This window comes from Diabrotica virgifera, chromosome 1, assembly GCF_917563875.1.
Source record: "Diabrotica virgifera virgifera chromosome 1, PGI_DIABVI_V3a".
Lineage (NCBI taxonomy): Eukaryota > Metazoa > Arthropoda > Insecta > Coleoptera > Chrysomelidae > Diabrotica > Diabrotica virgifera.
The window spans coordinates 120,728,532-120,800,620 of record NC_065443.1 but is presented as its reverse complement, the minus strand read 5'-3'; the positions used below and the strand labels follow the sequence as shown (position 1 = coordinate 120,800,620).

General features: G+C 34.9%; 4 protein-coding genes across 4 annotated transcripts; all 4 read left to right on the top strand.

Annotated features, from left to right (window-relative positions):
- The first annotated feature begins 22,784 nt into the window (after positions 1-22,784).
- Positions 22,785-28,040, top strand: LOC114324372 (uncharacterized protein DDB_G0274171). Its single transcript, XM_028272187.2, has 2 exons — positions 22,785-23,386; positions 27,866-28,040. The coding sequence occupies exons 1-2, from the start codon at positions 22,962-22,964 to the stop codon at positions 27,867-27,869; spliced, it is 429 nt and encodes a 142-aa protein (XP_028127988.2). The 5' UTR covers positions 22,785-22,961; the 3' UTR covers positions 27,870-28,040.
- A 5,566-nt stretch (positions 28,041-33,606) lies between these two features.
- Positions 33,607-35,337, top strand: LOC114324339 (prestalk protein-like). The gene has a single exon (XM_028272143.2). It carries the CDS (start codon positions 33,607-33,609, stop codon positions 35,335-35,337), a length of 1,731 nt encoding a protein of 576 aa, XP_028127944.2.
- An 8,425-nt stretch (positions 35,338-43,762) lies between these two features.
- LOC126891619 (uncharacterized) lies at positions 43,763-44,839 on the top strand. The gene has a single exon (XM_050660821.1). It carries the CDS (start codon positions 43,763-43,765, stop codon positions 44,837-44,839), a length of 1,077 nt encoding a protein of 358 aa, XP_050516778.1.
- A 40-nt stretch (positions 44,840-44,879) lies between these two features.
- On the top strand, positions 44,880-45,761 carry LOC126891617 (uncharacterized). The gene has a single exon (XM_050660805.1). The coding sequence runs from the start codon at positions 44,880-44,882 to the stop codon at positions 45,759-45,761; it is 882 nt and encodes a 293-aa protein (XP_050516762.1).
- Positions 45,762-72,089: the final 26,328 nt, after the last annotated feature.

The window sequence follows — 72,089 nt, the reverse complement described above, 5'->3', positions numbered from 1 at the left end:
AACGTTTAAAAAATTTTTGACCACCTTTTGGTCCTGGCAACATGCAAATTTGTTAAAAGGAGTCCTTTTTGAGTAAGATTGTGCAAGAAATCCGAATTATAATATTTTTCCTAGCGGATGCGCAGGCGCTTTCTGGACTATCTTAATAAAATTTACAGAGTTGTTTTATTATATCATAAAGTTTTTGTGGGTAAAATATGAAGGTCTAAGTGTAGCATAACTGGTTGAAAAACGTAAAATGCGAATACTTGTTTTTATGGTGTTTTCGCAATTATGGCTGTTTTGCAACAAGGGTGACAATTTTTAAAATTTTTAACCAATCCTATATTGTAGGAAACTTAATTACACAACTTTTATGTTAGTGCAACTTTTCTGGAAAGTGAATACTTTGAAAGTTAAAATTAAAAAACGAAGAAAAAAATGGAATTTTCCTTCATTTTTTGACATTTTGATTATGTAAACAATGTGCCGGACCTTTTTGAGTCGGAGGATAACTCAATTATTATTTTATAAGTTAATTCCAAGCAATTTCTGCAAAAAATATAAGTCATCGCTCAACGTCCATCTCAAAACAGATGCGTCCTGGACTATAGAGGTTAGCGACTACACTGGAAAATCTGTCTCTGTCCAATGCGACTCTAAACAAAGATGTTGAAAGAAGGCTGTCCAGTCTCTGATATTTTCCTTGAAGGCTGGCACATACCGGGACTCGTTTGCCTTCAATCTGATCTTGGATGATCAGTTACGCGAGGCGGTACTTTTCGTTTCTTACTATGTGTCCGAACAAGATAACTTATCTAACTTTGACGATATTTAGCAGCTCCCTATCGCTATCTATTCTTCTCAGAACATTCTCGTTGGTGATGTGGATTGTCCAAAGTATTTTCAAGATTCTTCTATAAAGCCACAGTTCAAAAAGCCCTCACTCTTTTTTTGAAATCGGTACTCTTTTTTGAAAACGATAAACTTATCAAATCTTTGAAATACCGTGTATAAAAATACGTACATCACCGTATACCAGTAGGCTAGACATATACAGTGCGTCCATAAAGTAACGCATAAATTCATTATTTCGTAAACCAGCGACTTTAAGGAAAAATCCCAACACAGGTCGATTTTTATTTTTAATTTCCGATGTTTTGACATATATTTCATACTAGTGATGTCATCTATCTGGGCATGATGACGTAATCGATAATTTTTTTTAAGAGAATAGGGGTCATGTGATAGCTCATTTGAAAGGGTATTCAATTCTCTATTCCATAATATAAACATCAACATAATTACTTATACAAGGTGTTCAAAAAAACATTTTTTTAATTAAAATAATTGAGACAAAAAGAAGAATGTATGTAATTTATCTAATTTATAATACGTTTTAATGTTGTCAGAAAACAGGAAAAAAGTGTTAATTTGACAAATAATTATTGTTTTTCACTTAAATTCAATGTTAAAGCTGTCCCGCACTTACCTCTTGCCAGTTTGAACATTTCGTTTACGCGATAATCAATGTTTATTTGTCAAATAATTTTTTTTTCTGTTTTCTGACAGTAGTAAAATGCATTTTGAATTAAATAAATTACATACATTCTTCTTTTTGTCTGACTTATTTTATGATTAATTATTTATATGGGAAATAAGCCACAATTAAAATGAAAAAAATAATTTTATTAACGTTTCGACGCCCAAATCGGGTGCCGTTGTCAAAATACAAAATATTACTAAAATAAACAAAAGAGTTGTTGCTAAGCAAAAAAATTCTTCTAATAATTTATTTAATCTCACTCATTTATATTGGCAATTCAGACATATATTATACATTTTAAAGTAGAAGACTTTAAAATGATATTGCCAATATTTATGAGTTGCGTTCCTGGGACGACTTACTGAAAGATAGTTCATTCGATTACATGAAATCAACCCCAACTCAAGAATATCCGTCATAAAAAATTATAGCATGTGCTCTGTCTTTAAAAAGACAACCAAATGCAACGACAGTAAAATTCTCGCGTTAGAGACTTCATAGTAAATCACAAGGGAAAACCAGGAAAAACCCTGCGATACTATCCCGACATCGTAAGTATTTAGTCTTACATTAATTTACTCTCAAAAAATAATACCAAATTCTGACTTGTAACATGTTTAAATTATAAATAATATTAATATTACTATATATACACATATATATATATATATATATATATATATATATATATATATATATATATATATATATACATATATATACATATATATACACATATATACAAGTAATACTAAAATATAAAATATGTACTAGCTCGATATTATTGACTTACTAATCTTGGTATTTTCTTTCTATTGACTTCCTCTTTCAGTATGGGTAACCACATCCTACTGCATTCTACCGAGGAATTTGCGGCACAATTGGTTTCATTTAGCATAATTAGAGCCGCTTCTTTGATTTTTCTCTTTTTACTATAAATAGCTTCAGAACAACATGAATTATTTTAATTAAAAAATGTTTTTTAAACACCCTGTATAAATAATTATGTTAATATTTACATTAGTGAATGGAGAATTAAATACCCTTTCAAATAAGCTATCACATGACCCCTATTCTCATTTTAAAAAATCATCGATTACGTCATCACGCCCAGACGGATGACATCACTAGTATGATATATATTCCGAAAAAACGTAATTTGAACATAAAAATCGACCGGTTTCGAAATTTTTCTTTAAAGTCGCCGGTTTCCGAAATAACGAATTTATGCGTTACTTTATGGACGCACTGTACATAAAATGGGTGGTGATTTTCTGTAAAATTATAATATTTATCATTATTAGTCAATTCATTTAAATTGTAAAACAGAGAAAACCTTAACGTTAAAAAGTATATAATCCACCAAAAGGAGATAGGATACATTATATAATCTCGCATTTGAAAATAAGGATACATTATATAATCTCGCATTTGAAAATACTAAGTAGCATTATTACGTGCCAGTAGAAAAATGAAGATAGTAATTTTAGTTTGCGTTATCTTTCTATGTTCTTCAGTAGCTTCACTGAAGTGTCCGCTTATTCCTTGTTTAGAGTGCTTAGATCCAAGGCCGTGCCAGCCTGGATATGTTCTAAGAAAATTACCTTGTGGCTGTTGTCGTCAATGTGTACCAGAATGTGAAATTAACTGTACTCTGGAAGTATGTCCTGTGCGCAAATGTCCAGCAGGACAAATACTTAAAAAAGATCCTTGCAAGTGCTGCCCAGAGTGTGTGAACTGTGAACAACTATGCCTTCCTGTTATTTGTGAAACATATGAGACCAAAATCCAACGTCCTGATAGTTGCTGCCCAAGTTGTATAAGTTCAGCTGTGCTTGATACAAAAAAAGCAGTAGATAACTGATGTTGAAACGATATTTCTTGAATTATTGGTTACAGTGTATTAATAAAATTTTATAAAATTAATACAATTTGATACTATTTATTGTGAAAGTTACCAAATAAAATAAGTATGCATTTTATTTGAAATATCTATCTATTCATAGTCCATTCTTTTACGGAAAAATACTGAAAAACCTCAGAATTCTACAGAATCACACCGATTTTGATAAAATTTTGTAAGTAATCTTAACTTACCTTCCTCCTAAAAAGCTATATGATTAAAATGTGTAGTTTTTGTTTTTGAGGGGCGAAATATACCCTTTGTTACAATAAATTAAAAACTGCTGATTTATGCTTATTTGAAAATAGATTCTATCCTTGCAGGATCGGTACTCACCGAAGGGACCCCAGACGTTCGGATATAATTACCGTCTCTTTGCAAAGACAGTGACGTCGACTTTGCTAAGTAACAAGACATTTACTCAACACAAACACTATACATTACACTAGGTATCTGATTGCATAAATCCACTGTACCATGCCAATGGCCATAAGTTTTCGAGGCATTAAATTAAATTAATAAAAAAATACTTAACCATGTTTATATGTAAAAAATTTGTATATATGGAAATACAATTTGTAATATACCTATAATTATTTGTCAAACGTTAAGAACTACCCTATTTGCACAATTTGCAAAGAAAATGATATAATAATACACTTAAGTAGTAAATTGAAATCAATTTCAGTTTACAACACAAATAAATTCATATTTTATTTCGCAACTATTTAATATTTTCAACCCTCTTGTACGTGTTTGGAAAAGAAAAATCCTAATAGACAAGGCGAAAACGGCGGGTTCTTTGGAGAAAATACTCCCATGAGATTTTTTTGCTTAATCGCATTCGTGAGACATTCCAGAATAAGATTCAAGAAGTCGCCCACGCGAAAAGTGGTCCAATTTTTTTTAACATTTTTTTAATCAAATTGCAAAAATCAATATTTTTGGACCGGACAATTTTTTTAGGTTTTTTGGACTATTCTGGATAAAAACAAACGGTCTCTTATAATTTTTCTATAAAGTTGATATTTTTCGAGGTAAAAGCATTTTAAAATTGAAAAAAAAAACGAAAAATGGCGATTCTCAAGGCTTAATAACTCGGTTAAAAGTTATTACTATGAAAGTCAGAAATTTTTGTCATTATTTGATTACTAAGCTGTTATTTTTAAGTAAAAATAATGAGCGCCATGCACGTATTAGGTGGGCGTCCATAATGAGTGCAAAAGAGATGCCATTCAGGCAGTCCACTGGCGCATCTCACTCGCATCAATATGATCTTAGCGCTCATTATTAATAAATAAAAATAACAGCTTAGTAATAAATTAATGACACAAAATTTCTTCAGGATCATGAAGGGGGGCTTTAAATTTGATTTAGTCACTTTCTGACTTTCATAATAAATAATCTTTAACCGAGTTATTAAGTCTTAAAAATGGCCATTTTCGCGTTTTTCAAATTTTAAATTGTTTATAACTCAAACACGATCAACTTTAGAGAAAAATTACAAGAGACCTTTTCTGTCCAGAAGGGTCCGAGAAATCTAAAAAAATCTCCGGGCCGAAAATATTGATTTTTGCAATTTGATTAAAAAAAAAATGTTAAAAAAAATTGGAACACTTTTCGCGTGGGCGACTTCTTGAATCTTATTCTGGGGTGCCTCACGAATGTGATTATGCAAAAAAATCTCATGGGAATATTTTGTCCAACGAACCCGCCGTTTTCGCCTTGTCTATGAGGAAGATCTTTGGGCCTGTGCTTGATGAAGCAGCAGGACAATATAAGATAAGAACTAACAAAGAGGTCGAAGAACTTTACCCATATAGTCTATAGAGTAATAGGGATTTTCTCGGGACACTTAAACATCCAGGTAGCTGACTACTTTTTTAGTTATCGTAGACCTATATGAAGAAAACCTACTTGTTTTCTGCCTAGAGTTCGCTTCCGTTTTGTAATTATTAACAATTTAGTGAAAAAATCGCGATTTTTTCGATTTTTTACACTCCATTCAAAAGCTAAATTGTTGACATGAAATTACAAAATTCAGTTTTTTAGAACATTGAAAAACCTTCGAAATGCCGATTTTTGAAAGCTAAAAAGATAATTTTTTTCTACGCGAACTGCAAAATAAGTGAAAATCGTTATTTGTTACTAACTTTTACTAAAGCTACCTTATAACTTTAGTGTTTTACCCAAAGTTGGGTATTGGCGTACTTAACAAACCTTCAAAATTTGAAACCGATCCATTAATTAGTTTAAGAGTTATTTTATTTGTTTTCCCCAGAGACCTTTATTTTGCAATAAGATAAGACAGAACATAATGAAGATAGGGTAATTCTGAGTATGCTAAATGAAAGTAGAAAAGTGATAGTATCAAATTGTATTATTAAAGATAAAAAAATAATTAATATAGTCAAAAATCCTAATGCAAAATTTTTGAAATTTTGTAGTTTATAAACATTTAGAATAACTTTAAAAATGTTGTCCGTAGAAACAATATTTTTCTATATTCGAAAAGATAGTATTTTAACACGAATTTTCAAATAAAAAAATTTAGCCTGGGTTCATTTGGGACAAAGTTATTATATATTTATTTTTTTATGTTATTACATGTTTATTTCTTTAATTCACAGCTAATTTGTTTATAATAATTAAGAAATCTCATTAATGCCATTTTAAAGAATGGGATTTTTATTTTTTGTTTAAATTTGCTCAATTATTGTACTTTTACAGCACCCTCTACGATTTTTCAAAAATGTAGTTCAAACGATTACTGGGGGGAAGCTACAAATCCACTTAGTTAAAATACCGTAAAAACAATTTCAAACGAATATAATTTTCTGTATCTCCGGATCAGCTCAATGGATTTTAATCTTTCTTTTTTTAATTTGTATGTAATTTCTACGTACATTACAAATATGCAATTTGTTTATAAATTTATTAATTAATAAACAGTGTACTTCGTTTAAACAATTCTTGAAAAATTTTTTTTTTACAAAAATCTATTTTTTTAATCATAGTATCATTAATGATCATAGAAAATGTTAAAGTACACTTTAATAAATAAATGATTTTTATTAGATAATTATTTATTGAAGATAATTTATTTATTAAATTATACCTAGACTTTTTCTATGATTAATAACGATAGTATGATTAAAATCATGGATTTTTGTGAAAAAATTATTTTTTCAAAAATTGTTTAAACAAATTAGACTGTTTATTTATTAATAAAAGTCTAGACAAATTCCATATTTGTAATTTACAAAAAAATTACATATATATTAAAAAAAGGACGATCAAAATATATTCAGTAGATCCCGAGATATAGAAAATGCTATTATGTAGTTTTAAGCTGCCTTTTTTAGTTTTTGAACTCGTGTATTTGTCGGCTCCCAGCTCCCCCTTCACTTACCACGACAAGTCACCAATTGAACTACATTTTCGAAAATTCGTGTCAAATACCAGCTTTTCTAATCAGTGTTGTCATGGCAAAATTAGCAGTGCCGGAACGCGTTTTCCTTAACTTTTTTATAAGTAAAATATCACTCTATGTTTTTTTGTTGTACGGAGTGAATCGTTGTACTGTATCGAAATATAGAGAGCTTTTTCTATATTCCGTGTTTTATTTACAAAAACTAAATTCTCTATTTATTTTTTTTCCTTAACCAGTGCCGAAACGGTGTTCCGGCGCGTTCCGGCACCATGACACCACTGTTTCTAATATGTAAATAGTTATTTTCCTAACTAGTGCGGAAAGTGATAATTTCACGCACGAGACTGCCGTTGACCCTAACGACCGGATAGCGGAGTTCGGGCAAGCAGTCGAGTGCGGGGAAGACACTTTCCGCATGAGTTAGGAACAATATTTTTTCTAAAGCCGTACGTTTGGAAAAAAGCCACAAAAAGTAGAATTATATAAATTTTTATTTAGAAGTGAAAATATACAAATTAATTCTCTGACAAGGTTGTCAAACCCAAACTTTCAATATAATGCGTTACCACGACGACGATATTGATTTTCATGACGACGACTCAAAACCATTGTAATTGTCTACTGATCTGACTTTTAAATATTATGTCAAAATAATTTTATTTCATCGAATTATCAGTAGTAATTGCACAAGAGCTCTAAAATTTTATATTAATTTTAGAGATCGAGTGCAATTTATTGCGATTATTTCATGAATAAAACTGTTCAAAACCAACATTTTATTGTAATTTATTTATGTAAGTACAAATTAGTACTGTTAAACACACAGTTGGTATAAAATATTTTACGGTTGAAAGTCATCATTTTTATAACTTTTAAAACATTAATTGTCCTTAATGTCACTGAATGTATTTTTTCGTAGCAACGAAGGGCATCTGACGTAATATACTTGACGACGGGATATTATCAAAAATTATCAGTAGTAATTGCACAAGAGCTCTGAAATTATTGAATTTTTCCCGAGTGACACTTTGACAGTTTTAATTTCACGAGCCGAAGACGAGTGAAATTATGTCAAAGTGTCACGAGAGCAAAAATTCTATATTAATTTCAGAGGTCGAGTGCAATTTGTTGCGATTATTTCATGAATAAAACTGTTCAAAACCAAAATTTTATTGTAATTTATTTATGTAAGTACCATTAAACAAACAGTTTTTATAAATATTTGACGATTGAAAGGCATCACTTTTATAATTTTTAAAACATTAATTGTCATTAATGTCACTGAATGTAGTTTTTCGTAGCAACGAAGGGCATCTGACGTAATATACTTAACGACGGGAGATTATCAAAAATTATCGATTTAATTCAGATTTCTGTAGCTTTCTATTGGTCAGAATCTCCTATGAATGAAATAATCACCTTAATTTGCATTTCTGTAGCTTTCTTATTGGTCAGAATCTCCTATGAATGAAATAATCGCGCTAATTTCATTAAAACATGAACACAATAAGATAGATTTGAAATAAATTAGTAGATAATATCTAAATATTAGTTTATTGCATGTATTATAATATATTATAATGCCATATTACAAGGTATTTTACTTTCCGGCACGCCGCGCGGAAAAGTGCAAAATATAAATATTTTTACTGTAGATACCCGGGCTCAAAATATTGAGATTTACGCCAAATCATTTAAATAAAACGTGGCTCCTTACTGAGTTGTAGGGTGTTTTATATAAAAATTATTTCTACCTAGTACTTTAAAGCTGTTTCACATATCCTTGTCATATTTGACAGAAAGTGTAGGTACTGTACACACTACTAAAGTATGTTAAATAAACGTTTCTGACTACTACTAGAGGTGTACGAGTGGAAAAAGTGTATTAATGAAACACCCTGTATATCACCGTCTATTAGTAGACTGTACATAAAATCGGCCATACTTTTCTGTAAATTATAATACTTATCATTAATCCATTCATTTAAATTACAAAACAGACAACAGTGAACTTAAAAAACTATATTAAAATCTACCAAAAATAAAGAGGATAATATAATTTCGCCTTTGGAAATACTAGTAGTGTTATTAAGTTCCAGTAGAAAAATGAAGCTAGTAATTTTAGTTTTCGTTTCTATTCTTTGTTGTTCACTTGCTAAACCGCCAATCATTTGTCCGGCCATTGCATGTCGAGAGTGTCCAGTTCCAGAACAATGCCAGCCTGGATATGTTCTAAAATATTTGCCTTGTGGCTGCTGTCCTCAGTGCGTACGAGAATGTGAAATCAACTGTATTCAGGAAGTATGTCCTGAACTCAAATGTGCAGCAGGACAAATACTTAAAAGGGATCCTTGCAAGTGCTGCCCAGAGTGTGCGAATTGTGAACAACTATGCCTTCCTGTTATTTGTGAAACGTATGAAATCGAAATCAAACGTCCTGATAGTTGCTGTCCAAGTTGTTTAAGTTTAGCTTTGGTTGATACAAAAAAATAATAAATAATTGATGTTGAAACGATACTGTTTATTTATTTTTTATAGTGTTTAATTTTATTAGATTAATACATTGTGTTATCAAATGTTTAAAAAATTACCAAATAAAAAATATGAATGTTATTAATTCTGAAGCTATTTCCTTGTGGCATTTTTATAATTAACTATATAGATGGGAAATAAGCCACAATTAAATTGAAAAAAATAATTTTATTAACGTTTCGACGCCCAAATCGGATATCGTTGTCAAAATACAAAATATTACTAAATTAAACAAAAATGTTGTTGCTTAGTAAAAAATTCTTCTAATAATTTATTTAATCTGACTCATTTATATCGGTAATTCAGACATATATTATACATTTTAAAGTAGAAGACTTTAAAATAATATTGCCAGTATTTAATAATAACCGATAGTAATGAGTCAGTTTAAATAAAGAAGAATTTTTTACTAAGAAACAACATTTTTGTTTAATTTAGTAGTATTTTGTATTTTGACAACGCCATCCGATTTGGGCGTCGAAAGGTTAATAACATTGTTTTTTTTTTCAATTTAATTGTGGCTTATTTCCCATTTAAATATTTATTTAAAAAATATGAATATTTATTTATTTTATTTGAATTGTTTATACTTCCGAGAAATTATCAGTTGTTGATACTGTTGATAAGTGTCACTAACACACAAGTACATATTACATAACCTTATTTCCTGATTACTATTTTCTAATTTTTTTAAACAAAAATTTATAAAAAATTAATTAAATATAAAATTAAAACATGTGTAAGGTCTTTGGTGGGCCTTGTAATATATGGAGAACGGTTATTTTTCAGTAGTATATTAAAAATACTAAACATAGCCATTAAAAGTTAAATTTCATTTACCTTGCATCATGAATCATGAAAAATTATCTACAATCTACTGTATTATAAGCGAGCGTCCTATTCATATGACACTGAAAATTTAATTTTTTTTTCAACCCTTAAAATTTATTTAAATTTGAAGAAAAATCTTCCATAGTTATTGTAGGCTATAGCAAAAGGAACTACTTATAAATTTTGTTGTATTACATTCCAATATAATTTTAATAAAACAATTATCTATAAACATAGATCAAAAATATGATAATTTCGTTTAGATTAACATTTAATAGTAAAAGTTTCATATCGACAACCTTTTTTTTCATATCAAAGTGAATACTTTGTATAACTCGGTATAAAATTCTGACGGGACTAAAATCGAATTTGGCGTCATTCAAAAATCGTGACGCGAGTGGTAACCTTGCAGTATACCGTAATATAGACATTTATACACTTATTATTTATTTATTATTTAAATTTTAAACAAATTATGTTAAAAATAATAATAAATTATAATGTTTGTATGTATCAACAAAGTATACGTTGTTTACGTTTATGTTTGACTGATCGATCAAAGTCACTCTATAGTCCTGTCGCCAGGGGGGGTACAACGGCCTCCTTAATTCAGATGGACTTACCCAAGTTTTTTTTATATATTTTGACCCGTAGAATACGAATTTTTTGGGTAACAGTTGATCCGGATGTCGATAAGATTGTTATAGACAAAGAACTTGAGGAATTACATAACAGCGATTTCTCGCAAAACAAAACATCTTTTTGTATTTTTTGGGTCATTTTAAGCAAAAAATATTCCTACAAGTTTTTCCGTAGAATGCATAGTTTTCGAGATAACCGCGGTTGAACTTTCAAAAAATCGAAAAATTGCAATTTTTGAACCCGAATAGCTTTTGATTAAAAAATAAAGTAGCAATTCTGCTTACCGCATTTGAAAGTTTAAGTCAAATTATATCGGTTTTGATTATTTGCATTGCTAAAAATTAATTTTTTTATTGTTAAACTAATCTATAAACACATAGGTTTCCCGTGCCTAATACATGCGTTTTAACGCATGCTACGTAGAAATTGCCTCGCTTGCACTTGTAGCTACTCTACCTACTTGTTCGATTTTAAATAAGAAATCATAGAAATCATCACTCACATACCTACTAGGTGTTTACTACAGTTTACAGCTTTGTTTAACAATAAAATAATAAATTTTTAGCAATGCAAATAATCAAAACCGATATAATTTGACTTAAACTTTCAAATGCGGTAAGCAGAATTGCTACTTTATTTTTTAATCAAAAGTTATTCGGGTTTAAAATTTACAATTTTTCGATTTTTTGAAAGTTCAACCGCGGTTATCTCGAAAACTATGCATTCTACGAAAAAACTTGTAGGAATATTTTTTGCTTAAAATGACCCAAAAAATACAAAAAGATGTTTTGTTTTGCGAGAAATCGCTGTTATGTAATTCCTCAAGTTCTTTGTCTATAACAATCTTATCGACATCCGGATCAACTGTTACCCAAAAAATTCGTATTCTGCGGGTCAAAATATATAAAAAAAACTTGGGTAAGTCCATCTGAATTAAGGAGGCCGTTGTACCCCCCCTGGCGACAGGACTACTAAATTTTAAAATTAATATTAATTAAATATAAATATCATTTAGTAGTGAATTTAATTATTATCTTAAACAAATAAGATTGTGTTTAAAAATACAATTTAAGTATAGTTTGACATGAATTTATTAAAAACTAATGTTAAAAGCGTTATTATTATTATTATAAATCAAATAAGGGCAGAGGAGCGAGCTCCTATTATGCTTAAAAGCATAGAAAATATCATTATAAAATTAATACAAATTAAGAATAAAGTTACAATAAGCAAACATCAAATAAAAATACTTAAACAATACACGATGCCGCTCGAAAACAATTCAGTCTGTAAAGGTCCTAAAATGCCCAACACAAAGAAAAATATCGTTATAAAACTAATAAAAACTATGTATAAAGGTTACAATTAAAAATAAAAATAAAAAAAAATCAAACAAAATTCTGAAACAATAATGATGCCGTCTTAAAAAACTCACTCCTGCAAAGAAAATAAAGAACAATAAGTCGATTTTTAAAAATGTTAACACTAGTTGCCTATATGGTGTCTTGATCTCAGTTATTCCAGATAAATATTAAATATTCTGTTTGGTAAAAAGTTCATCCTGAATCTTGTTGTCATCTGTTGGCCTCTTAATCGTTTGTCTTGATTTCTTGATTTAGTTTGTATTCATGTTTACATTTTTGTATAACGGATTGTACCTTTAGCGGGAGTAAATACTAAATGGACTCCTCCATCATCTATTTCGGTTCGCTAAACTCAGACACAACTGGCTATTGATTTTAGTAGGTAATATTTTTGTTTTTGGTCAATTTTGCCAAAATTGACAAAATTACTAACTATTTAGTAAGTATTAACTATTTAGTAATTATTTTTTTGTCAATTTTACCAAATTGGCAAAATTACTTATTAAAATCACTAGCCAGTTGTTTCTGAGTTTAGTGAAACGACTATACAGTTCACCAAATATAGCTGAAAGTGTGAAATTCCCATTGCCTGCGCTAACAATAAAGTGAGAACGCGCATATAAACGGTCTGGACCGTCAGTGCGAGTGCGAGGTCCGTCGTTTGACGAATCATGATCGTAGTTATTTTCACACTTTCAGCTATATTTGCTGAACTCTACGTGTCTTTTTCTTTATTCTATCATCTCTGGAAATTCCTCTGTCAATGAAAATTCTTTTACTTATGACTTTTTATGTCCTTGAAAATTTTGAATATTTATGAATATTTATGAATAGTAGTTCTTAGGAAAGCTTAGATCACAATTTATGAAATATTTTTGCATTACTGTACTTAAAAGATTTTTTTTATGGATTTATAATAAATGCCACCCAAAATAAAGGACATAATCCTGTTTGGTTGAATTAGCTTATTAGGTGAGTTTTGTAACTAGAGAAAATTAAAATAACACGCAAAAATAGTTTATTTTAAATATTATAAAACGGTAGATCAACAAATTAAAATTACTAAAGTAGCTAATAATAACAAGTAACTAGTTGTATGCTTGGCATCTTTAAAAATATTAAACATTAAAGTTTCTATAGATTACTAAAAATAGTACAAAATGGACAACAAAAACAAGGCTCTTTATGTTCAAACTCCAATTTTTTGTCACACTTTGTTTCAGGACATTTCACTGATTTGCAGTTCGGCTCAGTTGCTGGTGAGCATATAGGACAACATTGACAGGGAAACTTTGTAAGAATCTCACCAAGTGGGCAGGTTGGCTTTGCACATTGAACAGCTGCACAGTCTATCTCACAATCTTCTGGAACACATTCTCGGCAACACTTACAAGGCAATTTCTTCAAAACTTCACCTTTAGGACATGTGGTAGGTTCGGTGCAAATAGCCACTTTGCACTCTTCTTCTGTGTAGCAAGGTTTTGTATTATATTCGCTACAGTTTGTATCTGCTGATAAAACATATGAAACGCAAGAGAGAATTAATATAAAGTACTTCATTGTCTTGTTTTGTGGTGTATAATTAACTGACGTGTACAACAAGTCGCCACCATATTTATTTGTGTACTATGTGAGTATTTAGTAATTTCCAGAATTAATAATACGTTTACCAGGAATATATGGAATCTTTATTAATTTTATAAACAAGGTCATTCTAATTACAATTATCAATGTGCAGAATTATTTTAATACGCTGCTCAAATTATTTTCAATATATTTTGATCGTCGTAACATGTTTTTTCTAAAATTTTATCTTCTATTCTTCTGAGAAAAAATGACATTTCTGTACATTTTTCTCCGCGTTAGGTAATCTAGATTTTTCAACTCATAACAGATATATTGAAAAGGTCTTCTTGTGCTGTCATAAAATAAAATACATACACTGCTTTTTCCTTACTTTGTTAAATTCCTTCTTAAAACTGATATTTTCCTTGTTTAGATTCCTCATTTTCTTTCTAAACTCTTCATGATTCAAAGAGATTCTTATGTCTCGCAACGATGTAATCGTTGTTTCTAAGGCAGTTTGTTTTGGATATTATCTTTTCTTTGGACATCTTACGATGGAACGGTAGAACTTACTACAGGCACATTAAAAACAGACAGTCATGTCTACATAAAAAGAAGAAGACGAACAAGGAGAACAAAGCTATAATGCCGCCCAGTGGATTGGAGGGTTGTTCAAAATATGGTCAAGGAAATCCATAAAGACACTGAAGTCTAGGTACTAGTCTCTTGCAATCTGCGTGGGTACTGGTTCTGAGGGAAAAATGTCCCTTGGCTCTTTTACATAATTGGGATTTGTAATAGAGGATCCATTTCGAATCTCGGCAAGACTCCAGGGGAAACAATTCCTTAAGGAGGGGGAAATGTTACGCCAAGTCCTTGTTACTCCCCTGGTCCAACATACTACGCGTTTTATATCACGAATTGACTTACACTCCTAATGTCACCGAGAGCCACTGGGTTTTCGAAATATTTTCTAGAAAGAGGCAAACTATATATAAGAAAAATTTAGATTCTAGACCTAGTTAGTTATTGTGACTACCAAGGAGACTTTAAATAAATTGAATTAAATATTACATTTCATTATGATCCATTACAAGACGTTATATTGCCTATTTTATGTTCATTTTTTTGGTAGATTTTGTTATTTATCAAAGTTTTATGGTAGTCTGGGTTTCTGGTAACACTTCTGATATCATTTTTGCTCTTTTTTTTTTTGCATTTTTGCCTCTTTTATTTTGTACATTTGCCGACGACGTAGTAATTTTAGCAGCGACTGAAGACTAGTTACAAAGAAGCGTAAAAACATGGAACACAGTTTTAAAAAAGTATGGTATGACTATGAAAAAAGAAAAATCGAAGGTAATGGTAATAGCCAAAAAAAGAGAGGATGTACATGTTCAGATAGACAATACAGAGATTAGACAGGTACAATCATTTGAGTACTTGGGAGTAACCATTAAAGAAACAGGTAGACAGGGAGCTGAGATCAATAAAAGAATTGATAAAGTGATTAGACTGTACCACGCAATGGGAAAAACAATTATTAACAAGAAAGTGTATGGCTTATGGAAACATATGAAAATGAAGGTATTTGAGGCTATATACAAACCAGTACTTACATACGGATGTGAATCCTGGGTAGTAAATAAACAACACAAAAGTAATATACCGGTAGAAGAAATGAAGTATCTACGCAGAGTTCAAGGAGTCACTAGAAGGGATAGGGAAAGGGGACACGCGCCAACTCGTAACTTTTAATGACAAAAATTTTCAAATCAAAATGTACACCGGCCAATTCGTAACTTTTCTATTACCTGACCTGCCAACTCGAAACTTTCGTCAGGTGAATTTGAAACCATTGATTAAATCTAATATCTTAAATCTAAACCGAATGTTTCATGGTTTGCTTAAAAACATTATATTTGTATTATATGTACCTACCTATAAAAAATAGCAAAAGTTGAAATATCTTAATAAAATAATTGAAACAATATTATAGTGTTTCATTAACACGTGTTATAAATATTATTTCCATCAAGTATAGAAGTAATTTAGGGTTACCATACGTCCAGATTTCGTCCGGAGAGTACGGATTTGATAGACATGTCCGGATGGGCGTCCGGATAATATGAGAAATTTTTTCCTTTACTAAATAAAATGGAAAACTCTTTGCCCAACGGTAGGAAATTTCATTCTGCGCAGCACCTAGTTAAGTTGGTATAGGTAAAATATTATTTTTTTAGGTTTAAAGTATGTTAAAACATACGTGTATATGTATTTTAAACTGGCAGAGATTTTCGATGTTATTAGTTGCTTATTGTAGCGAAACAGCTGTACTTTTAATTGTGCCATATGCATTTCGCCTATATGTACAATGAAGAGGTAGAACACAGTCAAATTCACATTTTCTATTTTCTACAACCCCTTCGATTACCCATGTCCGGATTTGGCCTTAATACATTATAGTAACCGCAAGCATAGCTCTACACGAGCTTGGTTTTTATCAAGTAATTGTAAATTCAATATTTAGATGTTTAGCAATGATAAATTATTTAAATCCATCTGATAATTTAAAAGCAAACAGATTTTACATATGCTTATTTCAAGTCTAAAAGATTATACCTTTATTTAGTTACGAATTCACCGGTAGTTGATTGGTTACCGAAAAATTATCTGAGAGCCAGAGTTACCAATTGGCCTGTAATTAGGATGGAGGATTAAAATAGTTACGAATTCACTGGGGACCCGGGAAATGAATAACTATATAAGAGAACTATAAGATAATGATAGAGTGTGTTGAAAAAAGACAATTAAGTTGGTGGGGACATTTACAACGACTACAGAAAGAAGTACCAGTTAAAAAGATATGGGAAACGAAGGTGCAGGGGAAAAAATTAGAGGAAGACCGAGAGAGACATGGAACGAATTGATGGTAAGGATTTTTAACAAAAATAGAATATCATCGAACATCGCTAAGGCTATGGCACGTAAGGAAGCAATGGAAGAGATGTGTGCACTGTTAAAAGAGCACACGTCATACCTAAGCACGAGAGGGTAGAAAGTCTAAAGATTATATAATATTTTAGTTTTCGATTATTTTTGGTGATTTTATCAATTCACTGATTGCTACTAATACCAATTTACAAAGCTGTATGTATGTTATTTCTCGTTCTTTCCTAGAGCTAAGATCTCAATCCATGAAAGATTTCCGGAACTACTCCACTTAAAAGTTTTTCGATGAATTTATAATAAATGTCGTCCAATATAGGATATAACCTGTTTGGTTGAAGTCATCATCATCATCATGCAGCCTGTCCTGTTAACTGCTGGACCTAGGTCTCTCCCATTCTTCGCAACTCTTCTCGGTTCTGTGCTTTTTGTTGCCATTTTTTGGATATTCGGTTAATGTCGTCCATCCAGCGTGTTGGTGGTCGTCCTCTGCTACGTTTGTCTTCTCTTGGGCGTCAGTCAATTAGTTTTCTGGTCCATCTTGAGTCTTTCAGTTTCGCTATGTGACCTGCCCAATTCCATTTCAGTTTGGCTACACGTTCAACGACATCAGTAATACCTGTTCTTTTCCTTAAGTTTTGGTTCCTTATTTTGTCTTTTTTGTCACGCCGAGAATCGATCTTTCCATGCGCCTTTGTGCCACTCGAATTTTCAGTGCTGTTGTTTTTGTGAGCGTGAGAATTTCTGCTCCGTATGTCATAATAGGAAGAACGCATTGGTCAAATGTCTTCCATTTCATAGCTGTCGGGATGTTGCTCTTAAAGATGTCTCTTAGTGAACCATACGCCGCCCAAGCAAGTGTTATTCGTCGTTGAAATTCGCAGGTCTAATTGTCCTTCCCTATTCTGATTTAATGACCGAGATATATGTACTTTTCTGTCAATTCCACCACTTGATTTTGGATGGTTAGGTGTTCGCTTGGAGCAAATTTGTCATAAATTTGGTCTTACTGATGTTCATTTTTAGACCTATTTTTGAACATACGTTTTCTAATTCTAGTAAAATTTGTTGTGCTTCACCCAGATGTTCGGTAATAAGTACTATATCGTGGGCAAAACGCAGACAATTGAGCATTTCTCCATCTATTTTTATTCCTCTATTTTCCCACTTTAGCATTTTAAAGGCGTATTCGAGGACCGCTATAAATAATTTAGGTGAGAGAGTGTCGCCCTGTCTCACACCTCGCTTGATATGAATTGGTTGAATTACGGTTTAATTTTCTATATGATCCAAACAAAAGAAAAATAACAAGCAATAAATAGAGTTTATTGTTTAATAAAATATAACGAGACAATGGAAGCACGAAATTAAAATTATTAAAATAGAAAACAGTAACAAATACTTATTTTTATGCGTAGCATCTTTCAGTAACCAATATTGAAATTTCTACGGCAAAATAGGACTACAAAATGGACAACAATAACAAGCCAGTTTAAGTTTAAACTGCCAATTAGCACATTTTACTTCAGGACATTTCACAGATTTGCAGTTTGGCTCAGTTGCTGGTAAACACAGAGGACAACATTGACAAGGAACCGATGTAGGAAGCTCACCAGGGAGACAAATCGGCTTTGCACAATCAAAAATTGAACAGTCAACCTGACAATCCTCTGGAACACATTCGCGGCAACATTTACAAGGCAATTTCTTCAAAACTTCACCTTTAGGACATGTAGTAGGTTCGGTGCAAATAGCAACTTTGCACTGTTCTTCTGTATAGCAAGGTTTTGGATTATATTCGGTACAGTTTGTTTTTGCCGATAAAACATGTGGAAGGAAAGCGAGAATAAAAATTACGTACATTTTTTTCTTTTGTATAATCAACTGACACGTACCAGCTACAAACATATTTATTTATATACTCTGTGTCGTATTTAGTACTTTCCAGCATTAATTTTACATTAAAAGAAATATGTGGAATTTTTATCAATTTTATAAATATGGCAATTACAGTAAAGCTGAAATGCTAATTGTTTAAATACACTGCTCAAACTGTTTACAATACTAGACCAGGGCATTTAGACAAAAATAAATCAGTTTTTAAATACAGCACCTATCGACTTTTAATGTTTTGTATTGTGTTCTGTATGACGTCCAGAATAGTGCAGCCGATATGTGACACAATTGTGCATTTAATGGTAGAATTATATAGTTTGGACCACATATACTACACATGTAAAGGTTAAAATTTAGATAAGAGGCCATCTCAGATTTTGCCTTTTACAAAAATGGCGGGCATTCAAATTGGCGACTATTCATATGTGACTAATAGCACGATAACTTTTGAACAAGACGTCAGATTTCAACAAAATTTGGTATATAGGTTCTTTTTTTGATGTATAAGATTGAGTTCTTGAACTGGAAGAATCGGTTTACCAGAAGTTGTGTTTTTCCTGGTTTTTATGTAAAAATATGTTGTTTTTTTTTCAATACTTTCACCCTGTATAAATTAATTTTTCAAAAAGTAAATACCGCCATTGAAAAAAACGTCAACATATTTAAAACTTTTTAGTTATGTAATTTACCATTTAATAAATGCATAACGTATCTTCACATGTATCTATATGCGGCAGATTTGTGCAAATATTATAAGAATTATTGTGCGTTTAATGGTAGAAGCATATAATTTGGACCACATATACTACGACATATAAAAGTTCCAATTTAGATATGAGGCCAGCTCAGTTTCTGTTTCTTTTACAAAAATGGCGGGCATTCAAAATGGCGACTATACATATATGTAACTAATAGCACGTTGACTTTTGAACGAGAGGTCAGATTTCAACCAAGTTTGGTATATAGGTTATTTTTTTGATGAATAAGTTCGAGGTCTTGAACCGGAAGAATCGGTTTACCAGAAGTTGTGTTTTTACTGGTTCTTTCTGTGATGTATATAGGTTCTTTTTGTGATGTATAATATCGATGTGGTCAACTGGAAGAATCGGTTTACTAGAAGTTGTGTGTTTTCTCTTTTTATGTAAAAATATGTTGTTTCTTTTTCAATTCTTTCACCCTTTTTGTATAAATTTTTTAAAAAAGTATTACCGCCATTGAAAAGAGTAAAAATATTTTTTAGGAAATATTTTGAACTTTTTAGTTATGTTAATTACCATTTAATAAATGCATAACGTATGTTCACATGCACCTATGGGCGGCAGATTCATTTTGAATGCCCGCCATTTTTGTGAAAGACAAAATCTGAGATGGCCTCTTATCTAAATTTGAATGTTTGTATGTGTAGTATGTGTGGTCCCAATTATATGCTTCGGCCATTCAATGCACAATAATTCTTATATTATTATTTGCACGAATCTGCCGCACATAGGTACCTACATGTGAAGATACGTTATCCATTTATTAAATAGTAATTAATATAACAAAAGACTTCAAAATATTTCCTAAAAAATATTTTTACGCTCTTTTCAACGCCGCGCGCCGGTATTACCTTTTTGAAAAATTAATATATACAGGCTGAAAGAATTGAAAAAATAAACAACATATTTTTACAAAAAATCAGGAAAACACAAATTCTGGTAAACGGATTCTTTCGGTTCAAGAGCCCGATCTTACACATCAAAAAAGAACCTATGTATCACATTTGCTTGAAATCGGACTTTTCGTTCAAAAGTTATCGTGCTGTTAGTCACATATGTATAGTCGCCATTTTTAATGCCCGCCATTTTTGTAAAAGGGAAAATCTGAGATGGCCTCGTATCTAAATTCAAACCTTTGTATGTGTAGTATATGTGGTCCAAATTATATGCTTCTACCATTAAATATACAATAATTCTTATAATATTTGCATGAATCTGCCGCACATATAAATTTAAAGATAAGTTATGCATTTATTACATGGTAATTAACATAACTAAGAAGTTCAAAATATTTCCTAAAAAATATTTTTACTCTCTTTTTAATGCCGGTATTACCCTTTGAAAAATTAATATATACAGGGTGAAAGAATTAAAAAAAAAACAACATATTTTTATATAAAAAATCAGGAAAAACACAACTTCTGGTAAACCGATTCTTCCGGTTCAGGAGCTAGATCTTATACATAAAAAAAGAACCTATGTATCACATTTGCTTGAAGTCGGACTTTTCGTTTAAAAGTTATCGTGCTATTAGTCAAATACGTATCGTCGCCATTTTTAATGCCCGCCATTTTTGTAAAAGGTAAAATCTGAGATAGCCTTATATCTAATTTTGAACCTTTATATGTGTAGTATATGTGGTCCAAATTATATGCTTCTATCATTAAATGTACAATTCTTATAATATTTGCACGAATCTGCCGCACTAGAAAAAACTCTAGTGATGCATGATTTTATTTGCAGGCATGAAATTCATCCAAAACTACATTAAATTTTTGGGGCTATATCGAGTTTCATGAAAACATCAAAATCAATAATATATTAACACTTCTTTCGACGACGGTGGTCTATCAGACTAAGGCGCCGACATAAGACGTTAGTTTTTTAAAAATAAATAATCTACATTGTCGGGATTTTCAGTACCTTTCATAAAAATGAACACCTACATTTTACATTATCTTCAAATAAAAGAACAGTTTTTTTTTTCAAAAAACAAATTACTTTGTCCTGATAGAGACCATCGTCGTTCGTTTATTATGTAAGTTTTATCATATACCAAATAGACAAGGCGAAAACGGCGGGTTCGTTGGGAAAATATTCCCATGAGATTTTTTTGCATAATTACATTCGTGAGACATCCCAGAATAAGGTTCAAGAAGTCGTCTACGTGAAAAGTGGGCCAAATTTTTTTAACATTTTTTTTTTATTCAAATTGCAAAAATTAATATTTTTGGCGAAGACAATTTTTTTGTAGGTTTTTTACCATTCTGGATAAAAAACGTCTCGTATAATTTTTCTCTAAAGTTGATCTTTTTCGAATTATAAGCAATTTAAAATTGAAAAAAAAAAACGAAAAATGGCGATTTTCAAGGCTTAATAACTCGGCTAAAAGTTATTATTATGAAAGTCAGAAAGTGACTAAATCAAAGTTTAATGCCCCCCCCCCCTACAAGATCCCGAAGAAATTTTTGTCATTATTTTATTACTAAGCTGTTATTTTTAAGTAATAATATTGAGCGCCATGCACGTGGTAGCCGGCCGTAAAAGTCATGCACTCCGAAGAAACCGTGACAATAATAAACGATAAAGTTATAGAAAAAGTTGAAGAATATATATACTTAGGACAAAAAATAATACTAAATAGGGAAATTCAAACGGAAGAAATAAAAATAAGAAGAAAGTTAAAATGGGCAGCATTCGGTAAACTGAACTATATACTCAGAAATCAGCAAATTCAACTGCATCTTAGATCTAAAGTTTTTGATGCATGCATTATTCCGATATTAACATATGGGGCACAAACATTAACAATCACAAAAAAGAATATGAACATACTCAGAGTCACTCAACACGCGATGGGAAGAACAATGCTTGGCATATCACTTAAGGACAGGAAAACAAACACATGGATAAGACAGAAAACCAAAGTCACCGATGTGGTACAAAAATCATTAAAATTGAAATGGGAATACGCTGGACATGTAGGTAGGAGCGACCTAAACAAATGGCACAGAACAATTCTAACCTGGAGACCATACCAACACAAAAGACCCAGAGGCAGATCTCCTATGAGATGGACAGATGATCTGAAACGAACTGCCGGGAAACAGTGGCTACAAGTAGCGTACAACAAAATCATTAGAAAGGAAGACTTGAAGAGGCTTATGTTCAGATGTGGACGTGAATGGCTAGACGAAGAAGAAGAAGAAGACTTTAACATGTAGAACAAGTAACACGTTTATGGAATTGGAAAATATTTTCGGATATATTTTAAATGCCACTCATTAAAAGTGTCAATTTAGATAATAAATAATAATTATACTGCTTATCAGAACTTATGTTTTTGTAAAACATATTTTATTAAAAGAATTCTTTGAAATCGCTTGACTCTGATACTCATTTAACGAGACATGTAAACAGCTGGTTCATCAGCTAATCACGTCGTTTAACTGTTACTAAAGAGAATTCAATTATTATAAGCTATTCAGTAATATTTTAGGATTAGTTCAACTAAGAAGAACATTTTATAAATCACAAAGTTATATCTTTCTCACGCATTAATATGAGGTGGTTAATCATTCTGGCTGTTTGCATCTTAGCAGCTCTAGCACACAGCCCTCCAAAGGAAGACTGCGTTGAACCCCCTCCACCTCCGTGCCATACAGAAAAAGAGTGTGAGAGGGTGCGTTGTTATCAGCCAACGTGCCAACCAGGATTCGACGCCAAAAAACTCCCATGCTCCTGTTGCTACGAATGCTTACCAAGAGATTGCGAAACCGATTGCGCAGCTGTTCAGTGCTTCAAGCAGGAGTGTAAGCGTGGCGAAGTTCTCACTACGATGAAATGTAAATGCTGTCCCCAATGCGCACCAGCGCAGTTCGAGCCCCATTGTGACGGCGTAAAATGTGTTAACCCTGTTTGTAAGTCATGGGAGCTAACTCTCAAACCTCGATGTAGATGCTGTCCTATTTGTGTGCCATTGATAAGGTAACAATTTGATTAATTTTTTGAATATATACAGTAAGCGCCAAGCTCCTTGGAACATGGGTAGGTACCTATAATCATAATTGCTATGCTTATGGGCAGTGGCGGCTCGTGGTAATTTAAAATGGGTGTTCAATTAAGAAATGTAATTCCCGAAACGATGAATAAAAGCAGCGGACAATTGCGGCACAGGCGAAACATTTTTGGGGCCTCGCCATTTTTTGTCTAAAGGACACCGCACACATCTTATGGAATATATAATGTCAATCAAATTCAATAAAAACTACATGAATAGATTCGTCTCAATTTAACGGTCATTTCGTACCATTGGGCCAACTCTTAATTATTATTAATTACAAATTTACACAATAGATAAGACGGAATAAAATGTAACGATTTTTTTTAACTTGGTCGTTAAAGTCTTTAATTGATTTCCTATACCCAGAATCTAATAATTGGCGAACATTAATATTGCCAGTATCTGAGAGTTGCAATTCATTTTTTAAATTAATTTGGGAAGATCCGTGTGTTTTAATTTTTGTCGATAAATGAGATAAATCCCGAACGCCCGTTTTTGTCCACTCTGAAGAAATAGTTTTATTTTTCGAAAATACTAAACATGGAAAACAAAACAAAGAATGTAGTTTATCAAACCCGCACAACCACGAAGTTTTCTTTTATATTGTTCAACTTCTTAGAGTATGGAAAATTTTTTACCCTCTCTGGAGATCTAACACGCAATCTGTTCTTCGAATGAAAGTGAATCCTTATTTTAATACGGTTGGTTCTCATTGAGATTTGACATCACTTGTTTTATTAGTGATTTTTGTGCGATTTCTGAGTGAAAACTAGCAATTTTTTTAACTCTTTATAGTGGTGATGTGTTCGGCTTACGGTTGTAAAAGCGACAGCAGCAGGAAGTAAGTGGGAATTATATTTTACAGGTAAATAAATATTTCTGTTATGTGTGCGTAGATGAAAATTCAATAAATATTCTTAGATATTGCCTCTTAAACGGTTAATAATTTGAAAATTAACACTTCAATGTACCTTATTACATAATTAAAATTACATGGTTAAGTTATAAAATGAGAAAAATTTACATGTAAAATTAAAAGTAACATAAAAATCACCATTTTACCAGTGGTGTAGGTACGAAAAGGTACGAAATAAATGAAATTATAAAATATATTGTGGCAACTTCGAAAATGGAAATAATAGCGTAAATTGTTATTACATATTATTGACTTTTTTGTTGTTAAACATTTTATTGCTTGATTTTATTTTGTTTATATGTAAAAAAAATATTTAAGAGCACAGACGCAAATATTTTACGGCTATCTCTACTTTTTCTTTTTTTACACGGCAAATTATATGTAGTAAAGTTTTCACTGGTATGGATACGTACATAAACATTAATTGACAATGACATTGTCACCATTAACTTGAGATGGCTTTTGAATGTTCTTGGATAACTGTTACTTGTATCATCGCTTAAATTATTAATTCAATTAATTAATATGATAATTTTTCACTAACTGTGTATTCAGTGATTATAATAATTTATATACTATGCCATAAAAGATAATACTTAATCGAGAAAAGAGGAAAAGTGATTTTTTTAATAATATATTGTTACTATGGAACGCTTAGATAAATTTTGTATATCTTTAACAACAAAATGCTTATATCACAATATATATCCTGGTGTAGTCTCTGCTTGGGATCTTCCAAAAATGATAAACAATAAATAACTTTTTATTAATTTCACGTCTTAAATTATTTAGCCAATACACTATCAATATTATTTAATAAACAACTCAAGATAACGAGCGATACACAATTATTGGATCAAAGCTAGCCGTGCAAAAAATTACGTATGCCTTGTTTTAATCTGAATTTTTATCAATTAATTTTGATTAACGTTATAAAACATAAAAAATCAGTCAAAACCTTTAACACAAAACTTTAATCTAAAATAAAAAGAATTAACACAATTATAAGTAACAATAATAAATAAAATCAAACAGGATGCTGTATATGTCCACCACCAACATCGCGCTACATAACCTAACTTTTCTTGTTAAGTTGACGTGCACTGCAAAGTTGACGTAAACTGGAAAGTAGTATATCTGAATTAAGAAGAGACATGCACTGTATAACTATCTTTGTCGTTGAGAGCCACCTATGGTGACAATAATTTTGGATCAAACGTTATTATTATTCCTAAAGCCGTGTCAAATATCTAAAATTGCCGCTGTCTTGTCAGCACATTTTGTTCGACTGAGTGCGTTGTACGACAAAGATAGCGAATATTAAATTTGGAAAATATTACCACTGACATGGTGTTCATTTTTTTTCCAATGGGGCTTTTCATAGATTGTCATTTGTTTCGAGCTTCTGTCATGTGTCACATAATATTAATATATCTACGTCATACGTCTCTAGTTTGTATCATTGTTATATACCAATAACGTATGACGTAGACATATTAATATTATGTGACACATGACAGAAGCTCGAAACAAATGACTGTGAATGAAAAACCCTATACTGAAAAAGTAATACTTTTGAAAAATTTAAACGCAGAATGAAAGACTAAATTATTACCGAGGGCTGAAAGTCCCTCAGAATAAATAAAAAGTTTCTTTTGAATGAGATCTTTGAAAATAAAAATCACACTAAATTGTCTCTTAGTTTTTCACCCCTGTAACTTTTTTCTCAGAATTCGAAAAAATAAATCCCATTTAAATATAGTATTGGAGCCGAAATTTTGCGACCTATGTGAAATAAAGATATCTATCATAAATCAATAATTCAAAAAGTTAGCTTTCGTCACATCCCCTAATTCCTAATCCTGTTTTATTTTGAGTGGGTATAAAAGTTCAACATACTAAAATAAGTACTGTTATTTGTTTCAATATTTCTATGTAAGCCATGCATAATATTGTGTAATTAATAAAAATAGAAAATTGAACTAAACCTACGAGCAATATTATTTAATTATGTAGTTTTATATAGTTTCTTCTGGCGTACGCGATACGCCACTGGCACTCGTGTTTGGTTCTAACTTGGATTTGGCTTCAGTTTCGTTCTCGTTGCGGTCACTCCAGGGAGAGGGTAAAAAATTTTCCATACTCTAAGTTCAACTTTAAAGCAAAGTTTAAATTTTTGTTTTTTTATAGCACATTCTTGTACCAAGTATATCTCCGGCCGAGGTGGACCATTCTTTTTATAAGAAGTCTATTTTTAAAACTATTTGCATTTTCTTTTATAAATTCCACTGAATTCCATCATAAAACTATTAATATTGTATGTAAGATAGCGGAAGCCACGTGCATCCAGCGGCGTAGAGCAAATAAATATAATTAATAAATAAAGTTATATTTTAATGATTTAATATTTTATATTAATGATATTTTAATATTTATGAGATTTAAAAAAGCTGTATTAACTTTTATTGGGCGTTCACTGCACAAATGAACCAATGGGGAAAGGGCTAATCCGGTCCGTTCTTAGATGTGACTTTCATGTCTGTCATGTTACTGTCAAGAAAATATTCAAAATAATTACCTCACAAAAAATACATTAATTCATAGTAATGCTTCTCTGTTTTAAAATAACTTTATTCAAACACCAAGAATATTACGTTGTATAAACCTTACCTTTAAAACATTTACAACTTTAACACAATGACAAGTATAAACGTCAAATAAGCTGTTCTATTAACTGTCAACTTTATAAATATGTTAATATTTGGTTTCTATGCATTTTCAGACGTTTTAGACACCACTAGACATAAAAGTAAACAATGTAACAAGTGAATGGTCTCAGGATTGTTTAAGGTTACTGTATACATATATTATATTTATACAGACTGTTTAGATTTAAATTAGATATACACGCTTTAAATGACAACACTGCACGATAATCGTAAACATTAGCAAATTGTATTAGTTGCCGACGGCGGAGTATCAATTTCATCAGCAAAATAGAGATTGCTATTTAGTTCAGTTTTTGAATATTCTTGGACAATCGTTACTTGAATAATCACTTAAATTATTCATTAATTTTTGTTAATAGGACTATTTTTCACTAACTACGTATTCAGTGATTACAATAATTGATATAAGTGCTATTCAATAGAAACTAATAATCAAAACAAGACAAAAGTTGATAAAGCGATTTTAAAATTTTTTCCCTATAGAACATCTAAAAATATACAAAAACACATAAAACTTATTTGTGAATGTAAAATTTTGTGGGTCAGTTTGCAAATAAATTACATCAGCCCTCTAGCAGGGGAGACACAACCCTCAAAATCTTCAATGGAAACGGGGGTTGAGTAATACCTCATGTTAAAGGTCGTTCAATTGCCTTTAAAAAATGCCAGATACATTATATTTCTTTTTAGTACTTTGGGAATATTTTATGCCAATTTTATTCTGAAACAATTTATTTTATATATTTTTCTTGTTTCAGATGATGACAACGATGATGACGATAAAGATGATGACGAGAAGAAATATCTAAATAAAACATTTTATCTCAAATATATTTTAAGTTTCAATTGTAACTGTTAATATGCTGTTATTTCTGCTACATATTGATAATTATTGTAAACAAAATTTAAATACACATACTGGATTATTAAAAAGTTTTTTAGTTAAAGTTAACACAGCATTTGAAAGAATTTTAAATAGCGGAAAAACCAGTTACTTCATTGAAATGCTACAAACTGCCTTACCGTGCAGTTTTATAGGACAATTTTATTTTTTTTTTTTGACTTATTGGAGAACTTCGCGCCATATTTGCTCACTGTCATTGGCGAACGTTTTTTTCGTCTCTTTATATGATGATAATAAAAGGATTCTCTGAACAGCATGAGATACAAAAAATTTACCAAGACAACGACCAAAAGTACATCATTATTTGGATGTCAATCCAAACTTTCAAAACACGTATATCGTAAAAAAATGATAAAGTAAACTGCGAGGCGTAAGTTGGGATATAGAAAATTTTGCTTATTTTTATAGTTTGATCTGTTCATAGTTGAACAGATTAACCGATTCCGGTATTTTTTAATACCTATGTATTTTTGATTTTTATTTATCTAGGATTTACATAGTTGTGCAAAGGTTTACTCAAACTTCTTTTTTGTACTTATATTTTGTAAACTGTCTCATATCTTGTGAACATTTAATTTTTTTTTACTCGACGGTTTTACTCTTTAATATGACTGTGCTTTATTTTACGACATGCGACACGTGAGGAGGCCATGGCTTATCGTACCACTAAGATGAAATTATTTCTTATAGGTATATAGTGCGAAAAGAATAGAGTGTTCGAAGTTGTAATATACCTCTCTCTATTTAAACAGCCTCCATGTAGACACCAAATCCGTACTTACTCTCAAGAAAATTCCACCCCAAAACATCACAGAGCCTCCATTAAACAATCTCGTCTCTCTTATGTTGCGCTGTGCATACCGCTTACCTGGTCGACAAATATCTTATTTAGGTGTCGATAATAATGGTTGACGTTATTTGTCTTTCTGTTCTTAAAGTTTTGTTAAATGTTATTTTTTATTGTTAATTTAGTTTTGTTTCATTTGAAGCACATGTTAAACTACAAAACCGTCTACAGTGCAAAGATTCTAAAGTCGCCGGTGGGGGATGGCGTTTATGCGCAGTATTGTATTCGTTGTATTAGAGAGAAAGTATTCGAAATAATGAGATAACAAATTTGATCCTATTTTTTATTTCATTATTTCGAATACTTTCTCTCGCATACACCGATTATAATACAGTATCACTATAATACACTTAGACACTATCCCCCACCGGCAACTTTACAATATTTCTACTTTATTATCTTTATTTCTAAAGATATCAGGGACATTCAAAAACAAAATGTTTACTAAACATAAGAATAACAATACAATTCCGATGTACACTCGTATTTGTACCTCGTCTTCCCTACAGTGTGTCTCAAACTTAACATAAGAAAAACAGTTCTTTTCTTCCACCCGGTAGAAGTACAAAAAATAAGTTTTAGTAAACTTTTGCACAACTGTGTAAATATTAAGAAAATGTAAAATAATAAAAAAAAATAGTGTCATCCGTTAATCTGTTCGCGAAAAAATCAACTATGAAAATGAGCATAATTTTCTATATCCGTAACCTATACCTCACAGTATACATATGTAAATATGTATATGAATAATAGTATATTATTCATCGAGAATGCAATTACTCACTATGATGAAGTTTGGGACACGAGCCGTTGGCGAGTGTCGTAAATCATCAGAGTGAGTAATAGCCATTAGATGCAAGTAGAATACTATACTTTTCCTACGGCCTTTTTTATTTGGATTAGTAGAAAAATAAAATTATCAACTACTAACATTATTTAAAACGAAATATTTTATTTTTCATAAGAAAATATATTTTATATAACTATGGCAACACTGTTAGAATTACACTCGTTGAGCTTATGAAACAATCAAACAGTTGTCATTACGTCATGGAATGGCGGTGTCTTTTAAAAAATAAGACACTTATTTTGAGGCAATTACATGAAAAAGGACGTGTGCTCTCAATTAAAATCTATTGTACAATGAACACTAAGTAAAACAGAATTCATTGATATGAATTTCATATCCGTAAGTCGTTTTACGAAATTAATACCGATTGTTTATTGTTTACCTTATAATAACGTCAATCTTAAAATGTCAAATGTTGAAATTTAAACGTAAAAAATATACTAACCCATTGTTAAAGTTAAAAATCCTTTAAACATTTTTCAAATTTAATTGTTCATATAAATTACAATGATTATTTTATTAAATAAACAAGTTTAAGTAATTTTATTTGCTAATAGGTATATTAACCCGCGAGTGGTCGCGCGGTGAGATAGAATCTCAATTTTTTCCTTTTCGCGATAACTTGATGAAAAATTTTTCAATTTTGAAAAAATTTCGTTTTTTCGTGCCTCGAGGAAGGGTGTAGTAATGCGTAGGGATTTTTTTTCTTCTTCTTCTTTTTGTGGAATTTATGGCTTTGGGGAGAGCCAATTAGCTTTAACCCGCGAGTAGTCGCGCCGTTAGATAGAATCTCACATTTCATCCTTTTTCGTAATACAGTAAAACCTGTCAGTAACGGCCACTAAAAATGAAAGTACTATTGGCCGATATAGAAAGGTGGCCGCTATTGCCAGTTTTTGTAGTCTACATATAATTGATTTGGGAAATTTTTAAACTGGCCGTTAGGACAGGTGGCCGATGTTGGCAGGTGGCCGTTAACACAGATTTTAGTGTACAGTAAAATTTGTCAGTAACGGCCATTAAAAATGAAAGAACTATTGGCCGATATAGAAAGGTGGACGGTATTGCCAGTTTTTGTAGTCTACATAGGGGTGTATTCTGTAACATTTCCGTTAAATTTTAGTGGCCTCTAAAATTTTAGCGCCCGCTAAAAATATTTTGGTATTCTGTAAATCATACATCCGTTAAAATCATAACCTAAACCGTTAAAACTCCCTCTAAATAAAAATATTTTAGAGGATGTCAAAACGTACCCGCTAAATTTTTAGCAGTCCGTTAAATGTGGTTTGATTATTTTTGTTGGGTTATGTTTGTATGAATAGTAGTTTGTTATTCTTGTATTATACTGGAGATAAATATTTAAAAATGGAAAATGGCTTTTTATAATGTATTTGGCGAAGAAGTACTTAATAAATAATAATGAAAGGTAAGTCTCATTTTTACTTTACAATTGACACACTACACCTATAAGTAACAAAATTCAAATGTTTGTTTCTTTTTGTAGAGCTGATTTCAGATTACAACATAAACACAAAGTAAATAATTGACCTGAAAGTAAATAACTACAATTACCATTTCAAAGGAAGTAGGTACCTACCTAAGTACCTAGAAATGTTATTGAAAAAGTGTTGGAAGTCAAAGATGTTTGTCAAAGCAATTAAATCCTATTAATGCAGGTAAAATTATTTAAAGTTATTGTGGAACATTACAAAACGTACCAAATGATTACAAAGGTAAAGTTTCAGAAGGTTTATAACCAGATGCAGATTAATAAGATGACCTTAATGTCATTGAAAATAGACCATTTATTTGACCAAAATTAGTGTCGAAGGGGAGAAGAAAAATAAGATATGCATTTTTTCAGCAATATTTTAATGTATAACTTTATAAATAAAAATGTTTAATTGGAAAATATGAGTTTTACTAAAAAATAATTAAATATAAATATTATTTTCTAGGAAACTGTCATTTTCTTCTTCTTCTTAAGGTTTTTGGCCTCTAACAGTCAGTTTTCGGTCAATCTCTAGGTTAAAAGTAGTTCAAAACGATCAACGTGCGACGTTGCCGTATTTGTTCCAAAACCTTTTAGAGGATTCCTCTAAAATAATATTATTTTAGCGGTCCTCTATAATATGTGTATACAGAATGACAATCTAACCGAAAAGTTTTAGAGGACCGTTAAAAGTTAAATTTTAGAGGCCTCTTAAATTTAACGGAAATGTTACAGAATACACCCCATATAATTGGTTTGGGAAATTTTTAAACTGGCCGTTAGGACAGGTGGCCGATGTCGGCAGGTGGCCATTAACACAGGTTTTTTAAATAAAAGTGTTAGAAATATATATTTTCAATATAAAAAGTAGATAAAAATAGTACAAAATAAAAATTTCGTTTTTCGTAATACAGTAAAACCTGTCAGTAACGGCCACTAAAAATGAAAGAACTATTGGCCGATATAGAAAGGTGGCCGCTATTGCCAGTTTTTGTAGTCTACATATAATTAATTTGGGAAATTTTTAAACTGGCCGTTAGGACAGGTGGCCGATGTTGACAGGTGGCCGTTAACACAGGTTTTAGTGTACAGTAAAATTTGTCAGTAACGGCCACTAAAAATGAAAGAACTATTGGCCGATGTAGAAAGGTGGACGGTATTGTCAGTTTTTGTTGTCTACATATAATTGGTTAGGGAAATTTTTAAACTGGCCGTTAGGACAGGTGGCCGATGTCGGCAGGTGGCCATTAACACAGGTTTTTTAAATAAAAGTGTTAGAAATATATATTTTCAATATAAAAAGTAGATAAAAATAGTACAAAATAAAAATTTGTTTTAAATTCGTATTTTGAGATAGCATCTCACACGCGACTATCGACGTTACAGAAGTGAACGCGACTACTCCCGGGTTAAAGGTGCCATGCACCACTTGAATCTAACTTCAACCAGTGAGTAATGACCCGCGAGTAACTTCAGCCCGTGAGTAATGAATTATTACTCACGGGTAAAGTAATGGGTGTTATTATCTATTCAAAAATAGTGAATAATAAGTATATTATTAAACGGTCATAGAAAAAAAATATATCATAGAAAACTAAGTCTAATGGTTCCATTTTATCATCTTATAAAGAGTTTCAAGAATCCGGTCAACTTCGACGCACTGTAAAACCCAGAAAAATTAATAAAATAAACAAGTTTGTAGTGAAAAGTATTAGTGGAAAAATTCCCTATAATAAATACCACTGTGATGTCATTTTATTGTAAAAAATTTTTTCCAAAAAATTGTAGTTATTTTTTTATAACATTTTTTTCTATTTTACGATATAAAGTAATCGGAAAAAAAATGTAGACAATTTAATTTGCAACAAATAATGCCTCATAAAATTTTCTATAGGGTTACTCGTTTACGAGATACAGCGCGAAAACCCTTTGTACCCCTTTTTCCAAGATGGCCGGTGGAAGCCAACCTTGAACTAAAGCTTATACTTACCTCCCCAACACATCAAAAAATACAATTTTGCACTCTGAAAAATACACGCTGAGAACTAAAAAATGTAACCTTTCAATGGACTATTTATTGGTGACTAATATGATCAATTCTGTCAAATTAGTTTGCTGTGCAAATTACGCCACAAGCACGCTTTGCCGATACGATATCTTTTTAGCTGCTTTCTTAATACTGTTACTTTTATATAGGGAATAATAAAAAAATGAAACGAGATATATTCACCCATTTAACTAGAAAGATAGTATAGCTTTAAGCCTATCTAAAAGGACGATTACACGTGGGGCTAATCGTTGAACGTGGTTTTGTGACCAAATGTATAATCTGTACAATTAGTATAAAATGCCATGTAACAAATACTTTAACTCATTAAATTTATGGTAGTATATAAAAAAGGAAAAATGAAGTTAATATTAGTTTTGGTTATTTGTTTTGGTACGGTTCTAGCCAAAGAATATCATCATCATCACGAAGAACCTTGTCCAGACTGTGATAGTTGTTCAGAACCTCATTATGTGCCAGGGAAAAAGTGTCCAGAATGTGTTAAAAAACCATGTAACGAAGTTTATTGTGAGTCTTGTTACGAAAGGAAGTTAGATCATTGTGGATGTCCCAAATGTGTGCCTAAAAAATGTCCCGAATGTGGACCTTGCGAAAAGAAATCCCACGAGCTTGATAAATGTCATTGTCATAAATGTATTCCTAAAGATTGTCCTGTTTGCGGACCATGCGAAGTTCACAACGGCTGCTTAGATAAGTGTGACTGTCCAATATTTGAGCCAATAGTTTGTGAATGTTGTGGACCTTGTAAACAAGAGACAGGCTGGTTTGATAATTGTGGCTGTCCTATTTGTGAGTCCATTCCATGCCCTTCTTGTGACCCATGTGAAGTCCCAAGTGGCTGTATAGATGACTGTGGTTGCGAGATATATCGTCAAAAGGAATGTCCCACTTGTGAGCCTTGCTTTACAAAGACAGGCTGTGTAGATGGTTGTGGCTGCCCCATATTCTATCCAACAGAATGTCCTCCTTGCGGGCCTTGTGATGTTGCTACAAATTGCACCGATGAATGTGGTTGTATTATCTATGAACCAAAGGAATGTTGTCCACCTGACTGCTGCGAAGTGGAGACTGGATGTTACGATGAATGTGGTTGTATTATCTATGAACCAAAGGAATGTTGTCCACCTGACTGCTGCGAAGTGGAGACTGGATGTTACGATGAATGTGGATGCCCCATTTATGAACCTTTGGAATGTCCCTGTTTTGGACCATGTGATATCGATAGCGGATGTGTGGACAAATGCGGATGCATAATCTTTGAACCAAAGCCATGTCCTACTTGCGGTTTTTGTGAAGAACCTACAGACTGTATTGACGAATGTGGTTGTACCATATATCATCACAAACCATGTCCTATTGGTGGCTGTTGCGAAGTAGCAACAGATTGCACTGATGAATGTGGATGTACAATATACAAACATAAAGAATGTCCACTGTGCGGACCTTGTGATGAAGAAACCGGTTGTATTGATGAATGCGGCTGTTCTTTATTCGAACTAAAACCGTGCCCTCCGTGCAACATATGTGAAATAGATACTGGATGTTTTGACGAATGTGGCTGCCCAATATACGTACCCAAGGATTGTCCTCCATGTGAACCCTGTCAGCAAAAATCAGGTAGCTATGACAAATGTGGTTGCCCCATATACGAACCCATCGAGTGTCCTTCTTGCAATGAATGTGAGGAACCCACTGGATGTTATGATGAGTGCGGATGCCCAATATTTGTATACAAAGAATGTCCTTGTGCTGGACCTTGTGATGTCGACTCAGGTAAATTAGATGAGTGTGGATGTATCATATGGGAGCATATCACATGTCCAAGTTGTGGGCTTTGCGAAATACCAACAGATTGTGTAGATGCATGTGACTGCACTATTTACGAACCAAAACCCTGTCCCGAATGTGGACACTGTGAAGTTTCTAACCATACCTATGATATATGCGGATGCGAAGTATTTAGGCATAAGGACTGTCCTTTATTGAAATGTGCAGAAGGACAAATACTTAAAGTATGTCCAGGAGAATGCTGTCCTAAGTGTAGGCCCCACAATTATAAATGTAAATAATGTATAAAACATGTTATTTTATTGTATTTAATAAAAATGTTTCCTTAATATTTACTTTAATTTATTAACTACTATTAGCTTCATAACTAATAGCCATCAGCTATTTTGTCTATTGCATATAAGTAGTCTAGGCGCCGAATAAGGGTCACAGTAACCTTTGCAATTCAGATCGACAAATCGAGGGTGGAATTTCGAAGGTGCATTTCGATCCAAGTGGTCAAAAAATGGTTATGAGCAATGTAGCTTTATTATGTATAAAGCTCGAGCTTGTAAACTAAATTAGATAAAAAATTCAAATGAAATTTGTTCATTCCTGATATTCGCCCACGTTTTCTCAACTGTCATCAATACGACTAACTTCACGCGTAACTTTGATACGAGAATTAAAAAAAAATATGCATTGAAATCCAGATCCCGTAATTTTTTGAGCGTTACAAAGTGAGTATAAAGACATACATATTTCTTTTTTTGTAATTACAGCTTCAATTTACCGTACACTTCTCGTAGACTCTGCTGATAAGTTAGAGTCGTGTTGAGAAAACCTGGCGTGCACCATCGCTGAACTTCGGTTTTGTTTGTAAATGCAATTCTCATTGTCAGCTCGCGTTCTACAGCTTTTGAGAAATGCCAATAGATGGCAAAAGGTAAAAACTATCGCCATTTTGTGTGACCTGTTTTATGCTGTTTCTATATAAAGTTACGTAGTCAAACGTTCAGCGTTCAAGTTGAACAGAGTTTAAACTGCCATCGGTTAAACCAGGATTGAAAAAGACGATTTTGACTTTAAACTGACGTTCACTAGAAGTTCAGATTAAACTGGAGTTAAAACTCGATATGAGAAATCGGCTGTTAATCGTAGAGGGTTGCTTATATCTTTGTTGCAGAAGAATTTTCTCATCTTTATGAGTGGCCCTGGCAATTTCGATACGTCTTTTTATTTCATTGTTTTGATCTCCAGTTTCGTTAATTAAAGTTCCCAAGTATTTGTAACTTGATATTTTTTAATTTGAATGCCGTTTATACTAATATGTGCTGTTTGTATCATGTTTTTATTTAAGACCATATACTTGGTTATTTTGATATTGATAATTTTATACCATAATTGTTGCAAACAATATTTACATTTGAAAGTAATCGTTGTAATTGTTCTACTGTTCTTGCAACTAGTACCTAGATTGTCGTCCGCGTATCAAATATTATTTATAACCTCTCCATTAATTAAGATTCCTTCGTTTGGTTGCAAAAGGGCTTCCTGGCAGATGCTTTCACTATATACATTAAATAGCAGTGGTAATAAAATGCATCCTTATCTTACTCCCCCGATAGCAATATAAACTTGTTTCAAACTTGCAAAAAGTTTGATACATCAAACATGAAAGCTTGCTGCAGGTTTGCCATGGCAACTTTGCAAGCTTGCAGCAAGTTTAAATCAAACTTGCTAGTTGGAGTGTGACAAACTTGCATGAAGTTTGTTTTTTCAAACTTGATATAATAAAGTTGCTGAAGGTTTGTTTTTATTTTGTTGCATGAAGTTTGTTTTTTCAAACTTGATACAAACTTGCTTAAGGTTTGTTTTGACATACTATCCACAATTTGAATAAAACAATGTGAATAAAATATACAATACCATTTTATATAACTATTTATTTAGTAATCACTCAACTAAAATACAATCTATTGTCTAAAATTATTTATTGGAACTTACATTAAAACCCGCCAGCTTCAGATTCCGATGCTCCGTTTTGTCTCAGCTCTGAAACAAATAAAAGAAATTGTTATAAAGTCTTGCTGTGTGAACAGAATTTATATTTACTATTAAAAGAGATAAAAACATGTTAAGCTAACAATTTTACAATAAAAATTAAAACTCATTTATAAATAATATATAATAATATGTTTATTTTAGATAGTATGTATGTAAATACAGTTAGAAGCTACGAAAAACATAAAAAAACTTACCTCAATTTCACCAAAGTAAAAAGAATACCAATCTGTACCTACCCACATAACAATTTCATGTTCTTAGCAGATTCATAGAACATACTTTCCAGAAAAAGTATATACTAAGAATATGCGTAATTACCATTGCGAATGTGCAGAGCACATACTGAGTATATACTACATTACAGTACTTAAACGTTCTATGTATATACTTAGAATGTACTACCGCACTTCTTTTCAGTATATACTAAGAATATACTTTTTAGAACATTCCAAGGACGTGCTATAAACCTTCTATTTATATACTTGGAACGTACTACCGCATATCTTTTTAGTTTATACTAAGAACGTACTTTTTAGAATATTCCAAGGAAGTGCTATAAACCTTCTATTTATATACTTAGCACATAGCTTATATACTGCACATCTTTGTATTAGAAGAATATATTTTTAAGGATATTTTAAGAAAGTGCTATCAAGTGCTATATTGCTCAGAAGTATGTTTTCAGCATCACCTAATATCATCTTAGGTTCTACTGGTTCTACCAAATACCTATTATATTTACATATTTTAATGGCAAATGAGAATGTAGTTAATACCTACATTCTGCAATATTACTTAAAAAGTAAGTACATATTTATAAATTTTAGTTATCTATATAAACTATTATATTATAATATTTAGCTAAACTAAACTATGTATGAGTAACTAAAATTTATATACTTATATGTACTTACTTATATGTATTTATTAAATAATATTGAGTTATCAAAATAGATTATACCTATTTTGAAGCACCGCAAACAAAATAAAGGAGATTATGTATGTTCTTTGGTCCTATAGTACTTTATCATTAGTCTTCATCCTTAACACTGCATAGATAAAAATAAATAATGTCACCCAACCCCCTCATCTATGAATAATGTCTATTTTAGATTTCATATTTTACCGTTGTTCAGGTAAGAAATGGTCAGAATAAGACAAGACGGGGATAGTGGGATGGGCGATATGTATTGTGGAATAACACCATGGGTGCACCGGTCGTTATAGTGTTGCCAAACGGAGGGAAATTTCACTTTTTGAGGGAATTTTCAACATAAAAGGTGATACGTAAAGGGAAAAGTTAACTCAAAAGGGAATTTTTGTTCCAGTCCAAATTGTAAAATATTTAAAAAAATCAAAATATTTGAAAATAATTAAACATATCTTCTCAGATTTTGTAAACAGGAGGGATTGTTTTATAAAAGTGGGAATTTTTAAGGTTGACGGAAAAAGCTTACTCGACGGTTGGCAACACCAAAGCCGTGGGTTTTGGCCTTAGAGGATGGAAAATTTTTTACGTGGGTAAAAAATTTTCCATCCTCTAAGGTTTTGGCCATAGATAAGGGGGTGGTTTGGCATGCTTTGTTTCTGGAATGGCCCGTATTGAATTGAATGTACCTAAATTCAAATTCCAACGATGTAAAAATAGGTACTCATGATAAACTCGAAATGGTAAAGTTATTTCAATTATGAAAACGAATTTTTAATAATAAACGTTAATATACAATTAATGTTTAAACTTTTTTACCATACAACAATTTTGAAATGAAATTCGTCCAATTCTACCTACATACATAAATTTTATTAATTATTCTAAAATATAACGAAGTTGATAATCTATAAGGCTAATATTATTCATACTTCCTATACATACATATTATTTTTAAGATATTTTAAAAGTATCTACTTATAAGCATGTGTTAAGAATGTACTTATAAGTATGTGCTAAGAATATTCGATAAAGGTATATTCTGAGTATCTACTTATAAGTATGTGCTAAGAATATTCGATAAAGGTATATTCTAAGAATAAACTTTTACGAATATTCCGAGTTACTACGTACACGAATGTACTCAGTATATTCGGTACGAGAATATACTTTAAAGTATATGCAAAGAACATGAAATTTAGAATGTTTTTTAAGGTACATGCTATACTTGTACTACCAGTGGTGTCATGGCAAAATTAGCAGTGCGGGAACGCAGTGCCGGAACGCATTGCTAATTTTTGTTTACAAAACCTAAATCCTCTATTATTTTTTTTCTTTTCTTAACCAGTGTGGGAACGGCGTTCCCACGCGTTCCCACACCATGACACCACTGTGTACTACGCATATACTAAAAAGAATATACTCCGACGAATGTTGGTAGTATATGCTTAGAACATGATACGAACATCATTGTTATGTGGGTAATCACCGCAAGCAGGTGCTCTATGAAAAACTGAAGAAAACAAGCTTCAGCTTAGTACCTAATTAAAGTAATAGTCTCGGAGAAGTGCACGGTAAATGTAAAAAATCAAAGAAAAACATCAACATATAGGAGAGGACATACCTAACCACAAATTATCACCTCTTGGCAGGATGGCAGGTTACTTTTCCCGTGTTGCCAGCTGTCGAGTAAGCTTTTTCCCTCAACGTACCTTAAAAATTCCCACTTTATGATAAAATTCCCTTCTATGCTCCTATTTAAAAAATCTGTGAGAATATGTTGAATTATTTTCAAATATTTTGATTTTTATAAATATTTTACAATTTGGACTGGAGCAAAGATTCCCTTATAAGTTATTTCCTTTTTATGTTGAAAATTCTCGCAGAAAGGACAATTTACCACCGGTGGCAACACTCTCGTTTTCGTGGGCGTGACATCAGTCAGGGTAACGAACGAAACCGAACCGAACCGACCGTAACGTGTAAGTCAACCAAATAGATGGCACGTGTGACGTGGCTTTGCAACTGTACGCTTGCAGCAAAGTTGCTACAAACTTGAATCATCATCTTTGTCATAACAATATTGCAGCAAACTTGACACAAACTTGCCTGGTCATATTTGACGCAGCAATTTAAAATCAAAGAAGAATAAAACTTGCCACAAGTTTACAGGCTATCTGGGTCCTCTGCGTATTTCTATTGCTTGTGATATTTCATTTTCTATTTTGATGTTAGCTTTCTTATTCCTATATAGATTGAGAATTATTCGCAGATCTTTATTCTTGAAACAAAGGACATAGATAATAAAGATCTGCGAATTATTAAATTAATTTATCTTTATTTGTATTATAGTTATATCCATTTAAAGTTGCAGTTTTTTGTAAAGTTGCAAGGATATTGTAAATTAATTTGTTTATAAAGGTTTTAAGCAAAATTAAGCAATAAATACTTATAATTGAATTAACAGTAATGATAGAAGAACCTAACAGGAGTATTTTGAGGTTGAGAAAATGTTGGCCTTCATAAATATATCGAAAAAATGTAATACATATAGAAAAACAATGGCGTGCATAAATATATCGGATGAACGACCAGAATTTAGAAGTGGAAGACAATGTAACCATGTAACCATTTTTTCAATTTTTTCTGATATTGAAAATAGCAAAGAAATCATTAGAATATTATAAACTAGCCTTTTCTGTTTTATATACTTAGAAAAAGCATTTGATAGAATACAATTATTAAAAGGTGTGATACACCTACTGTGACAAAAATTTTCCAATGGATATTATAAAACATAATATGTTTTCTATCAGTTTTCAATATGTAAGAAATAAAATAGAAATGAAAGTCAATGGAATAACAACAAAACCTGTAGAAATAAACACAGGAATCAGGCAAGAAGATTCACTAAGTTCTCTACTGCTTAACATAAATTTGGATGCAATAATAAAACGAGTGAAGAGAAAAAGAGTGTACAAAATGGACGATAGAGAGATAAAAATACGATAGAGAGATAAAAATACGCTGATAACACCGTGTAAGTAGCAAAGTGCGAAGACGACCTATAAAGTTTACTGCACGAATTCAACATTAACGCAAAAGACATGGTTTGAAATTACCTTCCTATAGTTTATAAGCTCGTCGCAAATGCGGGTCAAATTTGACCGGTCATATCTCAGGAACCACTCATCACAATTAAACTTTGTTTATTTGAAAAGAAGCGTTCTGTCGCGTCCTTTCCAATTCGAAAAGGATCAGAAATCTGAGCTTCGTAGAGTTGTAGAGCTGCAGGCCATTATCCTTTGCCGTACTGCTACTTCATAGGCCGATCAGACACCCGCATACTCCAGTCTAAGCTTCAGATTCATATTAGAATTTTGTACTGACGCGTTAGCCTTTTTTGTTTTCCGTTGACCAGGCTGGGGCTTAAACTCGCATCCCTAATAACACACGACGTCCTCTGGACGTCCAAAATAGGTCCATTTTTGGTCCTAACGTCCATGGACTAAAAACGGACGTCCTTCGGACGTCCGACGTTGGACGTCCTTCGGTGGACTAAATATGTACGTCCTTCGGACGTCCGACGTTGGACGTCCTTCGGTGGACAAAATATGAACGTCCTTTGGACGTCCGTACTGGACGAAATACGAACGTTTTCTGATCGTCCATATTGGATATATTATACCAATTACGGGATCAAATAGCAAAATAATTCAATAAAATATTAACTTAATTATGTTAATAAAATAGTTTAAATCGAAGAGATAATCATATTTAATTCAAAATTGTACAGTTTAATATCCAAAACATGTTTTTGTTTTTTTTTTTGTAAAGTGTGAAAATCTGATTTGTAAATTATTTGTTACAATGTTTTATTATTCTAGTTACCAAGATAACATAAGTTTGCTAATTATGTAATTCTAATAAGCAAAAATATAATTTTTATCAATGTATTTGTACTATACAGATGAATCTTGAGAGCATATTTTTGAAGTTGAAGATATACGTACCCAAAATAGGTCCAGTTTTAGTCCTAATGTCTATGGACTATAAATGGATGTCCTTTGGACGTCCGACGTTGGACGTACTTCGGGTGGAATAAATATGAACGTCCTTTGGACGTCCTTCGGTGTACTAAATATGTACGTCCTTCGGACGTCCGATGTTGGACGTGCTTCTACTGGACGAAATACGGACGATTTCTGGACGTCTGAAAATCGCCCCCACTACCTGGTTTCTCTGTTCAAAAAAATAAAACGATAGGCGATTCACCGATATCAGTTCGAAGAGCCGATCTCTCAGTCGTTGTCGTGGTTAGGGCTTCCGCCTAGAGTTTTATTCATCAACCACTTATTTTCATAATTTAAGAAATTATATTATACCTATTTATACGAATTGTATAATATTATAAATATACTACATATTATTATGTAAAGAAATGAAGACGCTGTTTCACAGCACAACACACCGTCCGGCTGCCTCATCGGGCCATTTAGAGCATCAATGCATAGTTCCATCCAATGGATTATAATGTGCCCCTATGAGGCGCCCAACATTTTATCAACTACGCTGAGGATTCCTGTTCCTGAAGTTTTTCTGAAGTGCCTAAGCAGTCCATGTTCCTGATTCCTCGACCGGATGAGGAGTTTTGGAAGTCATCAACCCCATACAGCTCATGGAGTTTCGAGTTTCCCGGGGTAGCCAGTCACTTTCTGGTAACTGAACGCCGAAGAGCATTCAGACTCTGCTACCACCGTCTGGACATAGCCTATGGATTCTCGATGGCCTAGAGGAGGACAAACGCCGAGGGGGATGACATCCAAACATATTAAACAGTGAGATTGTTGGGACACTAGAATCTAGTATATACACTACATATAATCCGTTGTTGTGGGTAACCATATATCTAGTTTAGTTTTACGATTAATATATTGTTTTTAGAAGTTGTCAAATAAATTAATAAGAAAAGTCACACTTTCACGTTTCTCTCTCGGCATAAAATAAAAATAAAACACACAAGAAATTACATTATTGGCATCCCTGGTTAATTGAAAAACATGCAGAACCTAAAGCTAGAGAGGGAAACAATAAAAGGATCCCTGAAAAAAGTTTTTAAAGAAATTGAAGAGGTGAATCCCAGTGACGAGAAGACGATACAAAGACTCCTGCAACAAGAACAAGTTGATGATAAAGCAGAGCGAGTATTTCTTCTAGACAACAGCAAAAAAGACATTCTATTCGCAGAAGAAACCAGCGCGGAAGAAATTAGCAAGGAATTAAATGATAAAGAAAACTTTCGTGACGAGGTAGGAAAATTTAGAATAGAATGTGAATATTTGACCAAAAATTTAAAAACTTTGAAAGATCAAGAAAATAAAGGTACAAGAAATGAAAAACCTGTCAAAAATTTTCATATGCCAAAAATTGAAATAAAGAAATTTGATGGAAATGTCAAAAATTGGATAAATTTTTGGGGCCAGTTTAGAAAAATCGATGAAGACGCAGACCTTCCAAACGAAGACAAGTTCCAATACCTGATCCAATCAACAGAAGATGGCACGCCAGCCAGAAGCCTTGTCGACAGCTTCTCACCTTCCGCTGAAAATTATAAAATAGCCATTGACCAACTGAAAAATAGATTCGCAAGGGACGAAATTTTAATTGAGGTATACGTTAGGGAGTAATTAAATTTAATTCTAAATCAACAAACCTCAAAGGAGGACCCAGGTATGGCTTTATCTACTTTGAATGATAGGTTGGAGACTCAGCTTAGGGCTTTGGGAACACTAGGTGTTACTAGCGACAAGTATGCAGCGATGCTTTTGCCACTTGTTGAATCCGCGCTACCTTATGAGTTGCTTAAAATTTGGGAAAGAAATAGGGCTTCTAATAATTTAAAATTTAATAATGAGTTGCAGGGTCTACTAGAGTTCCTGAAAACAGAAGTGGAGGCCGAAGAGCGTGTAAAACTTGCTAAGTCTAGTTTCACAGTTCCAAAAAGTATTGACGATAAGTATACTGTAAAAACCTTACATACAGAGAGTTTAAAAACCAAGGGTAAGCAAAAGTTTTCTTGTATTTTTTGCGAAAGCAATACACGTGCCAGTCAGGACTGCATTAAAGCTCAGAAAATGACTTTAGAGCAGAAAAAATCCATTATAAGTAAAAAACGGAGTTGTTCTTCATGTTTAAAGCAGTTTCACAATTTTCGGACATGCAAAACAACTGTCAAATGTATAAAATGCGCTCGCAAGCATTTTACATTAATGTGTCCTGATTTGCATGAAAAAGAAAACAAAAATAGAGATTTGCAAAAATCAGAATCTTTAGAAAATACATTAACAACTGTCGCTTCTGAAACTTTACTGCAAACGATCAATGTTAGGGTTATTTCTGATAATAAAAGGTCAATGACAGTAAGGGCACTGCTAGATTCGGGTTCGCAACGTTCCTATATAACTACAAAATGCGCGGAAGATTTAGGGTTAACTAAAATTGGACAAGAAAATATAGTTCAAGGTGTTTTTGGTGGGTTGCAGGGAGCTCCAAAGATTCATCGTTTGTTTAAGGCAGGTATAGAAAATTTAGAAAATTCATTCAGCATAGGGTTATCTTTACTGGAACAATCTAAAATTTGCAATTACGTTCCAAAACTAATTGACCAAAAGGTCCTAAATTTATTAAAAGATAAAAATATTTATATAAATGATTCTGCTTCTAAAGAATTAGAGGTTAATTTATTAATAGGGGCAGACATGTTTGGTCACATGTCACATCATAACGGGAAACTTGGTAAACATAAATGATTCTTTAGTAGCTTTGGAAACCAAGTTTGGTTGGACCGTTATGGGGACACAAAAAAGTAATAATAAGATAAACACGTTTGTTTCAACTTATTTTACTGACTCATTGAGTACTTTATGGAGTTTAGATGTTCTGGGTATAAAAGATCCAGCAGAGACGAAATGTCGAGAAGAGTTAGACATTCGCACGTTAGAAAAATTTAAAGAAAGTACAGTGGTAAATAGTGAAAATAGATATGAAGTTTGTTTACCATGGGCAGAAGGTTATCCGGCTATAACCTCTAATTTTAATTTAGCTGAAAAGCGACTTTTTTCTACCACAAAACGGTTAGTTTCTCTGAACAAGCTTACAGAGTATGACAATATATTTCAAGATTGGGAAAATACAGGAATCATTGAAGAAGTAGAAGAAAAGGCGTTGGAAAAGAATAAGCACTACTTGGCACATCACGCAGTTGTCAAAGAGTCCAGTTTAACTACGAAGATCCGACCAGTGTTTGATGCATCAGCTAAAGATGGTAACGGTAATTCTCTTAATGATTTACTGGAAAAGGGTCCAAATCTAATTGAGCTAATAATACCTTTAATTTTAAAGTTCAGGTTACATAAAATTGGGGTAACGTCAGACATAGCGAAGGCATTTTTGCAGATAAGCATTTCAGAGAAAGATAGGGATTTTTTACGATTTTTGTGGTGGAAAAACTATGAAAAAAGAGAAATAAAAATATTTAGACATTGTAGAGTAGTTTTTGGGCTAAAACCAAGTCCGTTTCTTTTAGCAGCAACAGTTAATTTGCATTTAGAAAAGGAAAAAACATACACAGAAACAGCTAATCAACTTCTTAACGCATTTTACGTAGACAATCGTGTTTTTAGCGTTAGGAATGAAACAGAACTTAAAAAATTTATTGATGAGTCAACATAAATTCTAAAGAATGCAAAATTTGATCTTAGGGGGTGGACTTTTAATGAAAATAACGATACGTATGTTTCTAGCGTCAATGAAAAATTAGAAAATAAGGTTATCTCTATTTTGGGTATACAGTGGAATTACCAAACTGACACTTTAGCGTGTGATATAAAAAATTTAGACAGTCTTGACGAGATTCCTAGAACAAAAAGAGGCATTTTATCTGCAACGCAGAGAGTTTTTGATCCTATTGGTTTCACTGCTCCATTTACGTTAATACCGAAAATCTTATTACAAGAGATTTGGAGCTTGAAATTGACGTGGGATCAAAAATTACCTGACGATATCAAAAAACGTTTCGAAATTTGGTTAAAAAATGTTAAATGTCTCAATTTTTGTAACATACATAGATATTTAGCATATCCAGAAGAAGAGAACCTAATAATAAATAAAACTCTTCACGTTTTCGTTGACGCTAGTAAATACGCTTATGCCGCTTGCGTTTTTATTAGGCTAGAATTTCAAAATTCAATTTCAATCAAACTTTTGTTAGCAAAATCGCGTTTAAGTCCAGTTAAAACGATTACTCTCCCTAGGTTAGAATTAATGGCTGCTGTGATAGGTGTTAGGTTATTAGAAACTGTTAAAGAAGTAACAGACTTTACAGAGCTTAAAACGTACTACTGGAGTGATTCGATGGTTGTCTTAACCTGGATTAAAACAAAGGGTCTTTGGAATACTTTTGTAGGAAACCGGGTAAAAGAGATTAAAAAATATTCTACAGTAGATCAGTGGCGCCACGTGCCAGGTGATATGAATATTGCAGACGTTTTATCACGAGGATGTAGCGGGAAACAACTTTTGGAAAAACAATGGTGGAAGGGCCCTCAATGGCTCAAAGAACCAGAAAATATGTGGCCAAAAAGAGAAGTAAGCGCTACAGAAGAAGGAGCAATGAAAGAATGTATGAAATTAGTTAATACTAATCTAGCAGAAAATTCGGAAGAATTTTGTCAAAAGTTAAATTATTTTGGAAAGTTTTCAAAAGTACAGAGATTAGTAGTATGGATTCTTAGATTTTACCACAATGTTAGGAACAAAAGAAGAAGAACATGTGTAGAAGCTAAGACAAGCAACAAATTTGATTACTTAAATGCTCAAGAACTAGAAAGAGCTGAAACATGCATAATAAAATTTGCACAAACTCAAAATTTAACAGAAAATATAAAGGGATTGAGGAAGTTCGAAATATTTGAAGACAAAAATGGAATTTTAAGGTTAAAAACCAGACTTGCATATGGCGATTTTTCACAAGAATTTAAGTACCCAATAATTCTTCCAAGCAAAAATACAATAGTAAGAAAACTTTTAGTTGAAGAACATGAAAAAAGTTGTCATGCTGGTCCGAAAATACTTTTAGGAATAATCAGAGAAAATTTTTGGTTAACAAAAGCCAGGAAAACTATAAACTCTGTAATTTACTCATGCGTCACATGTAAAAAAGTTAAACGGTAAACAAATTGAAACACCTTTTGCTCCTTTACCTGCTAATAGAATAAACGATGCTGGGGTTTTTGAGATTGTAGGTATAGATTTAGCAGGGCCCTTATATTTAAAGGGAGGTGAAAAAACGTGGATAGTTTTATTTACGTGTGCAGTATACAGAGCGCTTCATTTGGAACTGGTGAAATCTAGCAAGCAAGCAAGCAATTTGATTTAACCCGACCTGTGGGAATGTCCACCCTCTCGAAAGAGTACATTCGGGTGTAACAATTCATTGGGGCGAGGTGTTTTGACCCGAGTATATACAGGGATCACCCCACCTCGCACTGGTGAAATCTCTCAGTCAGCCATTGTTTTGATTTGCTTGTCTAGATAATGTTTAGAAGAAATGCGTTCAATGTGCTTCCCCGTTTAGGATTTTGTCCTCTTCAGGGTTTGAAGTGAATGTATTGTGTTGGCAGTAAAGCAAACAGCCCGAAAACCGTACTGGGGCAAGTGTCGTGTCCTGGTGTTTTTCCTTGGTTATGCCGGACGGTGGTGTCCAGAAGGCTAAAAGTCAACAGAGAAGAAAGTTTTGATGGATTGTTGTTGGTTCCATAGACATTTACGTGTACTGTCCGTGCTTTGCTCTAGACCAATCTCCCTAGAAACCTTTGTACAACGACAGGCAAGCCTGCGTCCCTCGTCGGCGGTCAGGAGGTGGCTTTTGAGCGCAGCGTGGACAGTGAGCGTTCGAGTGGAGAAAATAGTTGCGGCTATTTTCTTGGGACGAACAGGTATAATTGTGCAATGAAGTTGGGAAACCGCAAAAAACCAACTTCTCCCTGTTCGGGGTAGGGAAAAGGATGTGTTACATGTGGGTACGGTAGGCTAATGGGGTAGCCTCAAGGATGTTTTCGTACTCCACCGGGAGTTCGTCAATGCATGTTTGCATTAGAGCGGACGGTACATGAATCTTTTTGTGTTTGGGCTTTCGGTGGAGTACGTGGCCGGAAGATGAACAGAAACATTTGAGAGATTCTTGTGTGTCGGAAGGGGGGCCGTTGATTACTTTGATTGTCAAGTTCCTGTTCAGAGAGTTTATTCTCTCGGTGATTTTGGGGGTGTTCGAGATGTTATGGATTTCGTTTGAGGGATATCGCCAGTGCTCATAGTTGCATCTACGCAAGATTCTACGTTCTGTTCTCAACAACCTCTCTTGTTTTTGTCTTGAACAAAGAGAGTAGATACATGATTTGTACTCCATGACGGGTCGAATAAAGGTCTTGTAAGTGTGAATGAGAGTCTTCTTGTGTGTCTTGCCAATTTTTCCCGAGAGAGCGTTGAGAAGTCTGGCCCTGTTCCTTACCCTATCTAAAGTTGCCTTTAGATCTGCGTCCCAGTTGAGAGTCCTGGTGAACAGTACTCCCAAATAGTTCGCAGTCGGGCTAACAACAAGCCTTTCTCCCAACAGTCTCAGTGGATATTGGTCGTCTTCATTGACTATGATTCTATTTGACACAGAAGGGGCGCGAAACACAATTGTTGTTGTTTTGTTCGCGTTCAGCGTGACTCTCCACTTACAACACCATTCGCCGACGCCGTCCAACAGAGCCTGGGCTCTTCTGAAGAGGAGTCTTGGGTTGTATCGAGAGGTTGTTGAGAGCAGAGTCGTGTCGTCTGCATAGAGAAACAGCCGAGTGCCTGGGATATTTTGGTTAGTGATGTCGCTGTTGTAGATGATGTACAACAGCGGTGCTAGGACTGAACCCTGGGGAACTCCAGCTTGTGGAGTGAAGGGGGTGGACTTTTGATCGCCTATTTTAACTCTGTCAGTACGGTTGTGGAGGTAGGAGTGTACAATTTTGGTAAATTGCAATGGTAGCCCGATGTCCAGAAGTTTCCGAACAAGCCCGTCGCGCCAGACCTGGTCGAAAGCTTTCTGCACATCCAGAAATGTGGCTATGGCGAATGAACCATCGTTGATGGTTTGAGTAACTTTGGTAGTGAAATCTATTAATGCATGTTTAGTAGATCTACCTGACTGGAATCCGTATTGGAATTTTGGTATGATATTGTGGTTTTCGAGAAAGTCATTGAGCCTCTCTTTTAGGATTAGCTCAAGAACTTTACCCAGAGTATTGATTAATGAAATTGGTCTATAGGATTCCACGTCGGTTGGGGGTTTGCCTTTTTTCAAAAGCATGATGGTGTTGGCCACCTTCCAAGGAGTAGGAAAGTGGCTGTTTTTGAGGCATGCATTGAATATTTTAGTTAGAAGAGGAATGATACTCTCTGGAAGTTTTTTGAGGCACCTTCGGTTGATGCCATCAGGTCCGGGAGCGCTGTTTTTGCCGATTTGGCAAAAGCTCTCCGTTTCCCTGTTTGTGAGGGGGTCCATGATAGGATCATAGACTGGAATGTAGTGGTTGAGAGTAACATTTACAATGTATTCTGTGTTGAATTTAAATATGCGATCAAAGTTCGGGTTATCTGGAGTTTGAAAATTGTTTTGAAGCGAATTTCTGAATGCTTCGGCTTTCCCTTCTGGGAAATTGACTATGTGATTGTTGACCAACAGATGGGATGGTTGAGATAGTTTTTGTTTTGTTAGGACTTTGAATTTTTGCCAGAATTTACCTCCGTCTCTGTAGTCCAGTTTTGATGTAGTATCTTCCCACCGGCGAGCCGTTAGGACAGATATCTCCCTCTTTATCCTGGCACAGATCCGGTTGTACTCTATTTTGATTAGTGGGTTTCTGTTGGCCTTGTATTGACGTAGAAGACTTCGTTTTTGTTGGATTTTGGCAATGATGTATTGTGGAAGTGCCGGTGATGTATAGGTTATTTGTTTGAGTGGAATTGCGTGCGTGATCGCCTCAGTGATGAGGTTCTCGATTTCGGTTGCACTGGTGTCGATACTATCGTTAGTGTCGAGTTCGCCTAACATAGGGAGATTTTGTGTGATGAAGTTTTGGAATTCAGTCCAGTTAGCGTGACGATAGTCTCTTATAGATCTTGGAGGGTTTGGTTGTTTTGGAATTAGTATGTCGGTGTCGACAAGAAGAGGTAAGTGGTCTGACGTTATTGAATCGCCTATGTGGCATCTATCCCCGAACCGATCCAGAATGTTACTAGTAACTAGGATGTGGTCGACAATAGAGGCCCCATTGGCGTTCAAAAACGTGAATTCAGTGTTGGTGATTCTTGAAATGGGAAGGTCTAGTAGATAATCCGTGAGGCGGATGCCTTCTGGGTTTAAACGGTGATCACCAAACTGAGTGTGTCTACAATTTAGGTCACCCATCAGCACGGCCTTGCTAAGCGTTGAAAAATACTCAAGCAAGTGCCTGCTGAGGGGCTGACCCGGGTGTTTGTAGTAAGAGACTATCGTGAGGGTTTCGTTATTGGGGATATGCACGTCAATTGCCAGGAAGTCCACATCAGGTGGACGAAAATTTTGTGGGAATGTGTGTGTGGTGTGCGGTATTCCGTGTTTCTCGAGAATACCATTCCCACGTGAAACCTGACAGCGGATTCGATGGATGATCGAATATCCTGCGAAGTGTGGATCGCTTTTCGACAGAGTATCTGTGAGTGCGAGGATCTGGATGTTGTGCTTCGACAGGATATTCTTGATGAGGGGTCTCTTTTTGGAGAGACCCTGACAGTTGACTGTGCCTAGGGTGAAATCCATAGAGGGAGGGTTTTAGTGGTTGGAGCGGAATGTCACCGTGACATTGCTCCCGTGCCCGTGGACCACTGTCGAGTGGTCGTAGACTTGGCTAATTAGATTAGCCGTGATTGCAGCGATATGTTCGCGAAGTTCGGGCAACAGGTTCAGTAGCAGAGCAGTCTGAATTGACAGGATGTTTTTCGTTTCCGTTGGGAGTTCGAATGGAGGGAATGATATTTCGATCGTTAGTGGCTGTATTTCGTGTTGGGCGGAGGGGATAGTGTGTCTTTGTGGACACTTGTTGGAGTATGCGGGGTGGTCGCCGCCGCAATTCGGGCATTTGGGTTCCTGCTGTTTGGTGCAGGCGCTGGATTTGTGGTTGCCGCCGCAGTGGGGGCAGACGAATGCTTTTTGAGGGCATTCGTCGATAGAGTGTCCGTTAATGCAGCATTTGCTGCAGTATTTTGGGGTGGGGATTGTAGGGTCGGAGCCATGTGGAAGTTCGGCATTGTAGATTTCGCCGTCGAGTGTTATGCCTCGGCTCAAAGCAGATGTGAATTTCTCCAAGGATTTGGTCACCACCTTGATCACCTTAGAGTCTTTGCCTGTTTTGTAGGCTTTGACTCTCCACAGTCTTTCGACTGGGAATTGTTGTTCGGTGAGCAAGTCGGTGACCTCCTGCTCAGAATAATCCACATCCATACCAGTAATGCAGAGGAGGTATGTGGGCTCTTTAGTGGAAGTATTTGCATTTCTGCTACGGCTGTGAACCGTAACCATGGTTTGGCCAGTTGCTGTGTGGATAGCTTTTTCTATCTCCCCTGCATTTATCGGATTGAAAAGTCGAAGGTGTGCAATGCCATGAGAGAGTACTTTACAAGAATGGATTTTGTTGGCTAAGAGAGTGGTGGCATTTATTTGCCGAAAGAAGGTGCGTTTGTTACACAGATCTTTTGGGAGATCTTTGATAAGATATTCGGACATTGCGTTTATGACATTTTGGTTTCTGGCTTGAGTTTTGGGGCGTGGATTGGCTGCGGCATTGGCATAAGACATTTGTCTTAGTTGTCTTCTTTGGAAGACGAAATCGTTGGGTTCAGGATTGTTGGAAGCGCTGATGGATGCTTGTTGTTGAGAGGGTTGCTGTTGCGTGGGTTGTTGTTGAGATTGTTGGGGTGCTTGTTTAGACGGTTGGGTGGGAATTTTTGGTATAGCACCCTGCCTATTCCGAGTGCTCTGACGCTGAGGACCAGCCTGTGCTGGTGTTAAAGGCGGAAAATCGTGTGCATATCGCTGCAGAAGGGGGTTGGAGGCGTCGTCCCGCTCGACGCGGAGGTAGGCCTCGCGATACTTATCGCGGACGATTTGCATCTCCGCGCTAAGCGTCTCGAGGTCCAGCTCCGCCGTGACACGGTTGTAGCCTCTGGGTGGTGGTACAGTGCCTTCCTGTTGCAAGGAAGCGAACTGGTTGGCTGTAGTGGTGGCTGTATTGGTGGTATTGGTGGCTGTAGTGGTGGCAACGTTTGTCGAGGTCGTCGTCCGAGGACGAAGCGACCGGGTGGAACTGACGGACCTTACTGATGAAGGCATGACAATTGGGAGGATGCAAGTCTAGCGATCAGAGGGCACCTCAGCCTCAAGGTGTTCTGGGGGGTAAACCCCAGGGATAAAGGTGGCTTGTCCACCCCTCCGTGCTTTTCCGGCGTTAGACAGTGACTATATCTACCTGATGGGTGCAGTTTACCCTGCTGCTGGTGGGTCCCTCGTTGTAAGCCTTTTTCGCGGTTAGTTTGGCCCCCTTACTCGCACTTGTTCTTGGAGCCGTATGTGAACACTAGGTAGAGTTCGGGGCGAGCGAACTCGCTCGAGCCCAGGGCCAGAGTATTCCTCTGAAACCCCGCAATCCGTCTACCTTTTTGGTTTACACGGCCAAGCGTCGTTGGTTTTTCACACTGAGTCCAAACTAATCGCTTAGGGCTAACCGTGCGCCGCTTCTTCAGCACTTGGTGCTCTCAGGCTTCTCGCTGTTCGTCGGTAAGAGTGGGGTGTGCTAGCAGTGACCTTACTCTTCGACGACCAAGCAAGCAAGCAATTTGATTTAACCCGACCTGTGGGAATGTCCACCCTCTCGAAAGAGTACATTCGGGTGTAACAATTCATTGGGGCGAGGTGTTTTGACCCGAGTATATACAGGGATCACCCCACCTCGCTCCAATGCCCCAGGCCATCCCTTTCCCCCCCATAGCACGCTGATGCGCGATGGGAGCACAACTATCGTAGCCAAATGCTCTTCACAATGGAATCCTGGGTAATAAGATTCCATTGTGGTACCCTAATCGAATGCAAAAAACTAGGCCAGCGTGATGCGCTCTATGCCTTTATCTTCTTTCTTACTTATCCGCGGAACTAAAAAATTGCTTGCTTGGGCCCCGAGTCATCGTGCTGAGCCCTAATGGGCTCCGCCCGATGACTCGTTGCTCGAGTTTGTATGTGTTTTATGGTTTTTTATAATTTTTTTGGGGGCTTTCGCCATTTTTTTATTTTATTTATATTTTTTTGGGGGCTTATGCCCTTCTGTAATTTTCTAAAATTCACTTACCTTAGAGGCGGTCGTGGTACTTGATCTTCGTATGTAACGCTGTCTTCGGCACTTGTTTTCGAGCTACGAACTCACTACTATCACTTATCACTTTTGTACTCTTATCCCACTATTTGTTGCTTCGGACGTCTGTGCTTCCATCGGTGGAACTCATCATACCTTAGCGTCTCTCGCAGTATGTAATTTGGGTGGTGCTCCAGTTCCGCGAATTTGGTCCTTGCCTTATCTGTCATGATTTCGGTGACTCTCACCTGTTGGAGTTCTCTGAACAGGAATCTTTCAGCTACATATCTTGGGACTCTGGCGGTCTCCCTCAGGCTGTTGTTGTGGGCTGCTTGGATCTTCTTCTTGTGTGTGTTACTTACGTGCCCCCATGCGAGAGACGCGTATGTTAATACCGGTAGGATTATGCTATTGATCAGTCTTAACCTTGTTTCCAGTCTTAGTTTACTTTTCCTGCCTGTGAGTCCTCTTAGTGTTGCTTTTGCTATGTTGGCCTTCCGGACTGTGGCTTCTACGTGTTTTTGGAAGGTTAATCCTTTGTCCATGATGACTCCTAGGTATTTAGCTTCGTTTTTCCACTCGATGGGTCTGTTCTGCACCGTCAGTTGTTCCTCTGGCTGCTGTCTTCCTTTCTTGTATAGAACCGCTTGCGTTTTATCTGAGTTGATGGCTATCTTCCATTTTATACTCCATTCTTCTATTTCTTCTATCGCTGTTTGCAGGTTGGTCACTGCTATATCTACATTTCTATGTTTGGCCGCTATCGCTGTGTCGTCGGCGTAGAGGCTCATGAGGGTACCTGGTGTTCTAGGTACATCAGCGGTGTATATCGTATACAGCAGGGGTGACAGGACCGCTCCCTGGGGTACTCCAGCTTCCGGGTTTCCGAGCTCGGACAGGACTTGTCCTATCCGAATCCTGAAAGTCCGGCCGCTTAAGTACGACGAAATTAGTCTAGTCATCGCCCCGCTGTACCCGTAATCCCGCATTTTGTATAAGAGCCCCTTGTGCCAGACTCTATCGAACGCTTTACTTACGTCCAGGAACGCTGCTCCAGTGTACTGCTTGTCGTTGAAACCAGCTGCTATGTACTCGGTTAGTCTGAGTACTTGTAGCTCGCTGGAGTGCTCTGCTCTGAATCCGAATTGAGCTTCTGGGATGATATTTAGCCTGTTCGTTTCCGCTTGCAGTCTGCTTAGGATGATTCTTTCCACTATCTTGCTGATCGCTGGAAGTAAGCTGATTGGCCTGTAGTTCTGCGGGAATGTGTGGTTCTTGCCAGGTTTTGGGATCATGATGACATGGGCCTCTTTCCATCTGTTTGGGAATATCTTGTATCTTAGTATCGCGTTCACTATGTTTGTGAAGTACACTATAGCTTTTCTGGGCAAATATTTTAGGGCTCTGTTTGTTATTTCGTCTAAGCCAGGCGCTTTTCTCGGCGAACTGTTTTTGATGTGTTCGTTGATTTCTTCCGGTGATGTTGGGGGAATGAAGTCCTCTGGGTCTTCTGGTCCTTCTTCTTGTTCTTCAACTTCTTCCAGGAAGTCGTCATCTTCGTCTTGGTGGTAGTTTAGGTCGCATTCTCTTTCGAGTGTAGCCCTCATCGCCTCTGCTTTATCCTCTATGGTGTATACCATACCGTGTCGTCCATGTAGTGGGGGGATGGGTTTTCTGTCGCTTCTCAACATTTTCTGGAGTTTCCAAACATTTTTCATGTTTGAGTCTTGTTCTTCCGTCTCTTGTACAAAGTTGTCCCATTTTTTACTACGGTGGAGTTGTAGGGCCGTTTTGACCTCTCTGTTTAAAATATTTGCCCAGGATTTGTCTATTCGATTTCTTGTTCTTCTTGCTGATTGTTTTGCTCTATTTTTTTCCCTTATCAAATCTTGTGTTTCTTGTGGAATATCTTTGAACCTTCCCATGTAGATCTCGACTTCTTCCTCTGTTGTGCTGCTTCTGATTGCCTCTTGTATGATGTTTTCGAGTTCTAGGACTTTTCCTTCTATTTCTTCTGGATTGTTTATCACTGGCACTATATTTATTCCTTCACTTACTAGTCTTTTGTAGTTTGTCCACTTTATTTTCTTTTTTGTTCTCTTTGGTGGGTTTGTCTCTTCCCATGTTCCGATCTCTAGTAGGATGGGGTGTTGGTCAGTTAATCCTTCGTCCAGCGTAATTAATTCTGATTGCAGTCCTAGGTTTTTGGCCACAACTATGTCGATATGGGTTGGAAGTCCATTTCCTGGGTAGTGGGTAGGTTCTTCTGGGCCCATTGCTATTGTGTCTTCATTGTTTTCTATGTATCTATTTAGTAGTCGTCCGTTTCGGTTCGTAGCTCTGTCGTTCCAGATGGGGGATCTTGCATTCAGGTCTCCTATTATGATGGATGATTCGGCGATGTTTAGGAACGCATCTAGGTCATCGTCCATTAAAGGGTCTTGTGGTCTTACGTAAGCTGATGTGATTCTGACTGCTCCTTGCCTCATTTTCACTTCTACTGTTGTAGCCTCCATGTTGACCAGTGGTGGAGTCGTGAAACTGGTGTGTCTGATTCCCTTTTTTACTAAGATGGCCGTTCCTCCTGATCTTCTGGTGTGGTCGTTCCTGTAAACATCGTATCCAGGGAATTTTAAGTTAAAGTTGTTAGTTAACTTGGTTTCCTGGATTGCTACGATGTCCATCTCGTATCTACTTGCGATTTCATCCATAATGTTCTGGTTTGTTGATATTCCTCCTGGATTCCAGGAGCCTATCCTCAAGTATCCCCTGTCTGTCAGCATTACTTCTGTGCCTCCCTGGTGCTTAATATGACCTCTTTGACTACCCTAGTCACTATTCTGACTAAGTAGTCCTCGTCAGGGATCGCTGTTTGTTGTTGTTGTGCGTTCTGCGCTGCCTGGGCGTAGGATATCCCGGTGGCTTGCGGTCTTCTTGCTTGTGGCTGTTGTTGTGGCCTCCTCGGTGGGGGTCTTCCCCATGTAGGGCATCTGGGGCATCCTCTGTAGCTGGCCGGGTGGCTGCCTTGACAATTGGCACAAGTGGCTTTGACTTCTCTGGCCCTCTTGCATTGTTTCGTGGGGTGGTCCTCACCGCATTTGACGCACCTAGGGTCCTTGTGGCACGCGTTCTGGGCGTGGTGGTATCCCTGGCAGTTGAAGCACTGCGTTGGTCCTGTCGATTTTCGAAGGTCTTCTACCACGACCTTCATGTGGCACAAGTTGGTGATGCGCCTCGCCGCCTCGACGTCCTCCTTGTTCAGGGTTATGACGAACATTGGAAGTTGTCGTCTTGGACCTGATCTCGTCGACATATTTTTTGCAGCTTGGCAGTCGATGTTGTACTGCACTGCTATGTCGTTTTTGATTTCCTCTTCTGTCGTGTTGGTGGGTAGCCCTCTTATTACCATTTTTGGCTTGACTTCCTCTTCGAATGGGAAGGCTATCCACTGGAGTCTCCTGTCTTTCAGTGACTTTGCATATTCTTCGATGATATGCGTCATCTTTCTGTAATCATCTGGGCTATTCGCCTGGATGAGGGTTTCTCGTCCGCTCCTGGAGATCCTGTTGGTAGTGATCACTTTTTGTGATTGGGCTATTTTGAGGATAGCCCCTGTTTCGCTGACGCTCTGTAATTTTATTACAGGCGGTTTTCTTGTGCGGGTTACCTGTTGTTCAGGCAACGCGGTGTTTTCTTCTTCCTGGTTTGTCTCCATGTTCGTCTCTGTAACTCTGGGGTGCCGTGCGGCAGGCGCATCTCCACTTGTGCTTGTAGTTGGGTGGATGGGGGGTGGTCCTCGGGGCAGATTATAAGAATCCTGCGCTTTTGGTGAAGCGGCACTCATGGCGGATTTGGCTTTATCTTCCCATGTTCTCTTCTCGTCTTCTGGGAGTGGTGGGAATTCCTCTCTGTTCTTTGGAGTTTGGCCTCTGATTTTTTGGATCCTTTCGCCGCTGACGGCTTTTTGGCTTCAGGGATCGGCTGCTGAGTTTCAGAAACTGGCTTCTGTTGGGTTTCAGCGATTGGCCTCTGTTGAGTAGTGTCAGTAACTGGCTGGGAAACTACTGGAGTTTGGCTCCGTGCGTGTGCGAGGAGGTCCTCGAAGAATATTCTTTGGGCTGTCAATTCTCCCCTCAAATGTTTAATCTCTTCAGACATCCTGGCCATCTCGGTATTCATTCCGTTTATAACTGTCATTTGTTGGTCTCTCTGTGCCGTCACTTCGTCCAGGAGTTTCCTCAAATCGCCGTCTTGGTTATTTTCTCCGACATAACCTCTGCCTCACCGTCGCTTTCTTTTCCACGCTTGGTGGTACCTCTGTTGGTTTCTGCTATCTCGTCTTCCATGGGCTCCTCTTTTTTCTTCTCTTCTTTCCTCGTTTCTTCCTCACTCTTTTTCTTCTTTTCCCTCTTCTTCCTCTTGTCGCTGCTCTTAGGCTGTTTGAAGCCGTCTTTCTCGTCCATGGATGAGGATGAGTACCCCTCGTTATCAGTCTGCAGGTGCTGAAACAGGTTAGAGCCCACTTTGCGTGGGCTCTCATTAATTGGCGGGGGTTGCGCCATGGATCGGGGCAGTGATCGAGACCTAGCTCGATCAGTTGGTTGGGGGCGAACGGTCCTAATTTTGGATGAAGCCTTTTTGTCTACCGATTGGCCCGACACCACATCGGTTTCAGGGCTCCCTGCACAATTTCGCGGTTGTTCACGTACCCAGACAGAACTGAGTACGGGTTCCACTTGAGTTTCTCGATCTACTGACCTAGGGGCCGGGGCTGCATCGATGTAGTTTCACAAAAGCTACACCCTGCAGTGTCGAGGTGCAATGTTTTAAACTACACCCTTCCCTTACGGAGGCACAGTAGATATCCCGTAGCGGGCTCCCGTCGAGCCCGCCTTGCTTCTTCTGCTAACCGATCTCTAGCTGCGGCGTCTCAGAGAATCCAATAAAATAAAATTCCCTAAGTTTCACCACATCCAGTCGATCGGCCTTTGCCTCTCCTTCTTGCCTAAGGCTTAGAAGTGCACGATTTCGCTATCACGCTTACATTCGTGATGGAATGAAAATTCCTGCTAGTCGTACAACCTCTTTCACCGTTGGCTCCTCGTCGTCTTCTCGCCTCGGAGAATGAAAACGCTCAACTGTTACCTCGCTGACATTCGAGGTAGGACTAAAAAGTCCCCAGCCGAACAATCCCCACTACTCGTTGGCTTCTCTTCGCTGCTTCTCTGCTCCGCTCCGCTCGCACGCGTGTTACTAGTCTAGTGGTCGGCACTAGACTCTTTCTCTCTTCGACGACCGGATCTGTGAAATCTCTCTCTACTGAAGCATTTTTATACGCTCTTCGTCGCTTTATTAGTAGAAGGGGGAGGCCTAAAATCATATATTCGGACAATGGGACAAATTTTCATGGGAGTGACAATATTTTTGGAAAGTTAAATTGGGTAGAAATAGAGCAATTTTCAGGTACAAGACGAATAAAATGGATTTTTAATCCACCCTCCGCTTCTTGGTGGGGCGGGTGGTGGGAGAGGTTAGTAAAAGTAGTAAAAGAACTTTTGCGCCGACAACTGGGGAAAGCATCGTTGCATTATGTAGAGCTGTACACAGTGTTATGCGACATAGAGTCGGTGATAAATCAAAGACTACTTACCTATGTTTCTGAAGTCGATGAGTTTGAGGTTTTAACCCCATCAAGTTTTTTTAAAGCCATTACAGGGTAATTCCGATGAGGTTGTTGATTTAGACATCGTGGATTCAGAATTTTTTAAAGGTAGGTTTCGTCATATTCAAAATTTAAGGCAAATGTTACGCGATAGATTTAGGAAAGAATACCTTGCGGAACTAGTAAATTATGGTCAAAGAAGAGAAGATTTTGTGAAGGTTGGTGATGTAGTAATGGTTGGTTCCGACAACGCCAAAAGAATAAACTGGCCCATGGGCAAAATCATTGAAGTATATTCTGGGCAAGATGGCATCCAAAGGGTCGCAAAAGTAAAGACAAAAAATGGTGTATTGGTTCGTCCATGTCTACGACTATATAAAGTTGAACTACCTATCAATGATATTCAAGAAAATTTAAGAGAAGACAAAGAAGAATCAACAGAAGAAGATAAGTCAGAAAAGGTTAAAAAGTCAAGGTATGGAAGAACATTGAAGACTCCACATAGATTTACTGCCACCTGATTCCTGGGTCCGGAGAATGTTGGGACACTAGAATCTAGTATATACACTACATATAATCCGTTGTTGTGGGTAAACATATATCTAGTTTAGTTTTACGATTAGTATATTGTTTTTAGAAGTTGTCAACTAAATTAATAAGAAAAGTCACACTTTCACGTTTCTCTCTCGGCATAAAATAAAAATAAAACACACAAGAAATTACAGAGATTTTTAATTTTTGTGTTGTGTTGTGCAAACCTTATTTTAATAAACAAAAAATTTCTTTACAATTTTGTCATTATACATATTTGCATTTTAGCACATTTTTCGATTATTTGATACTTTTTTATACCTCATGTATATTTTCTATCCAATTTTAAATATTTTTTTTTTGATAATTTACGATCTTCTACAGTTTCGTTAAATTTTTACCTGAAAGGGTCGTTATTGTCTTCAAGTGCAGAATTCAAACAATTCTCCGTATTTGATGGTCAATATCCACCCATAGTTCATAGAATACAATACCCAACGGTATTAACTGTATGGTATTTATGTAGGTATGTATATGTAGAAATTTGCAATTCGTCTTATTTCTGTAACTGGGAGGTATAATAAATTAGGTACCATTGCTTAAAAAATAATATTTTGATCAATGTAGGTACATTATGTCGACATGGTGTTGTTTTGAATACGTTTAATCCAACTATTTTCTTAGTTGGATTATTCAAATTTTTTATATTTATATTTATTATCATTTGAAATATGAACACATTGTCTTTCAAACAATTGGAATATATGTATCAGATTTTTATAGAATTCAAAGTACTCTATTGCACAGTTACTCGAAATATTCGAATTTTTACATAGTGTTCATTTGGTCATTAGATATAAATACAGGGCGCTTAATTACTTCAGATGATTTGTTATTACAGTAGCAATATCAATAATAGTTTTAGGTACTATTTGAAGCACTAAAATGCAAAATGTTACATTGTTTCAATAAATGTGTATCTACTTTATTGTATTAATTTATTATTTTATTTTTATTTATAATTTTATATGTATAGATAGTAATAGGTAATATTTGTATATTATGTTTTTCTTTTTTGCTGCATTCTTGTATAATTTTGAAAGTTTGTTTGTCCCGTTTGTTATTAATAAGTAAATATCAATAAATTAATATATTATAATGTAATTTGTAATAAAAGTTTCTTTTCCCTAAAAACTAGCATGTCCAATTTACATCCCCTAGGACGTCCGATTAAGGTCCAATTTACGTCCGATTAAGGTAAAATTTACGTCTGATTAAAGTCCAATTTACGTCCCCTCGGACGTTAGGTGGACGTCCATTGGACGTTTGGCAATGTGGCTTTGGACCAAACTAGGACGTCCAATGGACGTCCAGTTAAGGTCCAATTTACGTCCCTAGGACGTCCGATTAAGGTCAAATTTACGGGGTTTGTTTTGGTTGGATCATAGAGAGCTGCATATGTGCCTCCTGATGAGAGACTAATAAGTTTCGAAACCGGTAGAGGTGCTTGCAGCACTCTCTGATTGGACTAGAATACGATGCGGGTGTATTTTCGTTTTGCACCGAAATTGAAAATGGTTATTCATTTTTAGGAACCTTTCCCGTTGGAACTTTACCTCGCTGAACAGATGGGACGTGAATTATAAATTGTAAAATTCCTTCATCTTCCTTAGTCTCAGCATCCATTATGGCTTGCAAATGGTAGAAGCCTCGGAGGTGTAACAAGAGAAGGTTCCCATTGTTTTCAGTCTGGTCGGATGTAGAGTAACATTATGTTGTTTTACATGCCATTAGATTGAAAACATAGTCTTTTAGTTCTAGTGTTGTTTTTCCACTCCACTACTTTAAATTTTCCAACCAGTACCTGCGTCGTCCTCCCGGTCCTCTCTTTCCTTCTACTTTCCCTTGTATAACTAATCGCATGAATTCATATTTTTCATTTTTTAATATGTGAACAAAGTAGCTCATTTTTCTTTCCTTCGTAATGTTGAGTATTTCTTTTCCTTTTTACGTCTTTCTTAATATGCCTGTGTTTGTTACGTGGTGTGTTCATGGTATTTTCCACATTCTTCGATAACACCCCATCGCAAATCTGATAAGTCTTTTTTCAGTTGCGTCCGTAATTGTCCAGGAGTCAACTCCACATAAAAGAACAGATAATACATAGCATCTCAACTTTTTAGTTATAATTTTTATTTCCAGTTTTGCATTGCATTGCATAACACTGTTTTCATCTTATTGAAAGCGCTTCTGGTAATCTCTTTGCGCAGTTTTATTTCGAGGCTGCGGTCCCATTGTTCATTTAGTTTACATCCCAAATAATTGTATATTGGTACTTTCTCTAAAGCTTTTCCTTTAACGTAGATTGTTTCGTCTTCAATCTTGTTCTTTCGACAAACAATCATAATTCTGTTTTTTTGTATTCAGAGCCATTCCATTCTAGACCAAGAGGCAGTGCTGAAAAATTCCTTTGAATTTACTAAAGCTAGATTTTTCACAATTGATTACTGTGACTGTGTAGAGAAACATGCTGCGGTCGGTCAAGCGAAACGTAGAACAGGGGTAACTGAGAGGGTATCAAAGTTGCTTTCCTACGAAGGTAATTATTTCCATTTACTAAGGCTGAAAATCAGTACACACATTCTAAATTAAATATAAATAAAAGTTATTATAGTCGGTCAGCTGTATGACCGAACAGAGCCGGTCGGTCGGCCCCAATAGTCGATTGAGGAAATAAAGCATTTTGGCCAATTTTCACAGAAGGTAGGAAATAGTCCAAGGATCATTTTATATATCATGTCGCTATCATACGCTAAAACCTTGGGGGTGGTTGCCACCCCATCTCGGGGTGGGAGTTTTTTATTACATTTTAACCATGTAATTAGATGGAAACAGCGATTCTAAGAAAAAAATGATTTTACATTTTCTTCGTAAAACTAATATTTTTCGAGTTATTCCCGCTTGAAAATAACAGCTTTTCGACGAAAAATCGATTTTTTTAGAGGGTTTCTTGAGAATACCTCGAAAAATATGCATTTTATCAAAAGAACTGTAAATATCGAAATTATATCTTTTAATAACACAAACCAAATTATTTTCCTATAATACCTGTAAGACCAATACAAACCGACATACGGCATGTTAAAGGTTAGCTTTTTCCTCAAACGCATAATTTGAAATATTCAAAGCCAAATAATGGGAAAAATTTGCAGTTTTTGAGGAAAACTTAAATAATCTTTTTTCTAGTATACAATTAGACCTTTTCAAAAAAAAAATAGAAAGTTTCTAGCATGAAAATTAAGCGACTTATAATCAAAAAAATGTCGGTACCTGCTTTTCTCTACGAAAAATCACTGAAAACAACCCGCTAACTACCTTTCTAATTCAAAATTGTTCTTCACCTTTCTGTAGTTCCTTTTATATTTATGTTATTAATACACTTAAGGAGTTTAACGTATTTAAAATGCATAATTTTGGAAAAATTGGAGTTTAAAGAAAAATTTATTTTTTGCAATTTGGTATTTTTCACCTTTTACTTTAAAATATCTCCGAAAGTACTGAATATACGAAAAAAATTATAAACTACTAAATTGTAGCTTTTTTAGTAGCTTGTAGCTACTAAATACAGTAAATAGCCAGATATAGCTGTTTAAACCTATATTTACCAGCAAACACCCCCTTATTCGAGCCCTTTAAGCCTGCCCCAATTAAAAACTAAGGGATCTTGCGGAATTTAATTTACACAGTCTCTTTAAAAATCCTACAAAATCATTTTTGAAGAAACTTTTTATCGCCAAAAATATATGTAATATTTTTCGATGTATGGATTCTCAAAAAACATTCTAAAAAATTGATTTTTTCTAATTAAGTATTTTCTATGGGAAATAAGCCACAATTTTACTAAAAAAATGAATTTATTAACGTTTCGAAGCCCAAATCGGGTTTCGTTGTCAAAATACAAAATACTATTAAAATAAACAAAAATGTTGTTGCTAAGTAAAAAAAATTCTTCTAATAATTTATTTAATCTGACTCATTTATATTGGCAATTCAGACGTATATTATACATTTTAAAGGTAGAAAACTTTAAAATGATATCACCAATATTTATGAGTTGCGTTCCTGGGACGACTTTACTAAAAGATAGTTCATTCGATTACATGAAATCAATCCCAACTCAAGAATATCCGTCGCAAAAAAATCATAGCATGTGATCTGTCTTTAAAAAGACAACCAAATGCAACGATGACAGTAAAATTCTCGCGTTAGAGATTCCATAGTAAATCACGAGGGAAAACCAGGAAAAAACCTCGTGATACTATCCCGACATCGTAAGTATTTGGTCTTACATTTAATTTACCTTCAAAAAACTAATACCAAATTCTGACTTTAATATGTTTGAATTATAAATAATATTAATAATACATAGATATACAATAAGTAATTATATACTGATGTGATCTTGATTATTGATATGAGATAATATTTTTATATGTCATTTAATTTAATCAATGCATTAATAATAATCTAATTAATTTACCAGATCACATATCAATATGTTTTCAATCTCAGGGCTTTTTATAAAATTAATTACTTACATACGTGGCTTCTAAGTATTTCTCAATGGTTCCTAATCGGGATAGGAAAGAAAAGAGTAAAATAATAACACATATGGGTTACAATTGTAATCAAAATATTGTTTATTTTATTTAAATGGCAATCACTGCTTAATATTTGCTATATCTTATTATTCTTAAACATAACATTTACACATGGGAATCTTATTTCCTTTTGGTTTACAATTGAAAGTTTTTATTAACATTTAACTATTATGATTTATTAGCAACAATTCTATTTAAGTTTGATGAAGCTTTTCTGATATTATTGATTATGTTTCTTCAATTTTAAATGTGGTATTTAATACGAAAAACCCATACATTCATGTCCAAACAAATGAGACTGACCTTTTTCTGGTGAACTGAAAATGTCTTCACACAAGACCCGTTTCCTGCTATCCTTGGCTGCAATCAAAACCTCGTCCTGGCTTCCAGTAATGTTCTCCTCTGAAACTAGCTCGTATAGCTCTCGTTTCCTGCTTCTGTCGTGATGCTGTGTTCTACCTTTTTCGAAACTGCAATCAGCTACCGGGAACTCTTGGCTCAAGGAGGTTCTTTTACTCTCAACCTGGCCTACCTCTCGTTCCACGATAGATACTCCACACTCACGGAACTACACCGGCTTTCTCACTCTCCGTACACTACCGTCTACTACTGGACTTCACTTCTCGACAGCTCAAAACATTCTGATCTCTATTTGTCATTCATTCCCCTACTTTCTAAATATCCCTTCCAGATTCACAAATCAAACTTCCACCACCAACTCTCATTCGCAGTATTCCTCAAAACCAATTTTTAGTCTTTCTAAAAATGCTTAATGGATTTCAAAAGAAAAATAGTTAATTCCCATTCTAAAATTACTTTCTACTAATTACAAAATTTAATGATCTATTATCTACTTAAACTGAGTCTTATTTAGCATAAGCTAATGATCGAACCTTCCGCGAACTACGATAATGACCTATTATCGATTTCACTTGAGTTTTATTTAGCATAGGCTAATGATCGAACCTTCCGCGAACAACGATAATGGTACGCGCCATTCACTTTGTTCATTCTAAGCGCATTGTCCCGAGTTTCGTTTAATCACTTCTTAAAATTAAATATAACAATTTGTTGTATACAGGTTGTTCTAAATTTATATGCCCGTGGTTGAGAAAATTGAAAATATTTTATTTTAAATTGAATTTTGTCTATAATTATCAAATTTTAATTTTCATATCAAATAGAAATATAACAATACATAGAAAATACTTAATTATAAAAATGCCACAAGGAAATAACTTCAGAACAACATTGATTTTTTCGTCGAAAAGCTGTTATTTTCAAGCGCGAATAACTCGAAAAATATTAGTTTTACGAAGAAAATGTAAAAAACATTTTTTTCTTAGAATCACTTTTTCCATCGAATTACATGGTTAAAATGTAATAAAAATTCCCACCCCTGAGATGGGGTGGCAACCACCCCCAAGGTTTTAGCGTATGATAGCGGCATAATATAGAAAATGATCCTTGCTATTCCCTACCTTCTTTGAAAATTTCAAGTAAATCCATGCTGCACGAAAAAATTGCGAGACAACATGCTTCATTTCCTCAATTGACTGTTGGGGCCGACCGACCGGCTCTGTCCCATCATACAGCTGACCGACTATAATAACTTTTATTTATAATTAATTTAGAATGTGTATACTGATTTTCAGCCTTAGTAAATGGGAATAATTACCTTCGTAGGAAAGCAATTTTGATACCCTCTCAGGAACCCTTCTTCCACGTTTCGCTTGACCGACCGCAGTATGTTTCTCTACACACTCACAGTAATCAACTGTGAAAAATCTAGCTTTAGTAAATTCAAAGAGATTTTTTGATCGCTGCCTCTCCGTCTATTCGTCCCGCAGTACTGCGTATTGCGATCAACCAAAATGTTCAGCCCTTCTCTGCTGGCCGCAAGGAGTATGTATCGTCTAGAGTCTAGATGTCTGAGATTATTCACTAATATTTCGTTAATTATTGATATTCCTTCAGTGATGTCTTCTAGTATTTTACTTATCTCTTCTGAAATCTTGCTCTGTAAGATCACTATTACAGCGCAATGGAGATGATTGCAGTAGAATAAGGGTTGAATTAATGAAGTGAAAGAAAGCGACTGCTGTTTTGGGTGACAGAAAAAAATCCAAGGAAGCTAAAGGGAAAATTCTATAAAGCAACTAGAAGACCAGCTTAATGTACGGAACTGTATTAAGCAAAAAAGTTAAAAAGAGTTAGAAATAAAGAGGAACAGTGGATGTATGTGGCGGAAATGAAAATTCTTAAATAGACGAGTTGAGTGATAAAAATGATAAAATTAAGAATGAGTATATTGGGGAAGTCTAAGGGTGGCACAATGCCAAAAAACCAAATGCAAAATAATGCAAAGACCGCCGGATAATAAGCTTAATGTAATGAGTCATACGCTCAAAATATTTTTGAAAATTATACACGGGAGAATACACAACAAACTTGAGCAAGCTTATGACACATAATTTGGATTTAGAAATGCACTGGGAACGAGGGAAGCCCTGTTCGCTGTAAATGTAATTGTGTAAAGGTGCATGGATGTTAATCAGCCAGTCATACGTGTCCCTTGGATTGCAACAAAGCCTTCGATAAGGTCAAGATACGTTTTTATTGTTTGGCCATAGTGTAAGACTGGTTCATGCTCATTGATTAAATCACAAAAAAGAATATTGTATATTAGACTGTTAATATTATAGTGGATGCTCCTATAGATTGTAGGTCATCTGCGTGTATGTGTGTGAGTGTGCGTGAAAGACGAGAGCCGTGTAGGTACCTATACTTAGACACGTTCGGTGGTTTGGTCATAATGTGAGGATGATCTACGGGCTTTATGATGTGTTTGATTTTTCATCAATTCACAATAGGTTGTCACGCGATATCTCACATGTGTCTGTACATTGAGCTGATTAGAAGATTAATATCCCTTTGTCCTGTTATAGCAGCTTCTGCTTCTGCATATACAGTAGTAACTATAAGCATGCTTTTGTGTTTACGAATGTTTTGTATAAATGTACCTATTTACGAATGTTTCTTCTAAAATTTAGGAATATATTAATTTTATACTACATTTAATATAAGTATAGTATTTTTCTTTACAATTTTTACTTACCTATTTGTTTTTTTATACCTAATATCGCCCGTGCCTAGCAAGTGTCTGCGTAGGCTAGCGATATGTGTATCTAGTTACGGATGTGTTAGTACTTGGTTCGATTCCCCATAAGGAAAAGTTTTTTGTTTAATATTAATGGTTATTGACATACTTAGACTATTATAAAGATTTAAAAAATGATTAAATAATTAAAATAATTAATTGGGCTGTTGCCCAATGACGTCACCCGACAAGTCCCGACCAGTTACCCCAATGACGTCACCCCAACAAGTCGGAGTCATGCGGGCTGTTGTATCGAGAGGCCGTCACGCGCGATGTTCTCGTGTGTAGTAGCTTGGCGGTTACTGTATACATATATATTAATACAGACTGTTTGGATTTAAATTCGATATACACGCTTCAATTGACAACACCGCACGATAATCGTAAACATTAGCAAGTTGTATTAGCCGCCGACGGCGGAGTATCAATTTCATCAGCAAAATAGAGATGGCTATTTAGTTCAGTTTTTGAATATTCTTGGACAATCTTTACTTGCATAATCGCTTAAATTATTCATTAATTTTTGTTGATAGGACTATTTTTTCACTAACTATGTATTCAGTGATTACAATAATTGATATACGTGCTATTCAATAGAAACTAATAATCAAAACAAGACAAAAATTGATAAAGTGATTTTAAAATTTGGTCCCTATAGAACATCTAAAAATATACAAAAACACATAAAATTTATTTGTGAATGGGACATTTTGTGTATCAGGTTTCAAATAAATTACACCAGCCCTCTAGCGGGGCAGACACAACCCTCAAAATCTTCAATGGAAACGGGAGTTGAGTAATACATCATGTTAAAGGTTGTTCAATTACCTTTAAAAAATGTCACATACATTATATTTCTTTTAAGTACTTTGGGAATATTTTATGCCAATTTTATTCTGAAACAATTTATCTTATATATTTTTCTTGTTTCAGATGATGACAATGATGATGACGATAAAGATGATGACGAGAAGAAATATCTAAATAAAACATTTTATCTCAAATATATTTCAAGTTTCAATTGTAACTGTTAATATGCTGTTATTTCTGCTACATATTGATAATTATTGCAGACAAAATTTATAAATACACATACTGGATTAATAAAAAGTTTTTTAATTAAAGTTAACACAGCTACATAAGAACGTTATTTGAAAGAATTTTAAATAGCGGAAAAACCAGTTAGTCCATTGAAATTTTACAAACTGCCTTACCGTGCAGTTTTTATAGGAGAATTTTATTTTTCTGATATATTGAAGAACTTCGCGCCATATTTGCTCACTGTCACTGGCGAACGTTTTCTTTCATCTCTTTATATATGATGATAATAAAAGGATTCTCTGAAAAGCATGAGATACAAAAGATTTACCAAGACAACGACCAAAAATTAATCTAACTTACTTGGATGTCAATCCAAACTTTCAAAACACGTATATCGTAAAAAAATATAAATTAAACTGCGAGGCATAAGTTGGGATATAGAAAATTATGTTCATTTTCATAGTTTGAACTGTCCATAGTTGAACAGATTAACCGATTCCGCTACATTATTAATATTTCTGATTTTTATTTAGTATTTACACAGTTGTGCAAAGGTTTACTTGAACTTCTTTTTTGTACTTATATGGAGTGGAAAAAAAGAAGTGTATGTTCAGTTTGAGACACCCTGTAGGGAGGATGAGGTACAAATGTGAGTATTTATCGGAATCGTATTGTTGTCTTATGTTTTGTGAACTTTTTGTTTTTTGAATGTCCCTGATATCTTTAGAAACAAAATAGAGAATTTTGTAGTTTAACATGTGTTTTAACCGAAACAAGAGTATGGAACACCCTGTAGCGAGGAAAAGGTATAAAGGTGGGTATACATCGAAATTGTATTGTAGTCTCATATTTTGTGAACATTTTATTTTTTAACTCGACAGTTTTATTCTTTATTAAGACTGTGCTTTAACTTACAACATGCGACACGTGAGGAGGCCATGTCTTATCATACCACTAAGATGAAATTATTTCTTATAGGTATATAGTGCGAAAGGAATAGAGTTTTCAAAGAAAAAAATCTTTGTAATGTACCTCTCGCTATTTAAACAGCCTCCACGTAGACACCAAATCCGTACTTACTCTAAAGAAAATTCCACTCCAAAACATCACAGAGCCTCCATTAAACAATATCGTCTCTCTTATGTTGTGCTGTGCATACCGCTTACCTGGTCGACAAATATCTCATTTAGGTGTCGATAAGAACGGTTGACGTAATTTGCCTTTCTGTTTTTCAAGTTTTGTTAAATGTTATTTTTTATTGTTAATTTAGTTTTGTTTCATTTAAAGCACAAGACATGTTTAGAACGTATTCGAAATAATGAAATAACGCAGAAATATTGCAATAACGCGATCTTATTTGTTATTTCATTATTTCCAGTACTTTAAAAAACATTCAAAAACAAAATGTTCACAAAACATAAGACTAACAACACAATTCCGATGTACACTCGTATTTGTACCTCGTTTTTACTACAGGGTGTCACAAACTTAACATGAGAAAACAGTTCTTTTCTTCCACCCGGTACAAAAAAGAAGTTTTAGTAAACCTTTACGTAACTGTGTAAATACTAAAGAAAAATCTAAAATAATAAAAAAATAGTGTCATCCGTTAGTCTGTTCGCGAAAAAATCAACTATGAAATTGAGCGTTATTTTCTATATCCGTAACCTATGCCTCACAGTATACATAAACACATAATATGTATGTATATTGTTACGCGATTGACTCTACTATTTTATTTATTTATATCTTTAGGCACTAAGTTTAATTTAAATAAAGGAAGACTTACTTATATTATTTTATTTACATCACTTATTTATTTTAATAATTACAAATAACACCAACTAACACATCTAATTTATTTACAACTCAAATTTATGATTTAATTAACTAAACATAATAACTTCGATAACTAATATATACATTTCATTAAATCTGATTCGAATACAATTATATCACGCGTCGCGGCTCGTTCATTGACTGACTGGCCTGTGCTCGAATTCCTGTTCTTAAATACTCTGACAGCGGTCGCCTCGAATCGCCGTGGAAGGTCTGGCCTTTACTCGTAACCCCGGGAAGCATCGAGAATAATTAGGCCGGGTCGTGAGGCGTCACATTGCCCCCTCCTTAAAAGATGGTTCCTCCAGGAACCTTGTCGGGACTGGAACTGGATGCTGGTATCTGCAACTGGACCCTCTTTTACAACTCCCAGTTGTATAAAAGTGACAGGGGACGGTCTTCTCTCCGCACCAGTAACTATGCGGATTGCAACAGACTAACACCTGGACCTCGGTGTCTTGGAAAATTTCTTCTACCATATTTCGGATAACTCTCCAGTCTAATTGGCTGCATTCTAACTTTGGCATGGCTAACTTTTGCACGTCGGATTCCAACACGTGCTCTCTCAATTGAATTAATGCATCCCATACATCTTGGTAGGTAGGTTGGTCACGGACAGTGTCTTTTGTTACCAGATAGAATAGGTAACGTGATGCATCTTGGAGTTTCAATGCTTTGCCAGGAGCTGGCAGTTGGCATTGAAGTTCTGCAACTCGACCAAACTTCCTTCGGAAGGCGGATGCCAACCCTCGTGCGTCTTTGATACTGGCCGGGATGGTATGGGCCAGTGAATAGTCATCGGGAAGTGCGAGAAGATCTCGCTTTTCTTCAGTGTTAACACCATGTCTTGCTTTACCGGTACCTCCGTAGGCACCCATGAGCTCTTCAAAGGTAAGGTCAGGTATTCCTCGAATTTGGTTGACTTCCACTTCTTGTGGTGCTGGTGAGTCTCTTGACTGTTATTGTACCTAGGGTACTTACATGAACTCCGTACGTGTCCCATTTCCCCACAATTCCAGCACCTTATGGTCTTTGTTTTCTTGTATGAAATGCCCTTTATCATATTGACAATCTGGTCCAGTTTGTCTTCATCCTCTTCCTCTTTCACAGTCCTAACTTTACTGTACCCGCCAGAGGCCTGGGTAGCTGATTCGTATTCGAGGGCGGCAGACAAGACATCAACCAGCGTCTTATGACGAGCTAATCGCAGTGTTCTTTGCATTTCATGATCACAAAGGCCATCAATGAATGTTTCAACAGCCAACTTTTCCATCATGTCTTCGGTAGCTGTTGGATATGCATATCGTGCCAACCTGGCAATATCGACCTCGTATTCTTGAAGAGCTTCATCTTTCTTTTGTCTTCGATTTTTAAACTGCGACTGATAGACATGTTCTAAATGTTCGTGCCCGTATCGCATATTCAGTCTATTTTTCAGCTGCTCGAAGTCATCTGTCTCCTCTACGGCTATGGTCTGGAGGACATCCAAAGCGTCGCCTCGAAGAGCAATAGTGAGGTTTACAGCTTTTTCTTTTTCGGACCATCCATTCGCTCTGGTCGCCGATTCGAACTGTTTCATGTAGTTGTTCCATGATGACTTTCCGTCGAAATTTGGCACCTTAACACGAGCATGACCTACACTCCCTTCAACTATCGACCGTGGCTCCAATTTGTATTTGGTTTCATCAT

Coding starts and splice junctions, on each gene's coding strand:
- LOC114324372 (XM_028272187.2), top strand. CDS start 22,962: ATGAGGTGGTTAATCATTCTGGCTGTTTGCATCTTAGCAGCTCTAGCA.
- LOC114324339 (XM_028272143.2), top strand. CDS start 33,607: ATGAAGTTAATATTAGTTTTGGTTATTTGTTTTGGTACGGTTCTAGCC.
- LOC126891619 (XM_050660821.1), top strand. CDS start 43,763: ATGGCTTTATCTACTTTGAATGATAGGTTGGAGACTCAGCTTAGGGCT.
- LOC126891617 (XM_050660805.1), top strand. CDS start 44,880: ATGGGGACACAAAAAAGTAATAATAAGATAAACACGTTTGTTTCAACT.